The 71,867-nt window shown below is 45.2% G+C and overlaps 2 protein-coding genes across 2 annotated transcripts in view; both read right to left on the bottom strand.

The window, feature by feature from the left end:
• The window catches only part of CTCF (CCCTC-binding factor), a 17,185-nt gene extending 11,567 nt beyond the window's left edge, over positions 1-5,618 (bottom strand). Inside the window, exons 1-2 of the mRNA XM_015817539.1 lie at positions 5,583-5,618; positions 4,258-4,345 (exon numbers count right to left, since the gene is read on the bottom strand). Coding sequence (XP_015673025.1) covers positions 4,258-4,345; positions 5,583-5,585 — 91 coding nt within the window. The 5' untranslated portion in view covers positions 5,586-5,618. The remainder of the gene's footprint in view (positions 1-4,257; positions 4,346-5,582) is intronic.
• Positions 5,619-15,483: 9,865 nt separating this feature from the next.
• On the bottom strand, positions 15,484-58,700 carry RIPOR1 (RHO family interacting cell polarization regulator 1). The gene is made up of 22 exons (XM_015817538.1): positions 58,617-58,700; positions 41,111-41,237; positions 38,599-38,751; positions 37,475-37,553; positions 36,906-36,929; positions 36,155-36,208; positions 34,720-34,872; positions 34,541-34,604; positions 33,847-33,890; positions 32,872-32,997; positions 32,630-32,778; positions 32,283-32,412; positions 28,282-28,974; positions 25,956-26,077; positions 24,477-24,660; positions 23,296-23,431; positions 21,698-21,859; positions 21,414-21,572; positions 20,664-20,860; positions 19,821-19,904; positions 18,423-18,513; positions 15,484-16,479 (listed from the first exon to the last, which is right to left on the bottom strand). The coding sequence occupies exons 1-22, from the start codon at positions 58,633-58,635 to the stop codon at positions 16,382-16,384; spliced, it is 3,048 nt and encodes a 1,015-aa protein (XP_015673024.1). The 5' UTR covers positions 58,636-58,700; the 3' UTR covers positions 15,484-16,381.
• Between the last annotated feature and the right edge of the window lie 13,167 nt (positions 58,701-71,867).

The following is a 71,867-nucleotide window of genomic DNA, read 5'->3' as shown; positions in this document are numbered from 1 at the left end:
GCTTTCAGCACACGCTGCTCTGTAGCCATCTTCTCCGAAGCGCAATCCGTACCAGAATGGGTCCTCATGTGCCTCTTCAGTTTGTAAGTGTCTCTACTGGCGTAGCTGCACAAGCTGCACTGGAATGGGCGTTCCCCGGTGTGAGAACGAATGTGGCGTTTCAACTTGCTAACCTGAAACCCAAGAACGCCGAAGTGAGATTAGCGACGCGCAGATCACTATACCTAAAAATAATTGTGTTTTTTTGTTTTTTTAAAAAAATCCTATGTACTTCTGGAACGATAAAAAGGCCTTTCAATATGAAAACAAATGCAGGTAGTCCTCGACTTACAACAGTAGGTTAGAGACCGTTCAAAGTTACAACGGCACGGAAGAAAGCTTTTCACACTTACAACTGTTGCGGCATCCCCACGGTCATGTGACCAAACTTTGGATGCTTGACAACTGGTTCATATTTATGACCTTTGCCATCATCTCCTGGGGGGGGGGTGTCACGTGAAAGACACTGGTTAAAGGTGTTTTGTCCCATTTTATGACCTTTCTTGCCAGTTGTTAAGTGAATCACTAAAGTTAGTAACATGGTTGTTAAGTGAATCTGGCTTCCCCCATTGACTTTGCTTGTCAGAAGGTCGCCAAAGGGGAACACCTGACTCTGAACACCGTCATAAATGAGTCAGCTTCCAAATGTCTCTACTCTGATCACATGGCCATGGGGAGGCTGCTGGGAAAACGGTCGTAGGTCGCTTCTTTCAGTGCCGTTGTAACTTTGAACGGTCATTAAACGAACTGCTGTAAGTCAAGGACTACCTGGTAGCTGTCCAGTGAGTTGCTTAGAAAAGATGAGCTGTCTTGAAGGCAAAAACACAAGGAGTCACAGTAAAGTCGAAATAACAAGCGTTACCAAGAATTTATAACTAATCCTTGACTTTATAAATTATCAAACAAAATCTAGTGCTTTAAGGTCTCATGTTCCGAGAAACCCCAGCTTTCGATGTGGCAAAATTATAATCCATAAAATGGTTTCCAAGCGATGCTGAAATTAAACTTAAAAGGTAGATCTGCAACAAATTTCTACGCAGAAAGAGGCAGCACTGAAGTTCCACTTTACACCTAAATGATGGACCTACCTGAACACTTTTAAGATGTGGAAAGAAATGTTAACTATGAACGGAACCCTTTCAAAGCTCCAGGCAAAACACCGAGTAGGAAAATGGGTGTAGCTATCGTAGAACGACGATGATAGAAAACTAGACACGAAACGCACCTCCACACTGGCGTAGTCACACATGGAACACTTGAATGGCTTCTCGTGGGTATGTTTATAGCGGCGATGTCGAACCAACTCTCCGCTTGTCACAAAGGCCATGTCGCAGTCGGGGCACTTGTGAGGACGAGTACCTGATGGATTATGGAGATCAAAGAACATTCAAACAGGCAACGGCTTCATTTGACTGAGACGATGATAACATGCAAGTCTCCGTCGTGCCATTTTATTTTTTAAAAAAGGAGATTGCTTTGTAGGTAATATTTGTGTTCCGATTACACAGCAAAGTATGCTTTAAGAGACAGGTCCCACTAGGCCAGTGATGGCGAACCTTTTAGAGACCGAGTGCCCAAACTGCAACCCAAAACCCACTTATTTATCATCAGGTGCCAGGGTGGGCATGGCTGTGGTGGTCATGGCAGATTGGGTGAGTGTGGTCACCTCGATGTTGCTCGTGGGGAGGGATGCCTGTGGGGGCCAGGCAGGGGGAGATCCAGGGGGTCTCGGGCAGGTGGAGCGGTGGGCAGGAGGCTCGTCCTGCAGGGTGAGGCGAGGCAAGGCGAGGCAGGGGTGCCATTGTCGCAGGGCAAGGCGAGCCAGGAGCCAGGGTGGCTGCTGTCTGATACCATTGGCCCGCCGCACATAGAGGCCAGCGAGCGCATGGGTGCTGGGATGCATCCGGCCACGTGGGACCTTGGTGGCTTAGTGGGCGGCTGGTTGCAGAGGGACAGTTGCCATCTCTGGGGCATGGCGCGCGTGTCCACAGAGAGGGCTCTGAGTGCCGCCTCTGGCAGGTGTGCCATACGTTCGCCACCACTGCACTAGGCTGTTTATATATAGTTCAGGATAACATTCTTTTCCTTTTTATGTGCTGCATCCTCAATTTCTGATACACCACAAATTACAGGTACATTCACAGCCCAGGACTCGACTAATCCTTCCATTTGCACCCCCCAAATCAGCAGTCCCTGCAAAAAGCCTGTCGGAAAATGGCATGGCAGCATCCCCGTTCACCGTACCTGTGTGAGTATTGAGGTGATTTCTCAGCAGTGTGACTGTTCGGAAGGCTCTGCCGCAAAGGTGGCACTTGTGTGGCCTCTCGTCCGTGTGGCTTTTCATGTGACGGTCCAGGTTTGAACGCCGGGGGCAGGTGTAGCTGCACAGTTCACACTGGAATGTTTTCTTCACCCCTATTCAGAAAAGAACGTTCATTGCTCGGAGGCAGAACCCCCTTATTTCCATTTCTAACAGACAAGATGGCCCCATTACAGGGATAAATGTCCAGCACATCTGAGTGAACCAAGAGAAAACCTTAGTCGTTATCAAGGACAACAACTTGATTTGTGTCCTGTCTTTCTGTCGAATGGGTAGAATGTAAAGCGGTGTTTCCCAACCTTGGTCACTTGAAGATGTGTGGACTTCAACTCCCAGAATTCCCCAGCCAGCTTTGCTGGCTGGGGAATTCTGGGAATTGAAGTCCACACATCTTCAAGTGGCCAAGGTTGGGAAACACTGATGTAAAGGATCAGCTACATTAACTAGGCCAGGGGTAGGCAACCTTGGCTCTTTTATGACTCGTGGACTTCAACTCCCAGAATTCCTGAGCCAGCATGGCTCAGCTTGGAAACCTCTCCCTTTCCCCTCAGCATGGCTGACTCAGGAATTCTGGGAGTTGAAGCCTACCAGTCACAAAAGAGCCAAGGTTGCCTACCCCTGCCCAAATGCCTGAATTTTGATCATGTGACTATGAGGAAAAATATTTCAATATTTAAACCAGGGGTCTTCAAACTTGGCTCTTTTATGACTCGTGGACTTCAACTCCCAGAATTCCTGAGCTAGCATGGCTCAGCTTGGAAACCTCTCCCTTTCCCCTCAGCGTGGCTGATTCAGGAATTCTGGGAGTTGAAGTCCACGAGTCATAAAAGAGCCAAGGTTGCCTACCGCTGAGCTAGGCCATAAAATACAACAGAAATCACTTGAGGGAGCAATCCTGTCTTTGCTGAGGGGAAACGGCTTCCGGCTTCCACATCTGGCTCAGTGCTTATCACGAAAGCCATCTACCTGAACGTGACACTCAGCTGCCTGTCCAGAGAAACATACCTTTCAAAGAAGACATAGGCCACAATTAAGCCGTCGTCAAGTCTTGCCTTTTTGAACCTAGCTGGGTTTTTAAAAAATCAATTAAACCTCTGCCCTGGGGATCGGCGAAATATTCAAGAGCCGCGGGATATTTAACGTACAGCACAAAAATCCTGAGGGACTGCCCACCAAGCCTTCAGGTGGACCGCCCGGCCTACCTTTCTTTTTAATTTTCGTTGGCTTGGGGGGCTTCATGTTGCCCACCACTTTCTCCGCGTTGACGTCGGAAAGCAGGCCCTCCTGCTGCTCTTCTTCAAAATCGTACACAGACACATCCACGTCCTTGCCCTCCTCGGTGTAACGGAGTTTGCTTTTTTTGGTTTTCTTTGTCTTTTTGGCGGGGGGCTGATAGTCTGGGTCTTTCTGCCAGTTGGGATCCTCCTGAGGCTGAAGCTCCCCCTGCTCCAGGGTCTCCACCTCGCCGTTGGCCCCAACCTTTACCACCTGGAAGCCTTCTGGCAGAGGGAGCGTGTGGCAGATCATGGGCTCCCCCTCCTGGAGGCCACCCTTGGAGACCTCGTTCTCATAGGCCCCCTGAAGTTCTTCCACGGAAGTGGTGGCAACAGGGACAGAGACTGGGACGGGCACTTGGACGAGCTGGAGTTCGCCCAGGTTGATGGGCTGCTCTTCCATGTTCACAACCTGCAGGGTGATATAAACCCACAGCAGGTGCCACCGAAGCCGTAGAACACCGTGCCGCGGAAGATACTGGAGCCAGAAGTAAACTTCGTCGCAACCTAGGTCGACAAGGTAGTACTGGTAGACTTGCGGTCGCAATTGGAGGACGTGGTGGAGTCAGGGTAGATGAACCAACCCGCCGTAGCCCGTTCGTAGAAGAAGGACGGGCGGAAGGGGGCGTCTCTGGTAGGTCTTCCGTTCTTTGCCTTTGATGAACGTTTCTTCCCCAATAGCTTCAACTGCGTCCGCTTCCATGTCACCTTCCTGGCGAAGAAACAAAAGGAGAACACCGGGCTTAAGCACCTTGCATGAACTGATGGGAGCAGATTCTCAGAACCCCTAAGGCCTTTGGGTCAGAGAAACGTTGGCAGATTGCGTCTGCTGAGAAAATGAGCAGACTTCCTGTATTGTTAACCATTGCTAAAACCACTCAGACACCCTTCCGTTGAGCACAGTGACTTAACTGCTAACCCTGTGACTCTCTCGACCAGGACTAGAAGAGAAATGGGTTCTGGTAGAATGGATTTATTTTATAACTCTCCCAATCTGAACATACCCAAAATGACATTTCTTAGGAATCCTGTGCCTGTTGCAGTAAGAGGATCCAACCACTAGGGATCAGTAATGGGACAGTATATGCTTCATAGCAGCACTTCCCTGCAGGATCCAGTTCTCTCTCCAATGAAAATTAGAAAAGCTACTGGACGGTTTGTAGACAGGAACAAGTGATTAGGGTAGAGGGAAGAAACAACACATGCTTCCCGTATCCATGCCCAGTGAAGCTATTCTTGGGTACAGAGATCAGTGAAATGTGTAGAGCTGCAGAAGGACAGGCTGTGCTGGGGGTGGAGTCAAGAGAGCAATCAGCCTGGAGTCATTATGTTCCCACAAGCGGTCTAAATCCAACCCCCTTGAATTCCATTAATTCTTATCTAGCATCAGTTTAAAGCTAACCATTAGTTGACTAGATTCTTGGGTATAGGCAGGAGCAATAAATCAGTTTAATTGGAATTTAACGTGGTCCCGATTCTTTGTGCTTGACAAGAGCCCCAGAAACCAGAAATGTTAATACCCAACTTTTGCACCAAGGACAACAGACTTACTATTTTCTTTGCAGTCCAAGATACCCTTAAAAACGCACAAACAAAAACAAACAACCTGCCCCTCCAATTCCTTAGACATCTGGAAATTGCTTTGTTGTTGTTGTTTTTTTAAAAAAAGGGGTGAAGTGAAATAAGCACAGGAGAGGGTGATGATGCCATTTTATTTTAATTCTGATCTTCAAATTGCTGAGCTGATGTCTAAGCTCCCCTCCGAAGGGAACTGGGGAGACATAAAATTGGTATTGCAACGCAGAATGTTCCTATGGTATCAGCTAAATTCCTAGACATGAATTTTAAAAATGCATGGAAACAGAAGTATTCAGATTTGCGAAGAAGCCTCTCTGAAAATAGCTTGTTTATTTTAAGTAAATTCCTTTTACCATACAATAGCTGCTCACCATTGTGGCACATCAGTCACATAAACAATCTTCTTTGTTTTCTTTTTCTCCAAAGATAATTTCTTTTCTTATTCTGGTATGACTTGTTTGGCCACAGGCATTGTACCCTGGTCTGGTTATCTGCAAAGATGAAGCAAGGCTTAGAGAGACTGAATAGCAATACACTTTCAGTTGAGAATCACTCACATAAAAAGTAGCAATAACTATTTGGATAGCTTAGAAAAGAGGATAAGATCACCAGTGTAAACTATCATAAGTATCTGCAACGATAATAAACTATTTCAAATAAATATAACTCTAAATACCACTGCACAGTGGGAGATAATAGTGTCCAGAAACCCCAGGTTTTTGGGTCATTGCTTGGAAACACCAGCCTTGTCAAAGAAGAATCTTTTCCCTACTCACCCCATAAAATCAGCCTACGATTCCTTTTGTTTTCAGCTGGAACCTGGAACAACAAAAAAAAACATTTCGGGATTTGTTTCTGCCAAACCAATCCAAAGAATACATTGTTTATTCCATCCAAAACAAAAATGCATTTTCAAAATGAAACACATTTTCTATTTTGTGTGCATTTTCATTCTCATTTTTTTTCTTATCCAAAGCTGTGTTAATAAAAACCATAGTACATCTAGCACTTTGTAGAAGGATGAACCTGCATGATGTAAAGGCAGGAACAGCACCCAGCCACTCATTTCCCCAATATTTTTTCAGCAACCCCGCACACTGTTGATATGAGCTGAATTAAGTGATATGTTGTTCAAGTCTAAAGACAAAACTAAAAGTGTTCCTTTAAGATGAAGAGCTGGAGCTGAAACCAGAAGGCCCAGAGGGAGAACTTGCCTGAAGGTGCACCATTTAAACTACGGCACTCTCAAGACTCCCTGTCTAGAACTGGTAAGAAGGCAAGGGGCTAAGCAGAGAAGGCCACTGAAGAGGGTGTCAATGGCCAAGGGCCATAAAGAAGCCAGTGGCAGGTCAATGGTTGGCATGGATGATCTACTGAAGAGAACCTAGTGGTCAAGTGCAAGGGGCCACAGTACCACCACAAAAGGCTGCCGACTTCAAGATAGGCTAAAATTGGCCAGGGCAGCTTGTCGAAAAGGCAACAAGGGTGTGTGTGGTGGGCTGCAATTCACATCACATCCTGTAGGCCACATTTGCTGGGGTAAACTTCTAGTTGGCTTGAAGGTTAATCCTTATGGTTCCTAGAGGAACTATGAGGGCCCTTATAATTAGTCCGGACCGTAGTGACCGGCAGCATTGGGGTATTATGCAGTTTGGGGAAGGATTATGCTGCCATTCTGAAATGAATCTGCAAATAAACTTCACAGGATTTTGTCATTCCACCTCTTTTCTCTGCCTGATACCGTTCTAGGCGTTTTTTATACCTTTTTTCCCCCTTGAGGTTGCTTAGGGACTACACATGAGATCATGAGCTGTAGATAATTCATTATTTAAGCCAGAGTTAGTGGATTCAAAGGAACTCATCCCCTTATTAGATAGCAGAGTGTCTTAAACTGTGTCCACTGGATACAATAATATATTTTAAGATATATGGTTTGTAATTCAAATGAATGTCAGGGTCAGAGAAAAGAGACTGAAACCTGCGCAGTATTATCTTGAACGCCTTTAATTCTATTATTTCCCACTCTTGGTCTCAGTATCATATAGATAATGTGAATATAAATAAGTCACTTGTAATGAAACTATAATTGAAGAATTACCTAACTTAAGACGTCACCAAAGGGGGCAAAATGACACATTCACACAGGCACACCCATTTTACCTGCTACCTATAAAATATATAGTCCTGAGCAATTTAAAGTAAGGGCCAGAAAGCCCTAATGTTTAATGCTAGAGCACGGCTATGGGAATTTTGAGGTCACTTCTGATATACATAAATATGCTGTGTTTTATATTCTAAAGACTAATTTTACAATTTATTGCAGTTATTTATTGAAAATACAGTGACTAGGGAACATTAAAGGACAATTTGTGTCTTACCTTCCCCAAGGAAAAAGGAAAGACAAGAACATTTGTTTTAAATTGTTATACTCACAATGAGTAATAAAGGAGAATGGATGCTCAAAAATCTTATTTTCTATACTCTATTTTTCAGATGCACCATTCTGCAATAAACTAGGATAAACTACTGGGATTATTTGTAGGTCTCGTGCCTTAAATATGCTCTGAACAATCAGCCAGTGATGGAATATGCATGTGGAGAAGTGGTTTGTGTGTGTGTGTGTGTGTGTGTTTGGCAACAAAATGACTCACTTAGCAACAGAAATTTTTGGGTTTAATTATGGTTATAAGTTGAGGACTACCTGTAATGTGCTGTGTATCTTTGGGCTTGACACAGCCTGAATTGTTTTTTCTACTCTAATAATTATTAATCTATCCTGATTCTACCATCAAAACAGTACGTGTTGCCTGTGGCTTCCATCCAGGAGTTCAATGCAGATATTTATGTATGTTAAAAGACTCATTTAATATAATAACAATGTAAAATAATATATTAAAAAAATTTAAATCCAATATTAAACGTGATTTTAAACTATAATCCGCATTTTCAATTTGAATATTTGTACTGTACATTCCTAAAATATTGGCCCTGGCTCAAAAAAAATTCAAAATATTTTGATTAATCAATACATCAGGCCCTGTCAGAAATACTCAGGGTACATCCAGTCTTTTCCAGAGTTGCTAAGCGAAAAGCCAACACAATTATGTTAGAAGTACAGATTGATACTAGATAAATCCAGACATTGAAGGTAAGACTAGATAGTATCTGATTCCATGGCAAGGTGAATGCAGTTAAGTTGACAGGAGAGCTTAGGGATTGTAAAAGCCTACACAAACCCCATGAGATTATTTCCAAAGCAAGGTAGGGCTTAACAGTTTGTAATTCTGAACCATATTTCACAATACACTGTGAATATCAGGTCACAGGAAGAAAGTATCTCCAATACAATAGTGTGAATCATTCAGGGAAATGTAGTAAGGAATAAGCCTCCCCCCCTAAAATCAATGAAACTGCAATGCAGGTTAAATTCTATTTGTACAGTAATAAAGAAGTCATACAATATTTGCTGGACTGACTCGATCAGTTCCAACATTTAATCAGGCCCCCTAACCTTTTGTTTTTTTTAATGTTTTTAAAAATTCTTTATTGAAAGGATACAGAATATAAGCAAACTACCAAGTACATAACAATAACAAAATGAAACCAAACAATAGATAAAAATAAAAATGATAAAAAGACAAGGAATAGGAAAGCAAACAAAACAAGTCTACATTTTATATATTAAACTAGTCACTGCTGTACAAAAAAATACAATATAATAGTACTGTCAAATACTCCAATATTATATTAACAGTATATAAAAATTATAAAATAACATCTATGCCAAAGAATATATTGATTTATCCTCTGATTAATATAAAATATTGCCTTTTCTAAGACAGACTAGTTAAAGATTTTCAAAAGCCAATCTTTAATATCTGGAATACGATCAATTCTCAATATTATTCTTTTAGCCACCCCCCACAATGCACACTAGAGCCATAATTCCTTAAAGACAAGAGATTCTATCTACTTATATATTATTTGGTACATAATTCAAAATCACATATTTAACATTTCCCCATAAATCACATACATAATTGCACTTTTGGTAAAGATATGTTGTGGATTTAACTTTTAAACATTTAACTTTTTTGTACAATTCAATATTAAGCGAAAGAGTGCAGAATGGTAATTTAAGGATCATATGATGTTCATCTATTTCATGGTAGCCAAAAGATTAAAATGAAGAAGCCAAGCGTAACAGTAAAAAGAACAATTAATTTAGTTTTTGGAAACAAACCACATTTTAGAAAAGTGGAGGAAACAGACTAAACACAAATGGATAATATTTGAGAACTGTAATTTTTAACACAAATAACTGAGCTATCTGACTGAAAAGACCATATCTAAAATTATCTAAGGATAATTATCTAAAAGTATCTTTTGGAAAACTTTAATTGGTATTTATATGTCAAAAGCAGAATTGTAACTATCAGGGTAAAATAGCAATTGTTCCCACCGTCAAAAACCTGTTGAAGATGAATACAATGAATATCCACCACCAATCTACGGATCTCTACTTTCATGTGTAACCTGGACAACTCCAATAACATCTACCCATTGTAATACTTATTTTAGCCTTTTTCATTCATTAATACACCTAGTGACAACTTTAAGGCTTGTGGACTTCAGTTCCCAGAATTCTTCAGCAAGCTATGCTGGCTGAGGAATTCTGGGAGCTGAAGTCCACAAGTCTTAAAGTTGTCAAGGTTGCAAACTCCTTAACTAACCCTTCACCTCCATGCATGTAATCATACTTTCCACAATATATCTATTTTTCCATCTTTGGTTTTAAAGCAATCTATGCTATTCATCTCACCTAGTGACTTTTTACATTCCAATTCTGTGCGCCGTGATTATTATCATGTGGACCCGTAGATAACGATCTCTTCCACCCATCATGGCTTGGTTTAATTTAGGTTTTCACGTAATACTTTTTAGTAACATAAGGTACAGATTAGATCATCAGCCTTAGCGCAAGCGTTTTGTGCTTATTATGTGAAGAGACTCAATGCTCAATTTTGGCACACGTTGGCCAGCGTGCACAACAGCAACCAAAAGCCCCATTTTGCCCTAAAAACATACCTACCTACAGAATTTTATGGAGGGGGGTGGGATTTCTACTTTCTACTCTAGAAATTCTCTGGCAGACCAATATATACCGTGGCTCAGATTCCACCTTATCAAGAGATATGTGCAGTTACAAAGACACTAAATTCACCCTTACATCAACTTTGCAGCATAAAATATTCAAGGCAACAGCCTCGATTTTATAATTCTAAACCAGATGTATGTTAAGACTGGAAAGAACTGCTTCCATCTCAGAGCAAAGCAAACCAGTGATGTAAGCCAGAGGCAATTTACCCTCCATCCTTTTTCGTGAGTTTTTCCCCTCCCAAAAAAAAAAAAGCAACCGGTTGGGGGGGGAATTTGAGAAAACAGCCTGGCCTTGGGTCTGATCCTGCCCAGTTTATCTTCTCCTGTTTTATCACAAGCCACTCTGAGCAAATTTATCTCTGATCTTGAAGCCCTTGCCTAATTTGAGGAAGAGAGTCAGCAGGCCTACCAACTTTCCACCACCAGCAGCTGCTCGATGGGGCATAAGCTTCCTTCCTTCCTCCCCAACTGTCAAGCCTTCCAATCCAATAAAAGGAAAAAAAAAAAAAGCATGGCCCAAATCGAGGCAGGCATAAAATAAAAATAATAATAATTTAAAAAGTGCCTTTCTATCGAATGCACACCTGATGGGAATCAAAGCAGAAGGGGGGGTGGGGGAGAGAAGAGCCGCCGTTTTGCAAGGCTGCCAGAACGAAAGCCCGGGCACAGATGGCACCAAGACGGGCATTGCAAAATCCCCGCAGCGGCCTCCATTTGCCGGCTGTCTGAAATGCCCTCCGCCAAAGACCGGACTCGGGCGGGGTAGAGCCAGAGGGGGCTCCGGGCTTGCAAAGCCAGGCGTCTGGCTTGGGGGGGGGGGAGTGGGACGACGGGGAGAGCCGCCGTTTCCCCGGGGCAGGCTGGGAGCCGGCGGGCGAGGGGCAGGCAGGCAGGCGAGCGGGCGGGCGGGCAGCCCGGCCTGAGCTCCTCCCGGGCGAGCTCGGGCGTCCCCGCCTGGCGCTCGCCCGCGCTGCATGGCGCTGCAGCTCAGCCTGCCTGGCAAGAGGGAGCTCGAGTCCCGCTCTTCAGCTCGCAGCGCCTCTCGCGCCGCAACGCGCACAGCGAGCAGGCGGACGGCGGGAGCGGGCGGGCAGGGACGGGCGGCCGCGCCAACCGGCGCCCCGCAGCACCAGCACGGTCAGCCGGGGCGGGAGGAGGAGGAGGCGGCGGCGGAGGGCGCGAGGGGGGGGGGAGACCGGGGCGGCGGCGGCAGCGGGCAGACGACGGGAGCGGGGCTGGATCGGGCAGGGGGGGCGCCGCGGACGCCTCCGGGAAGCCAGCAGGGCGGTGCTGCCACCGCCGCGGGACGGGGAAGGGCCGGGGCGGCGGGAGCGCCCGGGACGCGGCTGTCGTAATGGCGGCGAGGCAGCGCAGCAGAGTCCGGGCGATCCCCGGAGGCGGCGGGGTCGGAGATCGGGGCTGCGCGTCCCTCGGGGCGGCCATTTAGAAGCTAGCCAGGCGGCGGGGAGCGCGTGTGGGTGGGCGGCGGGCGGTGGCGGACGCCCCAGGCCGACTCGGCGCGGCGTCCTGGCCAGGCGCGGCCTGGTTCCGGCAGAGGCGCTGCGCGGCCAGGCCGATGGGCGGCAGTACCAGGCCGGCATCAGGGCGGTGGGGACGGTAGAGGGAGACAAAGCCCCGCTCCCCATCGGCGGCGGCGGCGGCAGCGCCGCGGCGGGTCCCAGCCCGAGCCCCATCGTGACACCTAGAGGCCGGAGAAAGCGACTGCAAACCCCCCGCGCCGCTTACCTGCCCCGGAGGAGCCTCCGGGCCGCCCCTGCTGCCCCGGGCCCCGCCCCGTTGGGCTCCGCAAAGCGCCCGCTGCCGCTGCCCCGCCGCTAGCGGCCACCGCCAGCGCCCAGCACCAGCTCGCGGTTTAATCGCTCCACAGTCGCCTCGGACACAAAATGGCGGACGGGGCGCGCAGTGCGCCTGCGCGAGCCCGGCAGCCGCGGCCGCCGGACCCGATCGAAGGGAGGAGGGAGCGGGAGAAGCGCCCGCGCGGGGCACCATGGGAAGAAACGCTGGGCGCTAACTTTAAATGCCGACGCGCCCGCTCGGGCGGCGGCGCTCAGTCAGGCGCGGGGAGGGGCCGTGACGTCACGCCCCAGCTTATCCCCCGCGGGCCTGGGAGGGTGGCCGGCACCCGGACGGGCTCTGACGGGGCCCCGGCTGCCTGCCTCTTCCCTCGGGGCTCGTGGGCAAGAAAGGCGCCGGATCTTTCGGCCGCCCTCCCGGGTCGGGTCGCGGCGGAGCGGTTTGGGCGGGAAGGAAGAGGGCGAGGCGAAACAAACGGCAGCCCCGAGGATTTAGAGGGCGGGGATCTTTTCGCCGAATGGGCCACGTCGCCCTCTGGCGCCCCCTGTAGGCGGTGCTGCCAAGCGGGCAGGGAGATGGCGCCCTTATAGTATTCCCGTTTATTTGTATCGCAGCTTTATTTATTTTTTCCCCACAACGACCCTGTGAGGTGGGTTGGGCTGAGAGAGGGACATTCTGGGCCAGCATAAAGAAGCATCTATAGATACATGCATAAACACACGTGTTTACCTCTATTTCCATACCTGTGTATGTGCATGTCTTGTTAAAAGTATAGGTGGATCTGTGTATGTATGGTATAGTATTTTCTTCTTGAACAGGGGTTGGACTAGAAGACCTCCAAAGGTGCCTTCCAACTCTTTCTCGGTTATACCTCCCCTTACGCCACACATAGCGCAGCCACGGGCACGTGGGATAAAACAAACAAAATGTGCGCCATTGCAAACTTTTGCAGACAAATATAAAGACAAACGTAAAAGATTGTCCACAGCTGGGTCAGTGGAAAGGAATGGCCTTCATTTTGCAAGAAGGTATTCAAAGATAATGCAAACTCTGAAAAGAGCCTTGGCTCAGCAGTGCCAGAATGGGACATAATTGTAGGATACCATGACGTGATGCAGATGGGCATAATGGCTAATAGTTGTGAGACTATCCAGAGTCATGCTTATTTTGCCAGAGGCATAATATAGTACAAAAAACACGATCAACTGGTTGGAAGTCTTTAAAGAGAGTTATTATTTTCTTCGAAAGTTCCAAGGACAGTACAGTATGTCCTAATGGGCAGATTTCAGATATTCCATTAATCCATATGAGTTAATGTACTGTACTGCTTTCAGAACTGGAAGTGATGGTGATTGGAAGAGTCTAAGTTCCCCATCTTTATCTGCACAAATAAAAATCCATATTTCATTTGAAAAAGACTCCTGTCTTCCAATAATGTAGGAAGTATACAGCAATCATATGTACCCACTGTTAGCATTTCTTAACCACCAAAAAGGTTAAAACGCCCTAAATAAAGTCAGCTGTTGGGAACATCATAGATAACCATGTGGATTTTTTTTTAAGTTTTATTATTATTTTAATAGAATTCAATAATTATTCAACAAAAACATGTTGTCTGAGTATCTTATTCACTAATACAAATTAAATTCCTAATCCCTAAATCTTTTCCCTAACATTGATAAAATAGGTCCCAAGTTTGAAAATATTCTGTTTTTTCTTTTCCTTTCAACCTTAAAGTAAGTCTGTCCATTTCTGCACAGTCTAATATTTTTTTGATTATTTCTTCTTCTGGTGGGTATTTCTTCATTCTTCCAATATTGTGCAAATATAATTCTTGCCGCTGTTATCACGTGTAGAATCAAATATGTACTTTGCTTATCAAGTTTTTTCTGGCAATATATCTAGTAAAAAAAAAAAAATCAGGTTTATAGTCTTGTGTGTTTCTCTAACATTTTTTCTAACCAAGTGTGGATTATTGTCCAAGGAATCCTTGCTGAGGACTACCTGTATAACTAATGCTTGCATGTGGTTTATTTAGTTGGTGTCACCCCCTACCCAACTGTCCCCTCCGTATCCTGCACACACTCCCCCACCATGCTCAGGTTGCCTCATACTGCCATGGTTAGCAATGCAATCCAGCTGATCTATGCTCATTTTAAGAAATAAAAGATGCACTCACGGGCAAGTATTCCACCTGTTTCTCGTACGGTATTATTTATAGCCTTTCGAAACACACCGTTTAGTTCCTTCTTCACATTCTGTTCCCAACATTTTCCGTTCAGGCATTGTTATTTATTTATTTAATTGAACTGATCAGCTGCCTTAACTCCGGGGGGGACTTCTGAGAGCAGAGTAGCAGAACACGACTGAATTTTCTGAGGCGATCTGAAGTGATCTTCATTTTTCTTAGTGACAGCGGCAAAGATGGGAGTGAATGGCGACCACAATCAAGAATCCTCAGCCGGAGGAACCATTTTCCTTTGTGGTTTCCTTTAAATTTTTGTGTTTTTTTTCAGATCTAGAATACAGGTAGTCCTCGAGTTACAAGGGTTTGTTTAGTGACAGTTTGAAGTTACAACGACACTGAGAAGGGACTTATGACCGTTTTCTTCACGATCATCCCCATGGCCACCCTGATCAAAATACAGCCGCCTGGCAACTGACTCATATTTATGACGGTTGCGGTGTCCCCAGATCATATGACCCGCTTTTGCGACCTTCTGACAAGCAAAGTCAGTGGGGAAACCAGATTCACTTAACAACCATGTTAACTAATTTAACAACTGCAGCGATTCACTTAACCACAACGGCACGAAAGATCGTAAAATGGGGCAAAACTCACAACAATTGTCTCACTGAGCAACAGAAATTTTGGGCTTAAGTGTGGCTGTAAGTCCAGGCTACCTGTAGCAGCCCCTGAGGAGTCTTCTTTTAGGTAATCGGTGAAATATTTTTGTGAGCTTGAGTTGTGTGTTTTTTTCCCCCCCACATTGTTTTAATCGCTTTTTTAAAAACTATTTTGAATATTTTAAAGGAAAACTAGAAATGAACATTGTACAGTTTTTCAGTCCTGCAAAACAGATATGCTGACTTGTTACGTGTGTTCGATCCTCAAATTTGCCCATTTGGCTTCTGAGGGCAAAAGACCCCAACTTAAGTCTTCTTTGTTTAATAGATGATAAAATAAAGCTGTTATATTTTGCTGACCTAATTTGCAGTACTTACTTCCTACAGCTGCTGGGGAGATCTGCCCTCCCCCCAAACATAAACAACGTCAACAAAATTACACACTTTCAATTTATTTGCTCAAACTTGTTTATTTCAGGCTTAAAGTCAAAATTAGCCAAACCTCTTGATAATTACATTATATATATATTTATAGCTATGTAGATGTACAGATAAATTTATAGATACTTTGTAAAAAAGGACATTTTGCTTCCATTTGGCTGCTGCCTCCCTCCCCACCCCAACACACACACAACACGCGCACACACACATGTACATAAAAAATATTAAAATAGCACAAGAAGAGGCAACTCTCGCCTGTTTCATTTCCATCTTCCATAGCATCGTCATTAAAAAGACATCGGTTCCCCTTCCCTCGCTGGGAATAAAGGACTCTTTCCTGTGTCTTCTCTCTCTCTGCCTTGCAATCCAGAGGAGAAATTTGCAATTTATCCAAAGCACTAACAGAGGATCTAGCTGGCCCCAATTTCCTGCAAGATTCACAGTCCCAGAGGGTGGAGAAAACAGTGGAGAAAAGAACAGGTTAAGCATTAAGCAGAACTTTCGACGTGCATCTTCCCAGGTGTATCTCACTGATGGCCTTTCCTACTATTGCTGGGGGTTTTTTCTTCCAGAAAGGGATCTATTTTGGTCCTGGCTAATGACAACATGTCCAGTTCAACACCGTCCTCCAAATTCAGTAGGCTTCTGTAGGAGGAGAAAACCGCAGAGGGGATCCCCTCCGTGCCTTACATTCCTGTTAGCTGCTAGAGCCAACGAGCTAAGGCAATTCTCCACGTAAGGCAGCAGGCCAGCGGTGCTAATACTGCGGTGTGGGCATGCCCCACAAATGACAGAGATGCCCACTCTGTGATAGGCTGGTCTGACTTCGGAGGACTCCTCTGACCCTCTGTGCCATGCAAGGTCCGTGCCCAACGAAGGATCAGCAGGTGGATCTATGCTGCATCCTTCAGAATGCGGTACTAGCCATGCTGCCTGGGGCAAAGATCCGTGGCAAATTGTCCAGCGATTCTTCTAGCCTTCGGTGAGCTGACCTGCCATCGTCCCCTGAAAAGATAAGACAGGAATCAGGTGCCCATCAGGAATAATTTCTGCCTCAACTTTGGACACAAGTCTGTAAATCAGGGGTCCTCCAACTTGGCCCTTTTATGACTTGTGGACTTCAGCTCCCAGAATTCCGCAGCCAGGCACGTGTGCCTGGCTGAGGAATTCTGGGAGTTGAAGTCCACAAGTCATAAAAGGGCCAAGTTGGAAGACCCCTGCTGTAAATGCTAGATTGAAGGCGCTGACCCCAGTCCAGGCCACGTGCAAAAATCTGCCTTTCTTGGCCGTGTACAAAAAAATCTGACCCGGGTTAAAAAAAAAAAATGTCCTACTTTCTTGGATGTTTCCTTTCCTGGCTGCTCATGGTTTATACAATATAATGGTCTAATTGTATGCTGAATTTTGACCCTGGACCATGATCCAAGTATAATAATGGTTCACAATGCAAATGTTGACTGTCAAACTCCTTCTTTTAAGGAAGTGTTTGTTTAAGAATTAAGTATGTGCTCAATTCTTAAAATATTTTGGGTTTTGTTACCGATTTGTCTTATTCTCTGCTAATTCTTACCTCTCGTTAGTCACAACAAAATTTTGCTTGAGGGTCCCCACCAAACATATTATATAATGTGATATGTGAAGTCCTTCAGCTGATCATGTATTTCACTATTTCTGCCCTTTCTTTGGCTCAGTCAATGGCTCTGAAATAATCTTGGGATTCTACAGTAACCTTATTTATGATCTCCTCTGATTCATGAGAAAAAAAATGAAATGGGTTAGTTTTATTGGGCTGGAGGAAAAGTGTTGTTTGAAATCCTGAATCCCGCTTTAGATGAGCCTTCGCAGTGTGTGGGATCCTACCAAAAGCCATGGCAAGGTAACGTTGCACAGCATGGGCAATGCAGTGCTAGATGGATAAACAATTACTAGCTTCACGCCACATGCTGACTCTTAAGCCCAAATGAACAAAATACAATTACTGGGTTCATACCGCATGCAACACCTGAACAAATAAACCACATTTAGGGTTAACGGGATAGTGTGGTTCACTTCGACCAAGACAGTTATTAGATTCACACAACACACACAGTTATCCAATTTCATTTTAGTTCTGTTGTAGCATCTTGTGTGAACCTTTAATCTGGGATTAAGGCAGAGTCCCTCAACCAGCGTTGCCATTCCATATGCAACAAAGACAGACGTGCAGAGCCAGAACACAAGCACAGCTGGAAGATGCCTACAACTCGGGGCCACAGTGAAGACGTAAACCCAACCGTATCAGGTCTGATGGGACCCAGGACAAGAGACACCGGTTAGACATGCAACAGGGGCAAGGAAGGGTAGCTAACCGGCTAGCTACGAGATCCCAACCTGTGCAGCCGCTGTCCTGACCCATCAGAGGGTTCTTTCAGTGCCATCTATCAAAGGATAATAAAACAGCAAGGACTACGTAAGTGCCTTTATTCTCTTTCCAGGATAGCACTAGCACTTAAGACTTATGTACATTTCACAGTGCTTTACAGCCCTCTCTAAGCGGTTTAGAGTCAGCCTATTGCCCCCAACAATCTGGGTCCTCATTTGATCGACCGTGGAAGGATGGAAGGCTGAGTCAACCTTGAGCCGGTAAGAATCGAACTGCTGGCAGTGGGAAGAGTCAGCCTGCAATACTGCATTTTAACCACTGCGCCACCAGTTTTCCTTAAGCAAGGAGTAGTAGTGATGCAGTGGGAGGCCAACCTCAGCTGTGGTACCAGCAGAGATCAAGAGAAGGACTGGAGATTTAGGAAGGGCTTTTATACCCAAGCACTGCAGAGCTAGTATCAAGTCAACTGGAATCATTCCACGTGTACTGAGACCCCACACTCTCCATCCCACCAGCAATAAGCCCTTCTTCTAGGGTAGGAGAAGATTAAGGCTCTCTGGAAAGAGAGCAAGGGAAGCGCATTTACCGCACATGAGGAGGCTCTGTTTGGCTGCGTCTCGCACGGCTTCCTTGTCAGTTTGGCACAGATAGACCAGCTGTTCAATGCTCTCCTTGGCCTGTTGGTTGGAGGAATGAAAAGATAAAGGAAATGACATCATTCCTCAAGGACCTGAAGGGAACTTGCCCAGGCGACTGTCAGGATCCACCTTTCCAATTACAGTACTTGGGAGTCCCAGTTTTCAGTTATGGGACACCAGGAAAAGAATTCCTTACAGGTAGAACACTTTAATAATAATAATGATAAAGTTGGAAGGGACCTTGGAGGTCATCTAGTCCAGTGTTTCTCAACCTTGACAATTTTAAGGCATGTGGACTTCAACTCCCAGAATTCCACAGCCAGCAATGCTGGCTGTGGAATTCTGGGAGTTGAAGTCCACATGCCTTAAAATTGTCAAGGTTGAGAAACACTGATCTAGTCCAACCCCCTCCTCAGGCAGGAAACCCTATACCATTTCAGACAAGTGGCTGTCCAGTCTCTTCTTAAAAACTTCCAGTGTTGGCGCATTCACCGCTTCTGGAGGCAGGTTGTTCCACTGGTTAATTGTTCTAACTGTCAGGATGTTTCTCCTTTGTTCTAGGTTGCTTCTCTCCTTGGCTAGTTTCCACCCATTGCTTCTTGTCCTGCCTTCAGGTGCTTTGGAAAATAGCTTGACTCCCTCTTCTTTGTGGCAGCCCCTGAGATATTGGAACACTGCTATCATGTCCCCCCTCGTCCTTCTCTTCATTAGACTAGACATACCCAATTCCAGCAACCGTTCCTTGCATGTTTTAGCCTCCAGTCCCCTAATCATCTTTGTTGCTCTTCTCTGTACTCTTTCTAGAGTCTCAACATCTTTTTTACATCGTGGTGACCAAAACTGGATGCAGTATTCCAAGTGTGGCCTTACCAAGGCATTGTAAAGTGGTATTAATACTTCAAAGTATTAATACTTTGACAGTGGGACCAATGACTTAAGTTAGTGATGGATCCCTTATGCCTGGCTGTATCCAGAGACACCTGGAGGGGATGCTTTCCAACAGAAAAAAAAGAAGCAAAACTGGATCTTTCCCAAGGATGTTAAGTTAGGTTTTCGGTTCAGGCTGCTCCACAGACATGTTATGAAGTTGGCCAAGGACTCAAATACATCTACAAGCTTCCAAAAGCTCTTACAGAGAGAACAGGATGGCCAACAAAGGCATCCGGATAGCGAAATGGGCAGCATATAAATATAATAATAAAACAAACAAACAATAATCTCTAAAATCTTGCTTCTTCCGAATGCTGTCTCCACCAAACACATTTATTCTGAGAAGCAGCAGCCAGTAAATATTGGGAAAGACATAGAGTTACAGGTGATTTATGCTCCAAAGAATCAGCCCTCACCTTAAGGCAGCCCAGAGCTGCACAGGCAGCGACCCGCGTCTGTGTCTCTTCGTCCTCCAACTGCTCCAAGAAGCAGATAAGGGCCTGAGAAAAACATCAAACCAATCAGTCTTCTGGGCCTCCAAGGAAAGCAACCTCTTCTTTTAGGGCGATGTGTGTCATTGTGTCTGTTTTAAAACCCTTGGCTTTGAAAGTTTGTGCAGATAAAGAATAGAGAGGGGCAGATTTTATAAATACCGTCCTCTCTCCATCATACAAACTACACCAGGGGTCTTCAAACTTGGCCCTTTTTATGACTTGTGGACTTCAACTCCCAGAATTCCTCCGCCAGGCACGTCCCAAACACCTGAGGATTTTGGTTTACAGTATAGGCCAGGGGTCTTCCAACTTGGCTCTTTTTTATGACTTGTGGACTTCAACTCCCAGAATTCCTCAGCCAGGCACGTCTTAGACACCTGAGGATTTTGGTTTACAGTATAGGCCAGGGGTCTTCAAACTTGGCCCTTTTATGACTTGTGGACTTCAACTCCCATAATTCCTCAGCCAGGCACGCGTGCCTGGCTGAGGAATTCTGGGAGTTGAAGTCCACAAGTCATAAAAGGGTCAAGTTTGAAGACCCCTGATCTACACCATGAATTCTCCCAACCCACATGCTCCCTAAAGCGAATGAACAAGTCTACCCATCTCCAGAAATTGCAGCAATCAAATGTCTATCGTAAAAAAAAAAAAAAAAACCCCAAGAAAAGAAAACGTTTCTTTTAAGAATGTGTAATATGGCTGCATGTAGGAACCAGGTATCTGTCTATCTATTCCAATGACCTGTTAAAAATGTTAAATACTTGCCCGCTCCCGAAAACTGGGGTTCTCTGATAGGTTGCGTAATTGGGCTGTTACAGCTCCAATAACTTTGGTGTTTCCTTCGACAAGAAGCAAACTCAAAGCCTTCAGTCCGTCCTTGTGTAGCCGGCTCTCGGGAACTCGCTTCAGGGCCTTCAAGACCACATCTTGGTCATCCGAATTCAGGTTCTGTGCCAGCAGGACTGCAGGCCAATGAAAGAAAACAAGCATTGGTATGAACGACAGTATGGTTCAAGTTGGATCTTACCCAAAGTAGCTGATAATAGTCCAACTGGACTATTGCTTTCCCTCTAGATGGCTTTTAAGATGGTCCATGCTGAAAATTCTCACTTCTGAGATCACACCACTTTTATGGCCTTTAATTTATGGCAGCTATTCACACAAGCAAATCAGCTTGCCCTCACACCCCTTAAGTGGTGTCAAGCACACTTGGCAATCATCCTTGTAGCCTTAGAGAGTTGTCTGTGACGCCTCCACAGCACCTTTAGGCCAGGGGTGTCCAACCATGGCAACTTTTAAGACTTGTGGACTTCAACTCCCAGAATTCCCCAGCCACAAGTCTTAAAGTTGCCAAGGTTGGACGCTTCTGCTTTAGACAGAGCCACCGAAACATAGAATAAACACTGAACTTCAGCAATACATTATTTTCTCTTTGGGACCATTAGACTGTTCCCTGGTGCCCCCAGCTGCAAAATGGCTGCCCACCCCATTGTAATGTTGCTGAACACACGATACCTTCTTCGGCCAGCTCCATGATGTAGGAGTCCAGTGTAACCACAGGCAGGGCCTCAAAATGGCTCCAGTATTGGAAGAGGGTGACCTGCTGAGCCTGGCAGCTCCCCTGACGCCTGGGCAGCCGGTGCTGCAGAAGTTCTTCCACCAGCTTTACACACACTGCAACAGGAAGAGGTGCACACACAGGGGTACTCCGTGCGTTAGTGTCTCATTTCTAGGAACAGAATTCTAAAACTTCCCGTGACCACGAATTGCTTTGAATTGTAAAAAAAAAATACACTCACCTGAATCGGCCAAGCTTGGCTGACGGCCATTGATGCGTGCCGCGTACTCAGCCTTGACGATCTGCATGAACTTTTCTACGGAGCAGGTATACACATTAGGGACGGCCACACAACGGTCCCAGAAAGAGAGAACGCCTTCTTTCCATTTTGAGAACTGCACCGCTGAGAACGGAAACAAGGCCCACAATTAAGACTTCTGGTTATCCCATCACTGCCCAAAGGAAGGTCTTCGCCTCCATCCACAACCTTGATTTTATGAAATGTCTTCCGTTGTCCTATGGGAGTACCCATTGAGGAGCTGGAGCAAATGATGGGAGCTCACCCCAGCTACCTAGCAGCATTCTGTTCCCAAACACGGGCTTGCTAACCTCCAACTCAGCATCTTAAATCACGTGAACCGCTGTGCTCCACTATAAATATTAATTATATCAATGGAAATACACGCCGCTTTATCATCAAGGTGCGCCTTATTCCTCTGCTACACTCTCAGCTTATATCTGGGAAAAAGTAGCTATTCAGGTCTGTACTGGGAAATGGCTGTGCATCAAGATGATTGGCTAGCAGTTCTGAGGTCATAAACACCTAACTCAAAATTGGTTCTAAAAGGTTTTTTTTAATTTTTTAAAAAAATATCTTCATATTAGGTATGCAACAAATACAAGGAGTGGATAAAATAATAGATGAACCCTCGGAAGGAAAAAAATAGAAAAGCCTGCCTGCCACATGGAATTATGGGAAAAGTGGCATGGCTAATAACAGTTGCAAAGAAGTAAGTTCTTCCCATAAACAAAAGTGAGAGGAAAGCAAATTCCACCAGGAAAGAGGCATATCCCTATTGTGTTTTTTGATGCCTTCATATATCCCTTAGTTCAGGGGTGGGGAACCTTGGCTCTTTTATGACTCGTGGACTTCAACTCCCAGAATTCCTGAGCCAGCCATACTGAGGGGAAAGGGAGAGGTTTCCAAGCTGAGCCATGCCGGCTCAGGAATTCTGGGAGCTGAAGTCCATGAGTGATAAAAGAGCCAAGGTTGCCTACCTCTGTACTAGTCTATTAAGCCTGACAGGAGTAGATTATCAGAAACTGGTAGGCCTAGTCCAGGGATAGGGAATCTTGGCTGTTTTATGACTCGTGGACTTCAACTCCCAGAATTCCTCTGCCAGCCATGCTGAGGGGAAAGGGAGAGGTTTCCAAGCTGAGCCATGCCGGTTCAGGAATTCTGGGAGCTGAAGTCCACGAGTCATAAAAGAGCCAAGGTTGTCTACCTCTGGCCTAGGCCTAGGCCGCTTTATGACTGGTGGACTTCAACTCCCAGAATTCCTGAGCCAGCCATGCTGAGGAGAAAGGGAGAGGTTTCCAAGCTGAGCCACGCCGGCTCAGGAATTCTGGGAGTTGAAGTCCACGAGTCATAAAAGAGCCAAGGTTCCCCACCCCTGCCTTAGTTACACACTCGGTATGTTTTCTTCCAGGAGAAAATGGATATTCTGCCAACGTGTTCTGATTGTTCAGGGTTGATCCCCTCTTCCCCAAAAGTAAAGAGTATGCCAGGGATTGATGCTGCCATCTCCGGATGCATCTCCTGAGTGCCCATTGTCCTACCTTCCTCAGCAGAGCTGGCCATCCCTGCTCGGTCCACGATCAGGCGACTGGCCATCTCTAGGACCTGCACTTCTCTGCCCAGCCTGTCCAGAGCGTACATTTCCTGGCAGCGCAGAGGTCCGAAGTTGCCCAGCTTCTATGAACCAAGACACGGCAAAAGATGGTCAGGAGAGAAGAGGGGATGCCAGGGTGGCAGACGGGCACCCTTCTGCAAAAGTCAGGATGAGCAAAACCAGCAGAGCCGCCCAAATCCCAGCATGCATTCATTGGCCAAAAATGTCGCTGCGTTATCATTTTAATGTGGCAGATGTGGAAAAATGATTACAGGTCGTCCTCGACTTGACAACCACAGCTGAGCCCAAACCTTCTGTTGCTAAGTGAGACAGTTGTTAAGCGAGTTTTGCCTCAATTTACAGCCTTTCTTGACACAGTTGGTTAGGAACACGGGTGTTAAGCGAATCCAACTTCCCCACTTCACAGGAACCCCCGCCCCGGGACACGGCCACCGTCATAAACATGAGTCGGTTGCCAAGTGTCTTAATTTTGACGACGTGACCCTGCAACGGTTGTGTGAAAAAAACAACAACGATCCTAAGTCGCTTTTTAAAGCGTCGTGGCAACTTTGGATGGTCACTAAATGAACGGTTGTAAGCCGAGGACTCCCTGTACGTCATATATTTCACAACTTAAGGATCCATTTAAAGGTAATCATCAATTTACAACCATTCATTTAGAGTGGCCGTTCAAAGGCACTGAAAATCTTCTCAGGAGTTCCATCTGGCAGGACCTGGAGGGTGGGCTTTTACTGCTGTGCCCCCCACTCAACAAAACACCATTTCCCCAGGTGAGATTGGCCCCATCCCTGCTTGTCTTGTGGAAAACCCTCAAAAAATGCTGTTTTTTCACCAACCTTGGGGTTCCCGTGGGAAGCTGGCAAGCAGCTGGATATGACTAGCGCCAGCTGTTCTCTCTCTATCTTGGGTGTTTTATGCGTTTATGTTTTCTATTGGTTTTATGGTGTGTTTTTTTTATTGCGAGATGGGTGGCTGTGTAAATTTGCTAAACAGATAAATAAAATGAACCACCAAATTACGCCTTTCCCGTCCACGGGGAGACTCTGATTTTTAAAAAGACCAGGACAGACCCAGGACAGGCGACAAAACCCACGTCTTCACACTCACTAGCAGCAAGCGGTTGCAGTGGTTGAGGTGCAGGACCAGGGCCCTGTCAAGGAATTCGTTGCCGGTGGTCATGGGCTCGAAGCTGCCTTCCGAGTTTAGGCACCCAGCGGAGGAGTCTTCAGCTGCCGTATCAGCGGGCCCTGGCACTTTGCCCACAGGTGGAGCCTGGACGTTGCTTGCCACCCTGTAAAGAGAGGCGGTGGGCAAAATTATAAGCCAGCTTCTTCCATAAATCCTACCGGGGCCATCTGCTGGCTTTCAACGCATGGCAGCCAGGTCCAGCTTAGGGGGAAAATGCAAAGGCCCAAACTAAATAAATTTGCCCGTGATTCCTAGGCACCACCAGGGTGGAGAAGGCAGGACCAAAATCACTGTATTTGGAAAAGTTGGATCTTGGTCAACATTTCCCCCTTGCAAATATTTGAGGGGGGCAAGTGGGGATGGGGGTGTGAACAGATCTTAGCAGCAGTGTCAACCACTGGCCACGGAGTGGCGCTGCTGCAGCATTTTCTGCCAGCTTCTACCTGTTAGACCAGTTGGCTTTAGACTGGCTTTCCAACAGCTGCATCAGCACCGTGGGAAAAGCCACTGGCATTCAGCCAGTCCCCTGGACTGCCAGGCGATCAAACCGGTCAGTCCTAGAGGAGATCAACCCTGACTGCTCTTTAGAAGGCCAGATCCTGAAGTTGAAACTCAAGTCCTTTGGCCACCTAATGAGAAGGAAGGACTCACTGGAGAAGAGCCTAATGCTGGGAAAGATGGAGGGCAAGAGAAGAAGGGGACGACAGAGAAGAAGGAGGTGGCTGGATAGAGTCACTGAAGCAGTAGGTGTGAGCCTAAATGGACTCCAGAAGATGGCAGAGGACAGGAAGGCCTGGAGGAAGGTTGTCCATGGGGTCGCGATGGGTTGGACATGACTTCGCAACTAACAACAACAACAGTCCTGTAGCAAGCCCTGCCAAGACTGTCTCTTGGAGGAAGCAGGGTCCAGCCGGACACAGGAGATACATGTAGTCCTCGACTTACGACCACAATTGACCCCCCCCCCAAATTTCCGTGGCTAAGCGAGACAGCTGTCAAGTGGATTTTGCTCCATTTTACGACGGCTTTCTAGCCAAAGCTATTAAGTGAATCACTGCAGTTGTTAACTTAGTAACCCGGTTGTTAAGTGAATCCGTCTTCCCCCACTGACTTTGCTTGTCAGAAGGTGGCGAAAAGGGATCGCATGACCCCCTGGGACACTGCGATTGTCATGAATAGGAGTCAATTACCAAGTGTCTGAACTTTGATCACACGACAACGGGGAGGCTGCAACGGTCATAAGTGTGAAAAACGGTCATAAGTCACTCTTTTTCAGCGCCGCTATGATTTCAAATGGTCACTAAATGAACAGTTGTAAGTGGAGGACTATTTCTATGCGGCGTTGGTTACGGGCAGTTGGGGGGCAACTCTAAACCAGCTTTTAGCCAACCTACTCACTTGTCGTCCTCTCCTTCCGAGTCTTCTGATTCAGAAGCGTTGAGGAAGCTGAAACTCTCAAGCGCATGTTCCACCGTCAGGCTGGTACTGGAGGCTCGGCTCAGGCAGACTCCTTGCTTCTCCTTGTGGGATGGAAATTTTAAAAAGTGTCAGACTTTTAAAAGGTTCTCTTTTGGGCCCATCCTAGACCAAAGAATTCTCCTTACTGCTCTGCTTCTAGCAGTACGATAGCAGTATTCCAATATCTCAGGGGCTGCCCCAAAGAAGAGGGAGTCAAGCTCTTCTCCAAAGTGCCTGAAGGCAGGACAAGAAGCAACGGATGGAAACTGATCAAGGAGAGAAGCAACCTAGAACTAAGGAGAAACTTCCTGACAGTGAGAACAATTAACCAGTGGAACAACCTGCCTCCAGAAACAGTGAATGCTCCAACACTGGAAGTCTTTAAGAAGAGACTGGACAACCATTTGTCCGAAATGGCATAGGGTTTCCTGCCTGAGCAGGGGGTTGGACTAGATGGGCTCCAAGGTCCCTTCCAACTTTATTATTATTATGGATCATCGCACAGTCAGCCAGATGTTCAGACTAGATTTGGCATTTTGTCTACCTATCGAGTCCTTACCCAGGACCTGGGATAGGCAGATGTGGATGTTTGATGGTATGACAGATATCGTCGCAGGATGAAAGCAGTTCCTAGTAAGGCTGCCTTTTGCAATTGACTAACGGCAAATTTGTCAATGCCAATGGTGTTCAAGTGGTGCTCCAGTTGTTTTGGGATTGCACCCAAGGCGCCTATTACTATTGGTACTACCCTTGCTTACTTTTGCCACAGGCTTTCTATTTCTATTTGTAGGTCTCTGTATTTTGTTATCTTCTCCAGTTCTTTCTCGTCTATTCTGCTGTCTCCAGGCACTGCCACGTCCACCATTATTATTATTATTATTATTATTATTATTATTATTATTATTATTATTATTATTATTATTATTATTATTATTACTACTACTACTACTACTACTACTACTACTACTACTACTACTATTATTATTACTATTACTATTACTACTACTACTACTATTATTATTATTATTAGCCCTGCTGGGCCTGAGCTCCCACGTGCAAAAGGAGAAAACACACCCACAACACACCCACAAAAAAACCCCAAAACACTCAGTGTCTAATTTTCAAACAAATGTTCAAAGAGGAGGTGCCTGAAACTTATGGCACACCTTTTCATCTGAAAGTCTTGTCGTTTTCTGATGTAGAAGATCGCCTGTCAGAAATTTGGTCGATGCCCTACACTGGAGCAGTCCAGCATCTCGGCAAACTGAGTTTTCATCCAAATCCAAAGATTGCTAGAAAACCGTGTTTATGTCTTCCTTGGTTTATGTGAAGGCGGAAGCCCAAAACTGCAATCTAACCTACAGCATATGAACTATGCAGAGTTCTCTGAGGTTTCTCTGCAGGGGTTTTGTATGTTATTCGTCCCATTCTTCCTTTTCAAAACAACCAGAATGGGCCTCTAATGTGTAGGCAGGAAGCTGTTCTTGTGAAAAGACATAGCGGAAGTGTGTGAGTTGAAGATATACCCTATGTTGCCCAGAAAAGTTCACAGGAGCAGATGTGGTGAGAAATGTATCTGAAAAGAATTTTTAGTACACACGGGAGGTGTATACACTCATTCACAATCATTCTTTGTCTTTGGAACATCAACAGTTCTTCTTCCTTGACTTAACATGCCACCTCCAGGTAAACAGCTGAACTAACCAAATCTGTTCCAGTTGCTGGGTCCCTTCATGTTTGTTTTCCTTCCTAGAACTGGTCAACATTATGCAAAACATACATAAACATAATCCAAAGATCCACCAAGTGTAATTGCTTGCATAATTCAAGCAAGTTTTCAAAACCAGGTTTTGGAGGAAGGGCCTCCAAAACTCCTTAAGGAGTTGCAGTCCTATGGAATGGTAGTTAGTAGATCTCAAAACGTTGAGTGGGGAATTTCCAAAGTTAATGTACCCTTTGTTTTAAAACAGGAAAAATCTCATGGAATCGTTAACTCTCTTGAGATTTTTGACAGATCACGGGGTGGTGACTCAGAATCTCGTGACATTTGGAATAACACCAAAAAAAAAAAAATGTCCCTGAGATAGAAGAGCAGATTGCAATGTTCAGTTTTATTTTCTTCCACAATGGCAGCCAGACAATCCTTCTGATCTCCTGGCTTAAAACACATCAGTATGAGAAGACCTCGGGAAAGCAGTTTGTTTAAATGCTATGAGAACCCCTCCAGCTTCTGGTGTGGCCGTAAGCTTTCTACCCATTCACTTACCAAGAGAATCTCCTCAAGATGTTTGAGTTCCTGCTCCAGAACCTGCAGCTCAGGGAATTGGCCCCGATAGTCATCCAGAGCAGAAGCCAGTGTGTTGATGGCCTCCTCCAGGCCAGAGTCCACAGCTTTGGGCCTTGGGGCTTCTGAGATCCCTGACTGCTGAAGCTGTCCCAAGGCTGATGGCGCCAACGAGGACTTGGGCGGTTGAACCTCTTGTGCTGGACCAGGAGTTTCCTCACTCTCCTCTCCAACAGGGGTGGCCCCGTCAGGCTCACCCTCTTCGTCCTCACGGATCTGAGTGTCCAGTGGCAAGCCCACGCTTGGGGGCGAGGAGTTCGTTTCCAAGGGAGGGACATCCCAAGGACTAGGCTCTTTGGGGACAGGACACTCCTTCTCTTCTGCTATGGGCAGGTCTACACTTGCTTCACTGATCTGGCTAAGAGTCCGGGAATAGGGCACGTGTCCGTTGGCCATGGCGGCCTCCTCTCGGATTGCGGGCTCCTTGTCCTCAGGGTGGGTGAAAGCAATTTCAATGGCAGGTGCAGTGGCCTGCACTGCAGGTTGCACAATAGGCCTGGGCAATGAATGTCGGGCACTTCCGGACAGCTGGGGGCTGGAAGAGTCATCGGACGACTCTGAAGAGATGGACCAGGCTGCCCCATTCTCCAGATCCTCCTGCTGCCGCAGCATGTTCTGAAGAGAACAACACCACAAATGAGATACGGCCGCATTGGAGCATTGCAGGTCAAAGTGAGCACACAAGCAGAACCTCTTCCACCCAACAGGCGAACCCTCCTTCACAATCATTCTTTCCACAGCCCTCAACTTTATCTCTGGAACATCAGCAGTTCTTCTTCCTTGACCTGACATGCCACCTCCAGGTAAACACAAGGCTGCAGCTGAACTAACCAAAACCTGGGGTCCAGCTGCTGGGTCCCTTCATGTCATCTCGCAAATGACCCAGGGGCAAATATACATATTCGCATTTTTATGAGATTGAAATCTTACGCTGGCTATTCTTAATAACATACTTTGAAAACTTCCGAGTTTAATGTTGAGATAGGGCAGATGCCACGGAGGGTGGCTTGATACTTTACATCGCCCAATCCCATATTAGTAATTTAGCCCTATTCCTTCTTATCCTCCAGCCAGTTAACTACACACAGGGAGGCTGTTCAGTGTGGGTGGGGACAGAGCCAACGGTCAGTGGTGTGGTCTATGTTTGGGAGAAGAATTGGCTTCTAATAGAATCCATTTTCTTCCATTGCTCCTCAATGTTTGCATCCGCTCACCATCTGCAGAAAACCATCTGCCCAGATGTTGGTGCTGACATGTCTGCTACACTTAAGTAACGCGCTCTGTCTTCCATATACATTGGCAAACCCCCAGGGGAGAGAGACCAGCTATTCCTCACCAGCTGAGATGGCCTCCTGAATGATATGGGGGATTCTAGAGTTGGCTTTTGGGGTAACCATTCTGAGTTGGGACTTGCTGTCTCATGCTAGATCACCTCCAAAAGCCTTTAGCAAGAAGTTAGGACAGGAGTCTTCAAACTTGGCTGCTTTAAGACTTGTGGACTTCAACTCCCAATTCTAGGAATTGAAGTCCACAAGTCTTAAAGCGGCCAAGTTTGGTGACCCCTGAATTAGGTTAAGCGAGGGCCATATTGGTAATATTGAATGGAAAACGGTGTGAAATGGAGCCCTTTTAATGAATCCCTGCCCAAAACTCTTATTCACAGGATTTAAAATTCTCCTTAACAGTGTTATCCCTGCTTGGGATTACATCCTAAACAATGAATCATTTTAATCATAATTTGTTGCTCACCTTTTGCGACCTTCTGACAAGCAAAGTCAATGGGGGAAGCCAGGTTCACTTCACAACCAGGTTACTAAGTTAACAACTGCAGTAAGTCACTTAACAGCTTTGGCAAGAACGTCGTCGTAAAATGGAGCAAAATTCACTCTTTTTCGCTTAGCCACGGAAATTTGGGGGTGAATTGTGGTTGTAAGTGGAGGGCTACCTGTAGTTCTTACACAAAGCCTGGCTTGACCAACTTCAGAGGGCTTCTGAAAGTATGTCCAGGGTTACTTCTAAGTAGAACCAAGGTTACACACAGCCTACGAACCATAGCTTGCCAACTTCTAATTTGAAGGAAGACCTTTCCTGCTAAATTTCCCAATGAGGGTCCCTCCCCACCTCCCGGCCTGCAGGGGTAGCAGATAGTAAACACACAATCAGCAGTGACCACTACAAGCCAACAAGACAAAGGAAGCCTGTACAGTTCGCTACTGCCAAGTACCACTTATCCTAAAGCAGAGGCTAAAGCAGAGGAAACTCTGTTGAGGGACACCAAGCGATGCAACGGTGCGAGGACTTACGCAGCCCTGAGACGCCCTTGTGCTGAGCTGCACCGAGGAGACGTCGCTGCATGAACAGCTCCACGGCAGCCTTTCCAGGACGGTCTCTTGGAAGACGTCCATCAAGGCCCGCCTCTGCTTGGGGACCGCCTCCCAAGGCAGGCTCTTGAGCAGAGAAAGAGGCAACAATCGTCAACACCCAGGACTTCCAACCTCAGGTGGGTGCCCCATGTCACCGTTTATGGCAGAGGTCCCCAAACGTTTGGGCACCAGGGACCGGTTCCATGGAGAGAGGTTTTTCCACGGACCGGAGGGTGAGTTGTTTTGTGTGTTGCCTGCATCCCACGGATGGGGCTTTGCTTGTTTGCGTGGACCGGTTGCTGGCATGCCGCGGCACGGTACCGGTCCACGGACCGGGGGTTGGGGACCCCTGGTTTATGGAATCAGGATAAAGCACGCGCTTCTCTGCAATAAATCTAACTAGGAAATTTCCTCCAGATTGGAAAAGTTGTTCTCCTTCTTTTAAAAAATGTTTCACCTACAAATATGAACAGTCTTAGTCTGATAAACATGGCTTCTTCTTGGATCCCACAAGAAAATGTTTTGTTTGTGTGCTTTTTGTCCCCTTTCCTTTTCTTCAATGTGACCAAAGGTAATATAAGCACAGAACATTTTTTTTCAGGGCCATGTATGGACTTTAAATGAAGGGCTGGAGATACCCCTCCCAGAAGTAGACAAGGCCAGGATGAAAAGGCAGATCAAAATAAGATTGGGTTAAATAAAAGTAACTAATGGAAATGACCACCATTTATTTAATCACTGGCACCACTTATTTCATTATATGTTAGAATTCAATTCTGGGGGACAATTTTTTTTGAGATCTCTGGAGATTGCAGCCAAAGCAATATTTGTTGAATAATCTCAGATTGCACATCCCTGTCCTAATCCAGGGATTTCTAGACGTGGTTAAACCATAGATTTCTGGATTAGCTGAACCAAAATAACTGTGTTTCAATCTCTGATTACATACAATTCAAGATTAAATCCTGGTTGTTCAGCTTGAGTGCAGTAGGAACTACAATTTGACAAATTCTATCCCAAGTCTAAGATCCATAAAAGCATTTAAATAAAGAAACAAGTATGAGAATGTGGTGTAACTGCTAGGAAGAGAAGCCATCCAAGGGAGTGTGGCCTACTTTGATTGAAAACATCTTTTGAACAGTAACATAGGCTTTGTGTATAAGACTGTAGGACAGGGGTCTTCAAACTTGACCCTTTTGTGGACTTCAATTCCCAGAATTCCTCAGCCAGCGTGCCTGGCTGAGGAATTCTGGGAGTTGAAGGCCACAAGTCATAAAAGGGCCAAGTTTGAAGAGCCTTGCTGTAGGAGGAGAGTGATGCATATTTGCTTATTGGACTGGATCAGGGGTCCTCAAACCTGGCCACTTTAAGACTTGTGGACTTCAACTCCCAGAATTCTGGGAGTTGAAGTCCACAAGTCTTAATGTGGCCAAGTTTGAGGACCCCTGGACTAGATGCTCTCCAAGTCATTGGTGAAGCTACTATGAAGCCATAAAGACAAAGAGCTTTCCCCTCTCCCCATATCTTAATAAATGTAGCACCCATTGAAGGAGTACTCACATAAAAGGCTTGTTCTCTCATGGAAGGGGTATCAGGAGGGCTCTGGTTGTATGTGGAGAATCGCTTGTTGACTGTCGAAGTCTTGTTCACAGTACTGGCAGAAGATGGCTGGTCCTCTTTATCAAAGGGACTGATGGAAGGAAAGCATAGACGTTAGTGGGGAAGAGAGGAAAGTGAGCTGAGGGGAGAGGTGGCCCCACAGGCTCTTTACATCACTTGGAAGATCTTCAAGGAGACACCATACGCTCTCTCAGCAGAACCCATCCTTCATGGAGGCCCAACAGGCACCCAACAATGTCCTCACATTGGAGAAGAACAGAACAAGCTTGAAGGCCAAGTGCACTCACTTCCAATTGACCTCCAGGCTCAGCTTGATTGTGCCTAGGTCATTGATATCCACGGCCACCACTTGGGGCAGGGCTGCAAAGAGGTCCTTGGTCTCGCAAGAGACACTCCCCACCACTACGTGGCTGGCCAAGCTCTTGAGTTCCGTCACCTGAAAAGAGAAAGGAAAAGCAGAATTATCGTGAATAAGGAAAAGACATCTTTTCTAGGTAGGAGAACATCTGACTCGGGAGACATCAGTCACCTTGATAGACAGAAATTCTGTGATAAGGGGCAAGAAGATCATCTCCTCACTATCCCAGACTTGCTTGCTGTTGGCTTCAATGCGACCCCGTAGTTTCCATCGCTGGCGCCCATATCTCATGAAGATCTACCGTGAAGAAGGAGAAATTTGGGTATCAGTTAGAAGACTAGCAATAACATTCAGACTCACAATTTTAAGCCAGCTTGATTGCAAGCCTTTATTGGATATCAAACAGAAGGAACCAATTCACCCAATCCTTTAAGTAACAGTGGGCAACCTTCCAACCTCTGGGATCACTCTGATACGAACATCTGGAAAGCACCCGGCAGTCACCTGGGGTCCACACCCCCAAGGCTGTCAATGAGCGGAAAACAATCCCCTAACTAGCTCCCATTTGCAATTTCAACATTTTCCCCAATCCTACCCAACTCTAGAACCACGATGACTTTGGTCACCACGATGTAAAAAAGATGTTGAGACTCTAGAAAGAGTACAGAGAAGAGCAACGAAGATGATTAGGGGCCTGGAGGCTAAAGCATATAAGGAACGGTTGCTGGAATTGGGGATGTCTAGTTTAATGAAGAGAAGGACGAGGGGGGACATGATAGCAGTCTTCCAGTATCTCAGGGGCTGCCACAAAGAAGAGGGAGTCAAGCTATTTTGCAAGGCGCCTGAAGGCAGGATAAGAAGCAACGGATGGAAACTCATCAAGGAGAGAAGCAACCTAGAACTAAGGAGAAACTTCCTGACAGTGAGAACAATTAACCAGTGGAACAACCTACCTCCAGAAGTGGTGAATGCTCCAACACTGGAAGTTTTTAAGAAGAGACTGGACAGCCATTTGTCCGAAATGGTATAGGGTTTCCTGCCTGAGCAGGGGGTTGGACTAGATGACCTCCAAGGTCCCTTCCAACTTTATTATTATTATAACCCTTCTGTTCTACCCCCTCCATCACCCATCTTGCTTCTACGTACCTCATATTGGTCCCCCGCACAAAGCCTAGCAAAGCCAGCCAATCCTGCAAGAGAATGACAAGACATGTTTATGGCTTCACTCATGGTCCACCTAGGTAGTTCGAATGTCGTTATCCTTCATAAAGAATCAGAAAACAATAAATAATAAGGTCACCACCACCCCATCCCTTTTCTCCAGATGTACATTTGTGAGAAAACTTTGTGATCCGGAGGAGATCTCAAGAGGCAAAATGTCAACAGCCTTCTTCTACTAGTGCTGCTGCACCAAGCCGTCTCCTAGACCAGGGGTCCTCAACCTTGGCCACTTTAAGACTTGTGGACTTCAACTCCCAGAATTCCTCAGCCAGCTTAAAAGTGGCCAAGGTTAAGGACCCCTGTCTTAGACTCCTCAAGGGTGTGGTGCAATCTGGTCCTGAGTTGAGGGGAGGTTGAAATGGCTGAGTAGTAGCCTTGAGTCCCTTAGGGGAGGAAGAGACTGAACGGAGATCCTCCCTAAAGCTTCGCGGTGTTTATCTAACAGTTACGCACTCTGTGCTTTAGCCTGGCAAGATTCCTGTCTACAGGCCAGCAGCAATAAACATACCACTCTGATGGGCTAATGTCTTGATACTGGTCCTGTTGTGCTCCTGAGAAGGATGCTTTTAAAAACAGCTGACAATGTTTCCTCCTGCAGAGGTAATTTGCCCCTTCCTACCTTTCATCTTGATATGGAACTCTCCCAACTGGCTCTCCAACTCACTCTCCAACAGACACATGTTCTGCATGGGGGAGAAAATTGACACCCAACTGTTAACGCTTGTCAACCCAGGAACTTTCCTCCTGTTACCCCAACAGGTTTTCTTCCTCCCTGAGACGCCAGCTATCTTGACTCACTTCCGTGTACTCCTTGTAGCCCTTGCCGGCTTCGGCCAAGCTCTCTCGGGCCTCCTTGCTGCCCGGGGAACCGGCTGTGTAGGCCTTGACCATGTTGTGAGCGCCATCTCGGAGTCGTCGCTGGATGCAATACGCCTCATAGAGCTCATCGATCTATCGAAAAGGAACCAAGGAGAACGAGAGTGAGAAGCTGCAAGTTGGTTGAGCGGAAAGCTGAGCCAACTGTGAGGGCACCTGCTGAAATATCCAGAAGGCTGACTCACAGACCATCCTAGGTTACACAACAAGCTATTCTGTCTTCAAAAAGGCTCTTCCGGATCTTTACAGAATTACAAAATAACAGAGATGGAAGGACTCGTAGTCCAACCCCCCTACTCAAGTAGGAGATCCAATACCAATTCCAGACAAATGGCTACACCAGTGGTGGCGAACCTATGGCACGTGTGCCAGAGGCAGCACTCAGAGCACTCTCTGTGGACACGCGCGACATGCCCTGGAGATGGCAACCGTCTCTCTTCAACCAGCCGCCCGCTAACTCGCCGAGGTCCCACGTGACTGGATGCATCCCAGCACCCATGCGCTCGCTGGCCTGTGTGTGCAGGAGCCAATGGTGTCAGGCAGCAGCCGCCCCGGCCCCTGCCTCACCTTGCCCTGTGACAATGGCACCCCCGCCCTGCCTCACCTTGCCTCGCCTCTCCCCGCAGGATGAGCCTCCTGCCCACCGCCCCACCTGCCAGAGACCCCCTGGATCTCCCCCAACCTTGCCCAGCCCCCACAGGCGTCCCTCCCCACGAGCAACATTGAGGTGACCATGCCCCACTTGGCCACACCCCCTCAATCTGCCATGACCACCACAGCCATGCCCATCAGTGGGCCACGCCCACCTGGCACCCGGCAATAAATAAGTGGGTTTTGGGTTACAGTTTGGGCACTCGGTCTCTAAAAGGTTCGCCATCACTGGGCTACACAATCTCTTAAAAATCTCCAGTGATGGAGTGTTAACAACCTCTGAGGGTAAGCTTAATTGATTAATTGCTTTCAGTGATAGGAAATTCCTCTTGAGTTCTAGGTTGGATTTCTCTTTGGTAAGCTTCCATCTGTTACTTCTCGTTCTGCCCGCAGATTTTTTTTCTCCTTCTCTTTGGGAAGGGCCCTGGCTGAATAGCTGAACCCGAATTTTACATACTAAAAGACCTTAGCATCTACAGTTAAGAAGGATCAGGCAGCAGGGAAATTGCTTAGCCAGAAATCTTTGGAAAGTTGCAACCGAATCCTCTTGCTTTGGGTTGAAACTCTGGGTTGAAACTAGGTTTAAACTACAGGCAAACATTTACACAAAGGTTCTAAGGCATAATTTATAAGGACAATTTAAAAAAAATAGCTTTTCTTGGCATGGCGATCCAACATGCAGAGTGAATTGAGAAACCGCAAGTACCTTGCTAGCGTGAAACTCCAAACGGCGCAAGAAACGCTCAATGGACTTGACTTGCTGTGAAATGAGAAAGAAATATCATTTTGAAGGATTCTAGACACTCAACTGGTAAAGGAATGTAAAAAGGTAAAGATTTCCCTGCCAGCCGTGTCTGCTCATCTCCATCGTTTCTTGGTTGAGGGAGCCAATGTTGTCCAAAGACAATTTCCATGGTCATATGGTCAGTGTGATCATACACCAAAGGGGCAGGGAATGCTGTTGCCTTCCCACTGAAGTGGTACCTATTTATCTACTCGCATTTGCATGTTTTTGAACTGCTAGGTGGGCAAGTACCGGGAGCTCACCCCTTTGTGGGGAGCTTGGGTCTTGAACTCTGGCTGTTAGGTATCCAACTGACAAGCTCAGCGTCTTTAACCACTGAGCCATTGCACCTCATTCCTTGTAAAAGAATATAGGACCCCACAAATCCTCCAGGCACATGGGCTGCCATGGAAAGAAGTAAAAAAAAAAAGATATTAGTCTTATCTCACCCAATTATCATCTTTGGGAACCTCAGTACAGGTATATGTTTATTTAACAGTAAGCCTTGGAGCAAGCAAGATCATTCTGGCAAGGTAGAGAAAGGAGACGGATCCAAGACCAGAGAGGGGACAACATTTTGCATGCAGAAACACATGAGATGGAAGAGGTGGGCAATCCTATCCCACGCAACATCATCCCTTGGGTTCTCCGCTTTCTTCCCAGCATGTCTTACCTTGTCAAGGTCATAGAGGAAGCCCTAAAGGAGAAAAAAGGAGAAGGGGAAGGTCAGGAGGAGCCAGGAACATGGAAGAACTGCTGAATACATGGCAATAGAAGAGAACATGTGTAGCTGGAGATGTTCCCTATTTGGGTAATGAAACGTCTGCAAGAAGACAACCAACCTTTGAGAGCACCACAGTGATTACATGGCATCATATCAGGAATTGCCAACATGCTCTTCTGAACAGATCTGTTAAAACGGCACCCCGACATTGTGACAAGAATAGAATGATCATGTTTACATAGGCATTGGGAAGTGTGTACTGCATTATCCACGTATATACTGAATATCTGCACAGAGGTACTTTTGTGGGTGTCTATTGGGGAGATCCTGCGTGCAAAAAGCATGCAAATCAGAAGTGTAGCACCATCACTGTCTGTTCCACAGAAGTGTCTGAAGGTCAGCATGTCTGCAAGACTGAGAACTGGAGACTACCCACTGAACTTCTGCAATTTGAAGTTACAGTCTTGTGTCCATCGGAGCTAGGCAGCGTCACCCAAGATAGGAACTGCTCCACTCACCAAGCGAGAATTCCTCTTGGATTCACGGATCTGCGTACTCAGCTTCTCCAGTTCCTGCTGGTGTACTTCCAGGTAAGCACTGCAGGGAGAGATGGAAGGGACTGAAAGCACAGAAAGCACACAATAATCTCCCCATTGTTTGGAAGATTACAACAGGCAGCATCCTGGCTCCCCAATTCAAGTGACTGCCTGAGTTCATGCAGGATGTTATCCTTGGCAGTAAAACCCAAGAGCAGAACACTTCCTTTCAGCCGATTCCCGCCACGCTGTCCACACTCTTGATCTACAAGTTGAACTTTAAGTGGGAGGAGAAGGGAGCCACTGTCAACTGAATTGACACAAAGCTGAATTGCCTTCAAGTCGATGTTGATTCCTGACAACTGCCTGGACAAGTCCCTGCAGTTTTCTCGACAAGATTTCAAAAGTGTTTTGCTCTTGCCTGCTTCCTAGGGCTGAGAGTGAGTGACTGGCCCAAAGTCACCCAGTTGTGCCTCAGGTGGAACTAGAACTCACAATCTCCTGGTTTCTAGCTTGGTGCCTTAACCACTGTATCAAACTTTTGAGGCAATATTTATTTAAGCATTTATTTATCACATGTTTATATCCTGCTTTTATTATCCTTTATAAACAACTCAAGGCAGCAAACATATCGAACCACTCCTTTCTCCTCCTATTTTCCTCACAACGACAACCCTGAGGTGAATTGGGCTGAGGGAGAGGGATTGATTGGCCCAAGGTCACCCAGCTGGCTTTCAGGTCTGAGGCAAGATTGGAACTCAGGGTCTCCTGGTTTCTAGATTGGTGTCTTAACCACTAGACCAGGAACCTTCAAACTTGGCCACTTTAAGACTTGTGGATTTCAACTCTCAGAATTCCCCAGCCAATATGGCTGGCTGGAGAATTCTGGGAGTTGAAATCCACAAGTGGCCAAGTTTGAAGACCCCTGTACTAGGCCAAACTGGCTCTCGACATCCTGCTGACGACACTCCATTTCACAGTTACTCCTCACAAGCCTCCTCAGATACCCAACCCGTGCCAGAAAGGCAACCTTGGATATTTTGAGTGAACAGGTGCCGGTGCGTGTCACACGCTGGGTGCCAGGTGACGCTAGCAGCGAGGCTTACCTTAGCCCTTTCTTCAATGCTTCGTATACTTCATCGAATCGCTCTGGCTGGGGCACCTTGGGTGGAGGGGATTTGTGAGACATTGAAAACATCCTACTGACCCTGGAGCCAGACTTCCTGGAGACCGTGGGTGTACTGAACGCAGGGAAATTCCTACCAAAAAAATAATAAGGATGATAAAAGCCCCGGGCAAAAGAGGATATCGCGGAAGAGGCTGGCCAGCCGACATTTAATAATGCAGGATGGTATTCTGCCTAGTCTGGGTGGGAAAATAAACAGCCCCAGTACACATCCACACCCCCTGCAGTAATAGCAAAAAGCCTTAAAAATGTTTCAAGAAAAATGTATCCGTAAAGAAATTTTTCCACGCTTCTCTTTGCTAAGTTGATTGCACAATCTAGGACAGGGTTTGTTTCCCCCCCCCCACCAAACTGTGTTCTGTGAAAACTGGGCGAATTTGATAGGGTTTCTGACCAAACTAAAAGAAAGAGGGGAAAAAAAGTTCCCCCAAATGCAGCAAATGGGCTTCCATGGAAAGTTTTCTAAGGAAAAGCAATCACATTCCTCTTATTGAATCTGGTGAAATTCAGCTTTTAATTTGTGGACATTAGAGACGTTAAACTGACATGTCTTCTGTTGTTGCTGTTGTTGTTATTATTCCCTTTAATGAACATTCTGGAATGCTCATTGGGACATCTGCTTTTGCGAAATCCATGTAATTTTAATATATGCATTTGCATAAAGACACTTCCACGAGCAGGAAAGCTTTTTTCCGGTTAGTTTTTCTATCGCTAAAGTTTTGCCTCTTGATCATGGGTTCAGGGATATATTTATTTTTTCAGCTCACAGGCCTTGAGGTCTGAACAGGTTTGAAAACCCATCATCTAGGAGACTGCATAAACCAGAAAAATGGCTTTGGTCCCCTCTAAAACCCTGTCATCTAGGAGATTGCATGAACCAGAAAAGTGGCCTTTGAGCCCTTCCAAAATCTATTAGTGATACACAAAAAAATGTTCATCATTGTGAGGAAAGCCAGCCACGTGGTGTGTTGCAGGGAGAAGCGACTCCGAATGTAGGGGCTACCAACAGATCTTCATCCCACACTAGGCTTTGAAAGCTGGAGACAAATCGGCCAATTCTTTCCTCCTCAAACTAAGACAATGTTTCTCAACCTTGACAATTTTAAGGCATGTGGACTTCAACTCCCAGAATTCCACAGCCAGCATTGCTGGCTGTGGAATTCTGGGAGTTGAAGTCCACATGCCTTAAAATTGTCAAGGTTGAGAAACACTGAACTAAGAGAAGAAATTTAGGTATGAGTGGTTCCCACTTTTACTTAAAAAGAAAGCTACCCATTTCAAAGCTGGCCCAATCAAATCACTCCCTAGATTTTGGCCAAGTCTCATTCACCCATAGTTTGCCTTTGGGCCAGGATTTACTTCTCATCCTAACCTTCCTTCCACAGTAATTATGCGGGAAGAATCTTGTATGTTCCTTCAAGCTTCTGAGCCAGGACAAAAAGGATTAAAAGATAATAGACAACTGCAAGGCATCGGAGAGCTGACCTGGATTCCTAAGATGACACTCTCCAGAGGCTTTCAACACCCAGGTTTTTCATTGGCCCTTGGAATTTCATTATTCGCTTCTCAGTCCAAACTTGGTTTCTTCCACCAGCCACCCATACACCAACTCATGCTAAGCCTGTTTACCAGCCATACTAGTTTAAACTGGCATGGCTATCGTGGGTCATTATTTCCAGGTGCTGCAATCAAGCTAGTCTTCTTTGGCAAAAATTAGCCTAAAAGCTTTGCTCTGTAGGCGTGTTTGCATTTGGACTAGGAAGGTTTTTTTTCCATTAGATAATTTTACATCATTCAGCACTCTTTCCCGTACTAAGCTTAAAACAAAGGAAAAATGGAAAATCTGACCACAGGAAAAGAGGATGGCCTGCTGTTTATGTAATTTTTTTAATCATAAGGGGCCAATCGTTACTTAACTGAATAGCTAACTATTCAAGGCCCACTTTTTATCTCAGACCAGGGGTGCTTTAGATGGAGTCTTTTTCACCCCTCAATTTTTGCTCTTGTATAAATGCTCAGGTTGTGTTAAATTACAGGACTTTGCAGAAAAAAAAAGCTCACCTGCCCAGAGGAATAAACAAAGGTGTAGCTGGAGAAAAAAAATAAAGATTTGGAGAAACAGAGCAAGAGAGAGAAGTAAGGGACAAATTTAAAATAATTTGCTTTTCTAGGAAAGAGAAATGTTGCAATTGCTATGGGGACTTTTCGGTGGGCGCCTGTAAAATGTTCTAAGAGTAGGGTTGAAGAGAACAAACAGACCTTTACAAAACCAAACAGGCTGTCCTCTTATCCATCTGCATTTATTTTGTCCCAAATATATGATGTTTATCCCCAGGACTCCCTTGGTGCAATTCGCCAGCAAGAACCATGCAGGAAATCAGAGGCTTCCCTGATTATCTCCGTTGCTCGGAGACATTTTTGCTTAAGCCTACCTGAAAGATTTATCCTGGGTAGAGTTGACCCCTGCAAACGACTGGCTCCTATTGATCCTGACCACCAGACTGCGCCGCTGGGGTCGTACAGAGAGGGACATCATGGAATTCCACCGGGAGGGACTCCCTGCAAAACAAACCAGGAATATTGAGCTGAGCTTCCAAATCAGTGACAAAATTCTCCAGCTTTTCCACTCGTGCGAGTTTATGTTAATCCTTTACGGCTAACTGAAACTGCCTGAAACGAACTACAACTTACAACCGTTCATTCAGCGACTGTTCAAAGTTACAACAGGGCTGAAAAAAAAGCAACTTACAACTGGTCCTCAAACTTATGACCGTTGCAACATCCTCACCGTCGTAAGATTTGGGCACTTGGCAACTGGCACGTATTTATGACGGTCGCAGCATCCTCGCGTCGTGTGATCAACATTTGGGAATCTTCCCAACTAGCTTCTGACAAGCCAAGTCAATGGGGGAAGGCGGATTCGTTTAAGGACTGTGTGATTCACTTAATAGCAGTAGTGGTTCATTTAACAACCATGATAAAAAAGGCAGAAAATTGAGCGTGGCTTACTTAACAACTGCCTTGCTTAGCAATGGAGATCCTGGTCTGAGTTGTGATCATACGCTGAGGAGTAAATGTATATTGTTATGCTATGCTCACTGCCCAGAATTAGATCGGGAACCATATATAAAGGTAGTCTTCAACTTATTAACACAACTGAGCCCAAAATTTCTGTTGTTAAGTGAGACATTTGTTAAGTGAGTTTTGCCCCATTTTACGACCTTTCTTGCCACGGATGTTAAGTGAATCACTGCAGAGGATAAGTTAGCAACCCAGTTGTTAAGTGAATCTGGTTTTCCCATTGACTTTGCAATGGGGTCGCAAAAAAGGATCCCATCCGTGACTTTGGGACACAGCAACGGTCCTAAGTATGAACCAGTTGCCAAGCATCTGAATTTCAATCACATGGATGCTACAACGGTCATCACTGTGGAAAACGGTCAAAAGTCACATTTTTCAGTGTCATTGTAACATTGAGCATAAACGAACCGCTGTAATTTGAGGAGTACCTATACATGCACTGTCCTTTATGGCTTGCAGACAAAGGCATCCATTTCCAATCTCCGCACTCATTATCAAGAGTTGCTGCTTAACCCAGGGGTAGGCAACCTTGGCTCTTTTATGACTCGTGGACTTCAACTCCCAGAATTCCTGAGCCAGCCATGCTGAGGGGAAAGGGAGAGGTTTCTAAGCTGAGCCATGCTGACTCAGGAATTCTGGGAGTTGAAGTCCACGAGTCATAAAAGAGCCAAGGTTGCCTACCCACAGGCCAGAGAGAGAATTCAACCCCTCCCTGGAAGAGAAGAGCAACAGGCACGAAGCTATCACCAACTAAGCAGATTCTGGAGGAAACACCCCAACCGGCTCTACAAACATATCCTCAGACACCTCATGCTGTCTGGCAAATTTAGACTCAACAGGGATGAAAATGAGTCAGTAACAAGGACAGGGCCAAAAGCACTCTATTATTTTCCCATCAATATTTACAATCACCAGTTCTCAGCTGGGAGAGTTCCGCCTCTTCCCGAATTATCTGCTGGGTGGGGCTGAGCTTGCCAAGAAGCAAAGACAAGGAACAGGCGGACAAAAATAAGATCCAACACTCCATCAACTGGCTTTCAGGGAGTCCTCGATTTACAGCCGCCATTTCCATTGCTGAGTGAGTGGTGCCCAATTTTACGACCTTTTTTTGTCGTGGTGGTTAAAACGAATCACGGCAGTCAAGGGAATCATGTGGTCGCTAAGCGAATCCGGCTTCCCCCCCCATTGACTGCTTGTGGGAAGCCGGCTGGGAAGGTCGCAAATGGTGATCACATGACCCCCGGGTAGTGCAACCGTTGTAAATACCCGCCAGTTGCCCAGCACCTGAATTTTGATCACGTGACCCTGGGGATGTTGTGGCGGGTGTAACTGCGAGGACGAGTCGTAAGGCACTTTTTAAAGGGCCGTTGTAACTTCAAATTGTCACTACACGAACGGTTGCAAGCCGAATATTTCCTTTATCTGATACCCAGATTCCCTTATTTCAACGTTTGGTCATACTCTAATAAGCAAAGGTATGCAATTTTTCACTTCTAAGCACGAGACATCCTTTCGGCTTCTATTTTAGTTTCTAAAATAGAAAACTACCCAAAGTAGTTAAAAAGGCTTTGGGGATTCTGTGTCCACTGGTATTGCAGGTTCGCAAAACACTACAACAGATGTTCAGTTCTGGACAAGGCAGTTCACGTGAAAATGGCAGGAACTGGACGGCAAAATAAAAGAGAGCATCACATCACGCCATATTAGTTTCAGCCCTAATGATGATTGATGAGGTGTGTTTTAGGAACTGACTAAAGTTCACTGATGACACAACAGGAAGTAATATTGCTATAGTTTCCTATCAAGCATAACCTGTAAATCTAGTCTAATTATAGACAGAGGGATTTATTTTATGCATTTCCTACATGTATCTATCGAGATGTTTGCTCACACTGTATTTGTTGCAACTCAATTTCCATCAAGCAGTCAACAGATCAAGTGTCTCTATTGCATATTTTTGTTTTGCTTCTGTCCAGAATATTCTTTCATTGTTTTCTACTGACTTTCCTTTCCTGACCAGTTATTTGTTTTGATTCTGCTGGTTCTTAGCCAGAGATAGAGATAGAGACAGTAACAATTTGCTCGTAGGTCTACATCGTTATTGGGCACATTGTGAGATGGCATAAAAACAGGAGGTGTTCTGCAAAGGGCAAATCACAAAGTATTTCCTTTTCCAAAGTTAGAAAGAAGGCAAACAGGATCAAAAAGTCCATTAATTTAGGAAAATGCAAGAAAGGTAATTTGGAAAGGGAACAACTGAAGATGAAAGTCAACGTGTCTTCCAGTCCAGAGTGGGGACTGAGAAGGATGTAATGCTCTAAAAACAAATGTTTTATAGTATCAAGCAATCAAAACCAAGTGGCCTCCCCAGAAGATGGATTACATGAAATTATTCTAAATCTAACGCTTTTTTAAAAAATTCTGACTGATGGAAGGAGAAAAAAAACACAGGTAACGGAGCAAATGGTGCATTACCAACACCAAAGTCAATTTACTTCTGGCCCAGAGCTTTGACATCTGAATAACAGCTGCCTGGCTACAGCCTGACACAGCCTACCATACAGAAAAACTGCCTTCTTCCTACTTATTCCCACTGCCCCATAGATTTGGGTGTCATCCAAACCAAGTTAACCAGCACTCAGCCAATACATCTCTTCAACAAATAGCTACATCATGCCAATCTAGCAGAGAGTCAGGATGCTATCCCCTCTCCACCCACAGAAAACAAGCCACTACAGAATTTGTGAGCCAACACTACTTTATTCTTGGTTAATGAGAGCTGTGATCAAGACTGAAGCAGTGTTGGGTCACAAGTGCAATAGTGGCCTAATTAAACAATTAAGAAGGAGTAGTAGCAATCCCAAGCAACAAATGGCTTTCTACCAGGCCCTTTAATTAGATCACTCGACAAGTTGTGCCTTGATTTTTCAACCTCTTCCTCTTCATCCCTAACTCCTCCAATTTTTCCACTAATTCCAGAGGCTACAGGTTAGTCTGCCTAATTCTATCCTCTTGTCTGCTCTGGCTGGTAGGAGCTCGTCTTGCGTTAAAGGCAGAGTAGACAGCAAACACAGGAACCAGCTTCCTTACACACACACACGGTCTTCGTGGGCCAAGCAGACTCACCCAGTCTGTGAACGTACAAGGAAGTAACTGTAAAATTCCAAAGACCTACCTGGACGTTGAAAATACCTGTAAGATCCTTGGAGCCCCTAAGATGCAGAACCTCAATCTCAAGCAGGTGAGGTTCTAAGTTTTACTGTGGCCTTCAAATTCGGTGGGGAAAGACACTTTCCCATTTCTGAACATACACTGTGCATACCGTTTGGCAAGTAGGAGGCCTCCTGGTGCCTTCCATCCAGGGCTGGGCTCCACTTGTACATTCCTAGCATTTCAAAGATAATCGGCAACTGGTACTGTCAACAGCAGAGGTGTGGAAGACCAGGAGATCCTCCTCATGGGCTGACTAAGAGGCAGGTGAGTAAAGCACCCAGCACTGTAGTTTACTACACTAAGAATAAGTTACAGAGGAGTGGATTCCTTTGGACCACTAGGATTTCTACCTATTTGTTTTTTTTAAAGTTCAGAACATGCTAGCTACAAACCTATTTGTACCAGGATACCTTGGCCACAGCAGCTCGTACCCTGACCATCACCCCTTTAGACCAAGGGTCTCCAACCGCTACCAGTCCATGGCCTGTTAGGAACTGGAGTAACAGCTGGAGGCGAGCTGCAGGCAAGCGAGCCAAGTTTCGTATGTACAGGTAGTCCTCGAATTACAACAGTTCACTGCAGTGTCTCAGGGTTCTTTGATCACCTTTTGCAACCTTCTGACAAGCAAAGCCAACGGGGAAGCCATGTTCACGTAACAATCATGTTGTTAACTTAACAATTGCGATGATTCACTTGACGACTATGGCAAGAGAGATCGTAAAATGAGACCAAACTCAACAACTGTCTCGCTTAGAAACAGATATTTTGGTCTCAGTTATAGCTGAGGACTACCTGTATCTTAGTATTTTCCCCATTTGGGCTGCTAGCAGAGGCAAGGTTTTGAATTCCCATGGCTTCTCTCTTACCAACGAAGGTGACACATAGATTTTTATCTGCCGAAAAGGGTTCCACTCTTTCTGACACATTGCGGCTTCAATTTGTGTTGGATCAGGCTTCAAAGCCTTGTTTAATTAAGGCCATGCAAACCCTAAAGCCTGCTCAAGCTAAAAACACACACACGCGTGCACACACATGGCAGACACACAAAAGATGTTTTCAAAAGATGTGCAAGCAAAACTTCAGAAAGCATCTTCAGATGAATGCAGTCAAACCAGCAAAAGCTATCTATGTCTGCTGACACTCAATCAGCCCATCAATTAATTGCTACTCCAGGCTGGGCTGGGGAAAAAAAAAACCACCCAAGCAATTTAGGGACGGAACTGTGAAAACAAAAGCAAATTTTAAACACCCACACCTTTGGTTTCAAGACTTGCTGTCTCTTTCTTTTTTAAAAAAAAAAAAAAGGAAAGGAAAGGAAAAAGAAACATGTTTGTTGTATTTAACATTGCATAATCGCCACAAACATTTAACTGAAAAGGAGGAATACAATTAAAGTGTATTTTGAACTGGACAAGAACACTGAGGCTAAGCCACAGTGGAGTTTCTTAAAATTTTCACCGAACATCTTACAATTTTTCATGCTTTGTAAATAGTGGTTTATGGTTTACTGTGCGATGCGAACCCAGCCAACTACAAAGAAAACTATGGTTTAGTACAAAAAGTGGATTTATCTGTACATTTTAGCTGTCACTATCAAGTCTGCCTAAGGAATAATTTGTCTAGAGATTTATAGGGGCAATTATGAAGGAGAAAGGGTTTTATAGAGACCAATGTGAGCAAGGAAACAAAGAATAATTTTCCTAGATATTCCTACTAGCTTTTTAGCATCCTGTCATACAGCATCACAGTCTGGTTTGGAGGCATCCCTGCTTCAGACAGGAAGGCGGTGCAGAGAGTGGTGAGAATGGTCGAAAAGATCATTGGCAGTTCCCTCCCTCCCATCCAGGACATAGCACAGAAGCGCTGCTTGAGCAGGGTCCGTAAGATTATCTGGGACACTACACACCCTCTCCACGACCTGTTTTCCTTGTTCCCTTCTGGGAGGAGGGGGCTTCGTGGTATCCGAAGCAGAACATCCAGATTCAGCCAGAGTTTCATTCCCTACAGCATTAACCTTGCGAACTCTCAAGCTTCCTCCTTCCGTTATATATTCAAGATGGACAGTATTTAATATTTATTTGCTACGTATATGTAGGGATGTGGGTCTATGCATATGTTGTTCATCGTGTGTTTAGGTGTGCGTCATATATGTGTTTCACTTTGAGAGCGGGCAACTAAATTTCATTTTTGATGTGTGCCGTTGTGCCCAGTGTAAAAAAAATGACAATAAAGGTTATCTTTTCTTAAAATATGAGTTTGGGCAACCAAAGACATCCAGCACTTTTCTAAAATGAACCCGCCTGTGAGAAACCCACCGAAATACGATCCTATCTTCAATTGAAAGTGGTAACAGTCTGTCTCAGGACTACTGAATATCCCTTCATCCTGAGGATTAACTCAGGGGCTTCGAAGCATCCTAAATAAATCTCAGAGGGCAATAAGGAAAACTTCCCAATGGCTGGCACTCTCTTCACGGAAGGAAGAGGAAAGCTGATTAGGTGGGATTTATACTAATTTAGCCTGCTTCTTTGCTTAGTTCCACGTTTAGCTGCTTGACTAGATCCTCAAAGGCAATCGTCTGGAAAACCTGGTGCAGTTTTTATTAAGTCCAATGAGTCACAAATCCTGATTTAATCAAAAGACTGGCATGAATCACCCAGGGATTTTTTTTTTAAAGCGGTAGTGGGGGATGGCGAAGGGTGTGGGGGGGCAGATGACCAAAATTTTCTACGAGAGAAGAACAGGCTAAAGAAATTCTTGACAAATGGAAGAGCACGACCCGAGCTGTCTTTCCATCCACACCCAGGGGCTTCCCTTATGGGTCCTCTGGAGGTTCGTACTCAGGCTATTGAAAGTATGAAGTTAGTTACAAACGTGAGCCAACATGCCTATCTTTTATGGTCATCAAAAAGGAGAAATGGGAAGCTAGAAATAAAGTGTCTCTAAAGAGGGGATGACCAGAATGATGACCGTCTCAGTGTATCTCCAAGCATCTTCAGAGAAGCCTATCATCTTATTCTATAGATTTACAATATCAGTAAAATAACTGGAAGCTAACATTTTGGAAAGCACCGGCTCAAGCATCATCTTTATTAACATAACCTTTGGGCTCTATATAAGCCATAGCTGCGTTCTTAAAAAAAAAGAGCAAAAGTGGTGGTTGCTTTAAATGGGTGCATGCCAACATCCCAAGAAACAACCAGGTAGGTTGGGGGGAAGACCCACACACACAAATGGCTAGATTGGAAACACTCTGCAAAAATGAAGGCAAGTCATTTGCTGGAAGAGAAAATAAGATTGGCATGTGGCAAGTAAAAAGAAAACTCCCAACTATTTAACTAGCAAAGTTAATCCCTATCATCCCCTCTGATCCTTTCAAGATTTATCTCCAGCCGACTACAAAAATTTTCTCTTGCTCTAGGAACTCAACTTGCACTCCAGAATCTTCATGGGAAAGTTTGTGTAGATAACTTGTTATTGCCGGTACTAAATAGTCCATGTAACTGCAACGACCAGCTTCTGTAGAGTCTTATCATTTTAAGGTCAAGGTTGTCTTTCGAAGGAGCCCTGAAAGCTAGAATGGCTTAGCTTTCTCCCTAGAGAACAAACATCTGGAGAAAGTGAGTAGGGGATGATGTGCTATGAACACGAACTGCTGGCACGGTGGCTTCGAAAAAGAAGATGCTGTCATGCACAACATGAGTTATGACCTCAATGCACTTTGTCCCCAGGCCTCTTTTACCTTAGGAAAGACATTCAACACCTTAACACATTCTCTGCACGCACCGTAACACATTCTCTGAACGTGCTGTCAGTCGCGGGTTCAAACTTTCTTTGCTTTCTATTTTTTTTATAGGTAGGAATAACAGTGATTGTCCAGACGTCTAGCTAGCTTAATGGTATACCATGGTAGGACTCAACACTGTACATACATGACTGAGAAGAGGATTTTTTCTTTTCCGCTTGAGTGGCCCACTTGCCTGCTTTTGGGGTCTACACCCCGGGGCTACATCAGAAACAAGAACTCCAGAAGCCAGCAGACTTGCAGTGGACATAGCAGAATCAATCAGTTGACCAAAGTGGTGGTCACAGCCCTGAGATCAGAAGGCATATAGGAAGAACTGCAGTGTCTGGCCTGAATAACATCTGGAAGAACGAAGACATCAGCCTCCCAACTGAACGTGCAACATTTTTTCCCCCAATTGCTATTTATAGCTATGAAACCTGGACTCTGGAAAAGGCTGATAGGAGAAGGGTGGATGCCTTTGAACTGTGGTGCTGGAGGCGACAATTACACACCCCAGGGACTGCAAAAATAACAAAGAAAGAAGTCCTACAGACCTAACCTCACCAAAAAGATCACTTGAAGCCAAGATCGCCAAAAAGAAGCGGTCACACTTTGGTCATGCTGTGCAAGCTGACTCATCCGATCGCCAATCGTGCTGGGCGTGATCAGCGGAAAAAGGAGAAGGGGGCCACCCTAGTACCCGCTGGCTGGACACTATAAAAGATGACCATGGGATGACCATGGCGGATCTGAAGGAGGCAGTGTGAGACAAGAGGGGCACGGAGAGTGCTGATCCACCGAGTGGCTGAGGGTCGGACACGACTGAATGGCTGACAACGACGATGGACCTAGCACAGGGGTAGGCAACCTTGGCTCTTTTACAACTCATGGACTTCAACTCCCAGAATTCCTGAGCCGGCCATGCTGAAGGGAAAGGGAGAGGTTTCCAAGCTGAGCCATGCTGACTCAGGAATTCTGGAAATTGAAGTCCACGAGTCATCAAAGAGCCAAGGTTGCCTACCCCTGGACTAGGATGCCACTGAAGAACCCAATGTTGGGTTTAGACCAGGGGTAGGCAACCTTGGCTCTTTTATGACTCGTGGACTTCAACTCCCAGAATTCCTGAGCTGGCCATGCTGAGGGGAAAGGGAGAGGTTTCCAAGCTGAGCCACGCTGACTCAGGAATTCTGGAAGTTGAAGTCCACGAGTCATCAAAGAGCCAAGGTTGCCTACCCCTGACCTAGGAGAAAGAAAACAGGATCCTGAGGAAGGACAATCCTTCTTATTCTCCTTGAGTGGTCCTGAGCTCTCATTTCAGCCTCTCCCTTGCCTGGTACCTGGCTTCCACTGAAATGAAAGAAACCCAGATTGTGGCACTAGACTACCGAGAAACTGATGCAAATGTGAATTGTGGGTTCCTGCCATCGGGTCAATGAAGCCAGTGGGAGTGATAAGATCACAAACTTTGGAGGTGCGAGAATGAAACAAAGGCACTGGGTTGGGAGGAAAGGCCGGTCTCCCTTTCAGCCCAGTGTAGATGAGATTTTGTTTTTTAAAAAAGGCCTCTCTCTTCCTCCCGTCTGGCTAAGTCCTCGCAAGCAAGCCGAACAATGGGAGGAAGTTGGGGCGTCAACAGGAGGCCGGCAGAGCAAAGGCGCCTGAGATGTGTGTTCTTCCTGCCGCACCAAGCTTAAGTTACACCACCTTCTTCCGGCTCTGCTAGTTTGCTGAAACTCTGTCTTTAAGGAGTCTTCTTCCTCCAGGCACTTCACAGTCCTAAGGTCAACAATTTGGAGATGAGAAAGCTGAACTGCTGTCCCTGTTCAGTTGTGGAATCCCTGCTTTGTTCTGTTGCTCTGTTTCCTCACTTTCCATAAAATAAACTTCTCCAGCAGCACAGAGCAGCACCCTGTGAAGGACTTCTCTGCACAACAGCCGGTACTTTGAAGGATCTGCATCACACCGTCACTGAAGCAGCAGGCGTGAGCTTAAATGGACTCCAGAAGATGGTAGAGGACAGGAAGGCCTGGAGGAACGTTGTCCATGGGGTCGCGATGGGTCGGACACGACTTTGCAACTAACCACAACAATCACACCCTCCATTTCCCATTGCAAAGATTACCACTTATCATGTATAGGCAATGATAATACTGGAATTCCCTAGCAGTTCCCGCCACCACTAATAACTTTTCCAACATGACCCATGGGGAGGGAAACTGGACAGGCGGTTTAGCATTAACCAGAGAAGTACATGTACCCTCCCCCCCCCAAGGATATAATTGTTAGAAAGCAAGCAAGGCCCATCGTTTTCCCTGCGCTGTCACGCAACTTCTCTGGATAATTCAATTTTCTAACATTTTAGAAAAAAAATGCCCCCGTGTCATTTCAGTCACGATTATAATTCTATCAGATGAGTCAATCATATGGACAATGCACACACACACACACACACACACACACAGAGAGAGAGAGAGAGAGAGAGAGAGAGAGAGAGAGAGAGAGAGAGAGAGAGAGAGAGAGAGAGAGAGATGGAGAGAGATATGGAGAGAGATATGGAGAGAGAACGTAGTTATCATCATGTATCAAACTGTACTTCCAATAACTCTGAACTGGCTGGCACCAACTCCATATTTTCAGGAAATTGGGAGGGTGGTGTGTTGTCATAAGGACACTTTTGGTCATTTCAAACCAAGGGCTTAAACCCTTTTCCCCAGGTTTGCATGGAATCCTAAAGCTCCGAAATGTACAAGGGAAGTCATTTTGGGTCGGGAGCAAAAAAATGAGCCTCTCGGTGCCACACGTTCCTTTCTCAAACTGTCATTCCTTTATTAAAAATAAGAGGATTGCCATCTGAGCCAGAAAAAGGCTTAAGGGTGGAGAGAGTTAACTCAAGAGATACTAACTACAGGTAGTGAAACTCCAGGTCCAGAGGAATCATACCACAATTACCAATTCCTGAGGTGACTAACAAGTTAAGTTCTGGAGCTAATAATGGCAAACATGTCAGTGGAAGGCAAATAATGCAAAAGTGTGTCTCACTTATTTTGGCCATGTCAGTTGGGGGGAATTCACTGGAGAAAGCAATTATGTTGGGAAGAGTTAGCGGTAAAAGGAAACCAGGCCGCTAAAGAACAGGGTGGCTGGACACCGTCAAAGCTGAGACCAGGCAGAGCCCAGAACAACTCAAAGAAGCAGTGCAAGATCGGAAGAAAACTGGCTCATAGAATCGTCAAGGCACAACTGAATGGATAACAACAACATCATCACAACACCAATAGGCGGAGAGACATCTGGACTAGGGTGGGTTCAAAGGACTGGGCATCTGATAATGCAGATACAGCTGTAACCCAGAGAAGCCAGTTTGCTCCCTTATAGCAACAGAATGGAGACTGTGCCCCATTCCTGCCAGCAAGGCTGAGTCCTCCTTGCCAAGAGGCCTCTCCATCTGCCATGACTTCGGCCAGCATTTATTATTGGTAACTAGCAATTTAAAATGGGGCGGGGAGAGGCCTCTTGGGAGGGCAGGAGAGAGAAAATATGAAGGAAAACTTCAAAGCAATCGACTCATAAGCATGCACTGGATTGCTTTCTTAACTGTCGCGACAGAAACGGGACGCAGCTCACCCTGCTCCTTCAAACTGAGGCCGGGAGACAATTAGTTGGAGGCAGCCAAAGGAGACAAAAAACAGGCGCGGCCAAAGAGCCGGCCTGGAGAACACAGATCTGAAACCAAAGTGAGGTTTCGGTTCTACCAGCCTGGCGGTTGTGGTCCAGAAGCAAACCGAGAGGCCATCAAAAGTGCTGCGTGTCCTTCCTTGCTTTCTTTCCAAATGCAACATCAGAATGTTCCATGATTTCCCTTTGCTGAATTTGCCAGCAGAGTTCAAAAGCTCTGCAAGACTCCTTTCTGGACGCAAATTAAAGTTTAGGATCTGTCCTATGAAACGTCACTAGGTGGCCTGGCATCCCTTAAGCCAGTGATGGCGAACCTTTTAGAGACTGAGTGCCCAAACTGCAACCCAAAACCCACGTATGCATCGTCGAGTGCCGGGTGGGTGTGGCCCATTGGGTGGGTGTGGCCCATTGGGTGGGCGTGGCTGCAATGGTAATGGCAGACTGGGTGGGACTAAAAAGTTCAATCAAACAGTTCCAACTTTTTCTTTCCAGCGAGATCTTTTTCTTTCCGGCGAGAAATTGAAATTGACTGATTGAACCTTTTTTTTTTTTTTTGCACATGGCGGCGGAGGCCTAAAGCAAAAAGGTTTTATAAAACCCAGCTGAAGGCCTAGGACTGGGGCGACGGCGCGCGTGCCCACAAAGAGGGCTCTGAGTGCTGCCTCTGGCACCCGTGCCATAGGTTCGCCACCACTGCCTTAGACCCATCAGAGCTGCCCAGCTATTAAGATCTTCTCTGCAAGGCTAACACCAACATCTGGCAGGTACCGGCACCCCCAATTCTTGATGGGACTCTCTGCTGATTGCCCGCCTTGACTCTCCACATCTCACCATGCCTAGCATTCCAAGTTAAGACCACAGAACTGAGGATCAAACGCTTAGTGTCAACAGGGAGCACTGAAGAGATTTAGAAGATTGGCTAGACTTGACACGGCCATATTTTTTGAGGCCTCCCATCATAATTATCAGGCACTTCTGCAGTATAAGAGGTCACTTTTTATTCCTTAATTCTGGAGTCAGCCCTGGCTCTACAGACCATTCCCTTAGGATTTCTACCTCTAGGGCTAAGTAGGACTTTCTTTAAGATAGTATCTTAGAAGTAAAATCCTCCTTCCAAAAAGGATCAACTTGTGGAACTGTCAGTGGAGATTGTCAATCATCCAGGTCGTGGTGGTTCCAAAGGTGCTTTTCAAAACCAAGAAAGTCCAATTGTGTTTGAAAAGTACCTTTGGGATGACCAGCTTGTGCCTGCTGACCGCATTGGAATCACAACAGGCTGTACTGTCCCCAGCCAACAAGGATGATAAAAGATTTGGAATTAATATAACTGGGTGGTGTTAACTGAGAAAGAGTTAATGCTGATTCTTAGAGGGAAATGGTCAAAAATCTGTTCCTTCCTACTACTGAACACATCCTGGAAAAATGTGTTGCTTGAAGAGTTAGGGTGGGTTCAAAGGCTATCTGAATTCTCACCCTTTCTCAACAGAGGAAGAAGGAAGAGGATATCAAAAACCAACTGCAAGGACAATAAGGTTGAGAAGTCAATCCGACCTTGTTCATCCGATTGCAAATACTAATTTTATTGTTCCTCAGTCAATTCTGCCAGCCCATGTGACCAGCTAATTATCAGTGAAACCTATGCTTAAAGGCTCTGAAAACTTCCCATAAGGTTAACTCCTACACAGAGAGCCGGCCTTTTAACATCGGGCTGCGCCAAGGCCGTTCAAATTATTAACTCTGTTGCACCGATGCCAAGCCCTCCTTAATGGGCTTATTGCCTTGTGATGTTTTATTCTACCACTTATAACAGTGTTTCTCAACCTTGATAATTTTAAGGCATGTGGACTTCAACTCCCAGAATTCCACAGCCAGCATTGCTGGCTGTGGAATTCTGGGAGTTGAAGTCCACTTGCCTTAAAATTGTCAAGGTTGAGAAACACTGACTTATAACATAATGTAAGCTCTCCCAACTCCAAAGGTGCGACAAAAAATGAAGAACACGCAGATCACCCAAGACACGTTTCCTTCTTCAACAAAGTTTAGATCAGGGGCGTTCAAGCTTGGCCACTTTCCAGGGACTTCAATTCCCAGAATTCCCCAGCCAGCCCTGCTGGAGAATTGAAATCCACAGGTCTTAAAAGTTGCCAAGGTTGGACACCCCTGGTTTAGGTGCTTCCGAGATTCTAGTCATAGCAGCTAAAAACCTGCCCTTCTTCTTTTCACAAACAAACGCATGACTTTTAGTGCAGCGTCTACTGTGGCCGGTGTCCAAGTCTGCAGTCATGGAAAAAAGTCATATAAACTCACAACTCTGGAATTAGCTAATTAGAAAAAAAACCCCAAAGAGACTTGCAGAACTGAGGCACCAACGGATGTCTCCTGACACACCTCTCTAAAAATCTCATTCAATCCATTCCTCTTACTTCTTTTACCACCATAGTCGTTGATGCAGGGTTTATTATTCTCTTTAAAAAAACGTTGTACAGGTAGTCCTCGACTTAATGGCCACGGTTGAGCCAAAGGTTTCCTTGCTAAGCAAGGCAGTGGCTCTGTGAGCTGTGCCTCATTTTACAACCCGTTATGCCACCGTTGTTAAGTGAACCATTGCAGCTGTTAAATGAATCACTGCAGTTGTTAAGTGAATCATGGGATCGTTTAGCGAATCTGGCTGTCCCCACTGCCTGTCGGAATCCGGCTGGGAAGGTTACAAACGACGATCCCGTGACTCCATAGATACAGGTGGGTCCTCGACTTACAGCAGTTCATTTAGTGACCGTTCAAAGTTACAACAACTCTGAAAATGGTGACTGATCACCATTTTTCACAGGTACAACCTTTGCACGCTTACATCCCCTCGGTCAGGGGTAGGCAACTTTGGCTCTTTTATGACTCGTGGACTTCAACTCCCAGAATTCCTGAGCCAGCCAAGCTGAGGGGAAAGGGAGAGGTTTCCAAGCTCAGCCATGCTGGCTCAGGAATTCTGGGAGTTGAAGTCCACCAGTCATAAAAGAGCCAAGGTTGCCTACCCCTGGCCTTGGTCACCTGATCAAAATCTGGATGCTTGGCATGTTTGTGACAGTTGCCCTGTCCCGGGCTCACAGGATCCAGCCTTTGGGAGCTTCTGACAAGCAAAATCAACGGGGGAGCCAGATTCATTTAACAACCATATTGCTAACTTCACAACTGCAACGATTCACTTAACAACTGTAGCAAGAAAGGTCGTAAAATGGGGCAAAACTCAGCTAAGAAATATTTCACTTAGCAACATACATTTTGGGCTAGACTGTGGTCGTAAGCCAAGGACTCTGTGAACATGCCGGCGGGGCCAAGCGCCGGAATTTGGATCACATCCCCATGGGGCTGCTGGAGCAGTCGTAAGTGTGAAAACTGGTCGTAAATCTGTGTTTTTTCAATGCTGCTGTAACTTCAGTCACTAAAGTAGTGGCTCGTAAGTCAAGGACTCCCTGTACTACATGGGAGAGTAACGGGGAAGGAAGGAAAGTGCTTCTCTTTCTTTAAAAAAACCACAGAGAAGTGAAATTTTATCCTGACCAGCCCTGATAAATATTAAAGGCAATGGCTAGAATGGAAACTGAGGATGGATCTTCCTGGAAAATATCTTCACTGTGACACAAGACCAAGGCTTTGCTTGCTCATAATCCAAGTCAGGATTTGTTTGTTCAACAAGCCACTGTCATAGGAAGTTCTGCTGCTGAAGAAAGAAATCATCACTTATTTATCTAAACCCTGCCTTGTTTTTCTTCCCCTTCCTCTGCCAGTGAATTGGGTGGGACACAAAACAAAACAAAACAAAAAAACAAGTCAGGGACATGACAATAATGCTGGGTTCAAACACGGCATGCTTTGGATAAAACAAGTCTGGGTTGAGAAAAGAAGCCAAAAGAGTTCAAATTCTGGTCTGTGTGGTCCAAAATAAACCATCCTACCTTAGGCTGGGCATGCGTAACGCATTCAGACAAAAACAAATGGCCTTTTATATGCAGCTTTGCCCTGCAAATTCAACTACAGCGATACCTCGACTTACAATCGGTTGCTTTAACGACTGTTTGAAGTCACAACAGTGCTGCGAAAAGCGACTTACGACCAGTTTTCTCACACTTACGACCGTTGCAGCATCCCCACGGCCCTGTGATCCAAATTCAGGCGCTTGGCAAACGGAATGTATTTATGATGGTTGCACCTTCCCCGGGTCGTGTGATCACCATTTGCGACCTTCCCAGCTGATTTCTGGACAAGCAAAGACAACGGGGAGGGGAAGCTGGATTCGCTTAATGACCACGTGATTCGCTTAACGGCTGTGACAAAAAAAAGCTTGTAAAGTGGGGCACGACTCCGTTAACTGCCTTGCTTAGCAACGAAAATGTCGGGCTCACTTAGGGCTGTGAGTCAAAGGCTACCTACAGATCTTATTTCTTGTCCTTCTTCTACTTCTTCTGCCACTCTTCTGCCTTCTACCTGCCCAAGCAAACATATTGTGTGTAGCAACGATCCCTTTTTACTCTTCATCGGTCTCAGCTAGTCCGTCAAGCACTTTTGGCAAGCTGATCTGGTCCCACCCAACTGGAACGGGGCTGCGCTAGTATCACCAGAACTCCCACGACGCTTCAAAGCAGCCCAACTAAGTATTATGTAGGGATCCTGGCAAGGGCCAAAGAATAGGCACAACAGAGCTGGCACTGTAAGGATCCTGTCTTGAAAAGCACAGCCGTCTCGTGGCATCTTGGAGATCAACAGCTCCATTACAGGAGAAGCTTCAGGGCCAAGGGTTTTTGCCACGTGGCCCTGAGCTTTTGGCTTGACCCCCCTAGAAAAATGTTGGGGTGCAGAATCAGCAATGTAAAAATCTGTCTGACAACGCCAGAAGAAACAGATGCATCCCCACTGGATAGCACCCCATAACCAACGCCTCTATAATACCCTCAGGGTCAAAATCTTGCCATCCCTCATTTTATGAACCCAAAGTAATAATAATAATAATAATTGATTTGATTTGAATGCCAACCAATTCTCAACAACTCTTTCCTACCCCCTTCTTTCAACTATGGGGCAATTTATAGAGGCACAAATTTACAAAGATAACATACATCTGCAGATAAACACACACCACTAAGCGCAAATTTAATGCGCCAGCCTGCCACGAAAGGCCACATTTTATAACTGCCAACATTTATGAATTTATTTAATTTATTCGCCGCCCTTCTTGTGACAACTCTGGCTGGCTTACTGCAGCATTAAAACATTTAAATCCTAACTAAAAAAAAAAAGGTTAAAATCATCGCAACTGGACCAACATTTGTTAATCTGAGACCTTTCATTGCTCATCCGAGTAACTTCTTCAGTCAAAATAAAAATTTTAGTTAGGCAGAGCGAGAGAATTGTTGGAATAAGATAAGATAAGATAACATTTATTATCATTTTTATACTGTGGGCACAATGGCACACATCAAAAATGAAATTTAGTTGCCTGTTCTCAAAGTGAAACACATACATGACACATACCTAAACATACTATGAACAACATACTGTATGTATAGACCCACATCTCTACATATACGTAGTAGTATTATTGCAATTCGTCAATGAAGACTTAATCATCCAGGCCAAAAGTATCTAAAACAGATTATAATCATAGCAACTGCAACGAAGTTTGTTAACGTTGAGCTGTTTCGTTACTCATCCAAGTAAATTCTTCGGTCAAAATAAAACGTAAACGCTAACAAATAAATATCTCTAAAACCATAAAAATGGAGAACTTTTCAGCAAGAGAGGATTTCCTTGGTGAACCTTGTTTTAATTCTTCAGCCATGCTGAGTGAAGAACGAATCTGCCAACTTAACACTAAGGGCCTGTCAATCTCTCGGAGCGGAGTCATCTACATTATATTACCATTGGGAATCAATGCCATTAGCCAAAACCTACCGGGCCCCGTTCTGTAAATCTGATATAGCAATAGCAACAGCATTCAGACTTTACATAGGTTGCTGCTCAGCGGTTCCCCTTTTCCATCTCCATTGCAAGGATGCCACTGAAACAAGAATCCACAAATTGCGGGATTCCAAGGCTACGTAAGAATGCAGCCTTGGCTGCCTCAAGCTCAACCCATTTTGGATCTGGAGATGGGAAAGCAAAACCCCACTTTTTTAAGGAGCAGCCATTATTACCTTTGTCCTTCCCTCTCATCCTGAAGCTGGGGCTTAGTCCATTGTCCTGAATTGAAGAGGAGTGGTCTGTCCCTCAAGGATCAATAGCAGAGTCCCAAATGCCGGATGCCACAGCTTCTCTGCATAGTCCCCACTAACTGCAGCAAAGAGAAGTTCTGGCTGGCCAGCCAAGCAATTTGTCTCCTCCCCGTCTTTCCTGACATCACCAAAGTTCCTGCTGCTCCCATGGTGAGTCAAAAGCCACACAGCCGTGGAGGAAGCCAGAAGAAAGGGAAAATGGAATAAGATTTCCCAGGAAGAGTTGCTTTTTCCCCCCATCGCCTTCTCCTTAAGAGATCTAGGGGTCTCAATGTAAGAGCCACGTGTGGTTCAGAACGTGGATCAAGCATTTCTCCTCCTTTTTATCCTGCATCACTTTGAAGGATATGAGTCTGTTATCTATTTTCTGAAAAGTTCTAAAAATGAGAAGATGAAGCCACGGGTCTCAACGTGGTCTATATTTAAGTATGAGCGTATGGATTGAATGAATTTTATACAGTACTGTAATCAGTAGTTCATATATGGGTCTTTCCCCCCCTGCTAATTAGTTTTTCCCTTTCTTGTCATGTTTACATTATTTTAGTTACCATAATGTATCTCTTCCTTCCTTCCTTCCTTCCTTCCTTCCTTCCTTCCTTCCTTCCTCTCTGTATAACTACTATGTTCCTTTATTTTTTCCTGTTGGTGCTGTAGTTGTTTTGTTTTTTCCTATTATTTTTTAATATAAATATTGAAAACCCAGTGGTTTTTCCAATTATGTATATGGGTGTAATTTCCAGATATCCAACCAGATTTAATGCGTCAGCTGGATGAGATCCAGATGTGGAAGAGGCCTCTGAGGATTTTAATCCTCTTACTTGGAGGCCAACAGGCTCAGGGTTTCGCTTAAGGTGACCACATGCAAAGGAGGGGAAATTGGCTTTTTAATAGACACAGAAAAGCTGAGACTTTGTTTTTGTTTTCTTTAATCAACCCAGCTTATTTTATAGGGGTGAGAAAACCACTTGTGGAAAACATCTGCTTCTGTTCACCATTAAAAATCAAGAAATGCTGTCCTTAATGGATTCCAGTCAACAGCTCTGCTTCTTTCAAGTAAAACTCCTTATCAAAGTCATTAATACTGATATTAACGAGGAAGCGGAACAACTAATAATATTCTCCACCTTAGGGATGGGCACAATCCAGCAGTGAATCCCAGCCTCTTTCTCTTAATAAATGAAATTTCCAGTTCTGCTTTCGTAACTGGAAGAAACAAATTTTCCCTGGGAATGCCACCAGAGACAACCCAAGATGCTGCCACAAGTCAAATCACGAGTCTTCTCAAGCCCACCATGCTCCATTTTGCTGAACAAAACCCTACATCTCCTCCCCATTTCATCAGAGGAACAGAAACTGAATTGAAACGATGCTTCAGATCACATTAGAGAAAGCGAACAGGTCAAGGGGGAAGAACAGGAAACCACATTTTCTATTGTTATGAAGAGACAAAAGGAAACACAATTTAAAATGTTGCTTTTAGGAGGCAATGATAACTTTACCAGGTGGCTAATCCTTACCGGAAGACCTCTTCTGTCAAGTTGCCAAATCCTTTCAAGACATCCTCAAAAAAAGGAAAAACTACCTTTCTTTGGGCGGAAAAATGGCATTAGGGACAATTCTACTCGGAGGTCTCCTTGCCCATTTTCTGTGTAAAGGTAGAGTTGAGTAGTCCTGGCAGCGATCCAGGTGTCTCCAATTCCTGCCATAAAATGCCACCCCTATTCTTTGCCCACAGCAATCAAGGTCAACAATGAAAGACACCAGATTTAAAATTCTTACAGATGAGTATTGCTTCACTGAAAAGGGCACAATTGGGTTACAAAGAGAATTGGGATGGGAAGTTCTTGCCGCTAAGCGATACGGTCATAAAGCACAACATCAAGCGCCTGCAATCCTAGCAGTCCCTGTCACCCTTGTAACCTGAGGACCACACAGGTCATTAAATGAGGACCTCAAGTGACACGGGAAAGGGTGAGAGTTCCAAGAAAACAGGATGGTGGGCAAAAGCTACAAGTGAGAGCTACAGGTGAGGACACTATGGGAAGTGAACGGGAGAGAGAAAAAGTGGTGGAAACAGGAACAGTTTGTGACTTCCTGCTGGCTTCCCCAGTGACTTTACTCGTGGGAAGCCGGCAGAGAAAGCCACAAATGGTTACCACGTGGCAAAGAACACTGCAACTGTTGTAAGTGCAAGCACATTACCAACCACCTGAGCTGTGATCATGTAACCATGGGGACACGACAATAGCTGCAACTTAGGATGGCTTAGGACAGGGGTAGGCAACCTTGGCCCCTTCATGACTCATGGACTTCAACTCCCAGAATTCCTGAGCCAGCATGGGGAAAACTTTGGCCCCTTCATGATTTGTGGACTCCAACTCCCAGAATTCCTGAGCCAGCATGGGGGAAACTTTGGCTCCTTCATGACTCGTGGACTTCAACTCCCAGAATTCCTGAGCCAGCATGGGGGAAACTTTGGCTCCTTCATGACTCGTGGACTTCAACTCCCAGAATTCCTGAGCCAGCATGGGGGAAACTTTGGCCCCTTCATGATTTGTGGACTTCAACTCCCAGAATTCCTGAGCCAGCATGGGGGAAACTTTGGCCCCTTCATGACTTGTGGACTTCAACTCCCAGAATTCCTGAGCCAGCATGGCTCAGCTTGGAAACCTCTCTCTTTCCCCTCAGCATGGCTGGCTCAGGAATTCTGGGAGTTGAAGTCCACGAGTCATAAAAGAGCCAAGGTTGCCTACCCCTGGCTTAGGACCAGTCATAGGTCTTCCTCATTCGACACCGCTGTAACTTCAAACGGTCCCCGTAACTGTAGGACTGCCTGTAAGCGCTATTCTGCAGTTAGGATGGACATTTAAAGATCAACAAAGTGACCCTATGTCTACCACGGTCATGTGCTCCAACTGTAGATACAGGATGGATGGATAGTCAGATGGATAGCTAGAAGATAAACATGCATCCTTTTCAGACAGGGGGGAAAAAAACCCGCTGAAGTATAAAGGCAGCCACAAAATGAACATCCAGAACCAGATGGCCAACCACAAATCCTTGGGGAGGTGGGGGGAGGGAGAGAGAGGTAATTAGTATTTATCTCATAATATCTACATCAGTCCTGGAATTGACCCAGGGCATTTCTCCCATTCCCTGCTGCTTTGGAGACTTTCTCCTTAGGAGTGAGATCCCAGAGACACAATTTTAAACCGCAATACAACCTGGGCAGCAATTCTGCCGCTTGCAAACACAAACGGGCCAGTCAGCACACCCTCCTTGAAGCTCCAAAGATTACTTCTCCCACGGATAGAAGCCAGAAGAAAACAAAGCTTGTTCCTTCTAATTTGCAATCCACGGCTACCTTAAACACGCACGCACGGACGCACACACCCCACACAGATAGCTGAGTCGGCCCACCCTAACTTCCCGCAAACCTGATTGTCTGGAATCTTGTGGGCCGCCAACCGAGGGCGACACCTTTTTGCTAAAAGGTTAGCATTAAGTCAAAAGCCGTCTCTTCTCAGAAGTCTCCCCTAACCAGAGGTTGGGTGGCACAGCACTGTCTGGAGACAGGTGATTCAACTCAAGCCCAACGCAATGTGGGTTTCCCCAAAATGCTTGAAGGCAGAGGAACGATAAGGACACCCGTTTTCTCTTCCTGGCTCATAGTGCCATCTAAAGGTCACAGTCTTTCACCATTTTTAGGGCCAATTAAAAAGTCATCTTCTCCAGCCTGGTGCTCACCAGACTGCTTGATCTCAACTCCCATCATTAATCAACTAGATGGCCGGGAAATATGGGGGATGAAGTCCAAGATATCTGGAGAACATCTGGCAAGAGAAAGCTGAATGGAAACATTTGGAGAGCAATTTCTGAGTTAGTTAGGTTGCGACTTAAAGAAAACAAGACAAAAAAAAGATCTGAGATGTTCAGACCTAAAATATATATTGCTAGGCTCACAAACAATGAAAACAAAAGACTCCTAATGAAATTGTATTATTGTTGACCCAATGTATGTCAGAAAACAAGAAAAACACAATCTCAAATATGCAGTAGGTTATAAAATATATTCTGCATATATTCTGCATTATTTGTATGGTATTGATAATGTGTGTGTGTGTGTTTATCACATCTAATTTTCTTTCTTTAAATAATCAGTTTTTTCTTGCTAAATATTCATAACTTCCTTCATGTGTACAATTTTTCTAGTTAACTTGAGTCGCCTTTAAATTTAAATTACACTAGTTCTCCGATTTAAAAAACAAAAACAAAAAATTATTTTCATTATCTTACATAGGTAAGACTGAGGCATGATTCAATAAAAAGAAATCCTTTGGGATTACACATCAACCAATACCAGCAATACTTAGAGGTCCCATGTGATTCTTCTTTATAATTCCAGGAATATTATTGTGTTTATAGGTTTATTTACCCACAATCAGAACGTGCAGCAATTTTTAAGACTGAGTAAGCTTCCTATAGATAACAAAAATTGCGTACATTTGTGGTCCACAACAGCTGCTTCTTTCCATACCTTTTACTTTGAGAGTTTAGCTGGAGCTGTTTGAACAAATACAAGATTCTTGTACCATGGTGGTATACTTCAACTTCAGCAACTTTAAGATATGTGAACTTCAACTTCCCAGCACGGGAATTCTGGGAACTGAAATCCACACATCCTAAAGTTGCTGAAGTTGAAAACCACCACTATAGAAAACTTTTTCTTTCATTTTGTTATGAAGCCATGATAACGTGAGCTGTTGGTGGCGCAGTGGTTAGAATGCGGTATTGCAGGCAAAGCTCTGTCCACAGAGCGAGGAGTTCGATTCTGACTGGGCTCAAGGTTGACTCAGCCTTCCATCCTTCTGAGGTTGGTAAAATGAGGATCAAGATTGTTGGGGACAATAGGCTGACTCTATAAACCGCTTCTAGAGGGCTGTAAAGCACGATGAAGTGGTATATAAGTCTAAGCGGTATATAAGTCTAAGGTTGCCCTGTGCTTTGAGCAGATGAGGCCAGGGCAAAGCTAAAATTAAATGTCAGTTTGATTTCAACTGAATTAAATGTAATTACTATGGCTGCTTCTCCAATTGCCTACGTAGAGTTTTCCTCTTTGGCAGTACTCTGAGTAGAAATATGGCCACAATTTGGGAGTCCAAATACGGAGTCCTTGGTTCCCTCTGATCTTGGTTGTCTGCTTGCAGATGTTTCATTACCCAACTAGGTAACTTCATTGATACTGATCCTGGATATATTCAATGCACAAGGCAGAGCGAACCCCAGAAATTAAGCAAAACTCCAAATTCGTAGCAGACACTAAGGAAACCAATTGGGCTCCTCCAAGGACAAAAGAGATGTTTTGTTCTCCCGCTGCTTCCAAAAATTTATTTGTTAGATTTATAGCCTGTCTTTCTTTATAGCCTGTAATATACTTAGCATCCCCTTCTCCAACTGTCTCCCAACCTTGTGAGGTGGACTGAACTCAAAAGGCCCAAAGTCATGGTTGAGAATGGACATGAACTTGATTCTTCCTCATCTTATTGTACAGACTTAACCCCTAGTTCTCAAACCACAAGCTAAGAAAACGCAGACTCTTTAAGGTCAACATAAAGTAGGCGGACAATCTGATACTGATGCAATGGCAAAATGCGTTCTCCATTCTCTCTTGCTGTATTACAGCAATCATTCCAAACATGGAAATTACACTTAGCCGGTGTGATCAGAACCTATCTATGCGTTCCATAAGCAACATCAAAAACACAACATCCCTTTCGCATTTCCTGAGCGCGCTGCAAAGCAGTTTTACTTGTAACATTTTTCCAGTGCTACCAAAAGAGTTCCACCACCAGGCTGTATGTCGATGCAACTATTTGATGCATAGCATGCAATGTCCCAGTGGTTCAGGACGCAAGTCGTAATTCCATAATTTCAAACTTCTAAGTGTGGACTTCTAATTGCCTGGTGACGTGTCGAGGTCACAGGGATTTCGAAAGGCAAACTGCAGTCATCCCCAATTTTTAAAGCCACCCTCTCTCCCTCTTCACATGGGCACAAAAGTGCGCTGCTGAAATGTAGCTAATTGGCAGCCAACTTTCTTAAGGAGCCTGGGGGGGTTGCAAATAACAGGCTGGGAAGCTGCGTGGGGTGCTCACTCCCAGTTCTGCAGAGATGATTAGCACCCATGGTAGAAAGACTAGTTTATGTAAATAATGATGCAACGGCAACATGTGAAAGCCTTAATGGGGCTGGTTTGGTTTTAGCTTCAACCTGTGTGAACGTTTGACATTCTGGTATGTTAAGTCACTAGGAATTACGGCTTGACACGCTGTAGGAATCCAGCTGACAGTGATTCGTTCAACAGAGCAGAGTTGATCATCATATAATTAGGAATCTAGCCAATTGTGGGTTCATCTACAAAAACGTGCTTTAGGAAACCACTGGTTAATTCCATCTGGGCAGTTTGTCACCTAATGTAGGTGCTGTAACTCCACACCTAGCCATCATAAGCCCTTTTCTTTTCTCCAGTTACTGCATGTCTAAAAAATGCTGTCCTTGAGGACTTTATCGCAGCAGGTGGCAGCACCTGCCTGAACTTGGCTGAGTTCAAACAAAGTTAAGCAGGACCGGATTTGATTAGTACCTGCAGGGGAGATCAGTAAAACATCCCACATCTAGAAAATCAGGATAATCACAATAAAAACAGCAAGCTATTTTAGTCCTGCTATGAAGAATATTACTGTAACATCCATGTCTAGATGGCATCCATATCCAGGAGTTACATTTATAGGTAATCCCCCAGAAATCGTGGGCGCTCCAACACTGGAGATTTTTAAGAGGAAACTAGACATTCACCTGTCTGTGACGGTATAGGACAGGTTCTCCTGCTTGAGCAGGGGGCTGGACTAGAAGACCTCCAAGATCCCTTCCAGTTCTATTCTATTCTATTCTATTCTATTCTATTCTATTCTATTCTATTCTATTCTATTCTATTCTATTCTATTCCATTCCATTCCATTCCATTCCATATTCTATTCTAATTTCTATTCTATTCTATTCCATTCTATATTCTATTCTAATTTCTATTCTATTCTATTCTATTCTATTCTATTCTAGTCTAGTCTAGTCTAGTCTAGTCTAGTCTAGTCTATTTCTATTCTACTCTACTCTATTCTATTCCTCGACTTACATTTCATTTAGTAACCGTTCAAAAATGCAATGGCAGTGAAAAAAGTGACTTATGATCGTTTTTCACACTTATGACCGGGGCAGCATCCCCATGGTCATGTGATCAAAATTCAGATGCTTGCCAACTGACTCATGTTTATGACGGTTGCAGTGTCCTGGGGTCATGTGATCCTCTTCTGACAAGCAATGTCAAGGGGGAAGCCAGATTCACTTCACAACCGTGTTACTAGCTTAACAACTGCAGCGATTCACTTAACAACTGTTCAGTGAAAGGCGGCAAAATGGGGCAAAACTCACTTAGCAACAGGAATTTTGGGTTCAATTGTGGTCATAAGTCGAGGACTACCCGTTATATTTGTTTTTGATGTTGAGCTATAGGAATAAAATGTGCACAAATAAAAACCAGACCTATTTTCCTCCTTTATATGTTCTCTCCATGTCTGCTTATACTTTTTTTGGGGGGGGATGCAAGAGTGAAGCTCCCACTGAAATCTGGTTGCTTCCAGATCCGAAGAAGCCCATGGAAAAAAACCACCCTCTGATATACACTCAGAGCAAAGCTTCAAAGCAGCTTCTGACACACGAGCAGCTGCAGGAGAGAGAACAGATTGCAGCTTTTGCAAATCCTTCTTTTCCTCCCATCTCATCAAAACTTGTGGGGGTGGAGAAAGGGAAGAAGAGCGGAGACTTTTCCAAGAAAACGAATGGTGCATAATTTATTTTAAGTGCTAGCTGTGGACCTTTGCCTTGGAGGAGCTGCTAATTAGCGATCTACTCCTATATTTATTCCGAGTGGAATGGCCCAGAACTCTCACCCGTGAAATTCTACCAAGAAAACACAATTTCATTTGAAATAGGGGGCAGAGTTTTTCCTCTAGGGTGGAAGGGCCACCGAGCTGCAAAAAAAAGGTTAATGGGTTCAAATTGGCTTCCTCCCTTCCTACTAATTCTCTCCCCCCCCCCCAGATGGCTTTCAGAGGACAATGGCATTTGTTGCGCCTTCCAGACACACACACACACAGACACACACACAACTTGTTGAAAAGCACGTTCTCTGAATGCTGAACACTTTAAAGGTAGTCCTCCACTTACAATCACAAAGGAGCCCAACATTTCTATTGCTAAGTGAGACACTTGCTAAATGAATTTTGCCCCATTTTGCAAACTGTTCTGCCACAGTTGTGAAGTGAATCACTGCGGTTGTTAAGTCAGTAACATGGTTGTGAAGTGAATCTGGATTCCCCACGGACTTTGCTGATCGGAAGGTTGGAAAAGCTGATCACATGACCCCGGGACACTGCAAGCGTCGTAAATATGAGTCGGTTGCCAAGCATTTTGATCACGTGACTGTGGGGATGCTGCAATGGCCGTAAGTGTGAAAAAGCGGTCATAAGTCACTTTTTTCAGTGCCAGGGTAAGTTCGAACGGTCACTAAATGAATCGTTGTAAGTCGGGGACTACCTGTAACTTCATTGGAGACCTCTAATGTGAATAAAGAACGCTGTTTTTTTCTCTCTCTCTCAAGCAAAATAAGGGAGACTCTAGAATACCATTCCCAGCTTATATTCTAGCTTTTATACCCCAGCTTATATTGTTGGAAGACAATTGTGCATATGACAAAAAAAAAAAAAAACAACAGTCAACAATAGAAGCAACCTGTACAGGAACTTACAGCAAGATTTGTTTGGTATGGCTTAGGATGAGAATCCAGCTATTATAGTTTGTCAACCATGCTTTGTAGAGTAGCATGAATCCAGCACCACACTCTGCCCAAGAATGATTCAGCCAAACGGACAAAGCCAGAAAGAAAGAAAAAATCAATTTACTGTGATCAACTGACCAGGTTAGGATCTATTTTGTTTTCTCTAGAGCTGAAGTAACAACATAAAAAAGAATTACTGTAAGCCACTGCTAGTGTTGTCAGAAATAGGGTGCTTTTATGTACGCAAGAACAGCATACAACTGCACAAAAACTCAGGGGCACACTAGGGAAAGCTTATAACTGAGTGACTCACATGTTCTCATTCACGTTTAAGAAGAATATCACAACCAGGTAGGGAAAATGGGGAAAAGCAGAATTTCCAGGCCGCCCCGCCACTCCCTATCCCTATCTCTATTGCTTTCTCATTTTATGCTGGTAAAGCCATCCCATCCAGGCAAAATCTTTTTGATCTCAGTCTTCCTGGACTATTACAAGAGTCTGCAATGTCAGAGAATACAGGGCATGGATGCATCCACACTGCTCCTAATGTTACGTTTTCTTCTGATGGCTAACAGAGTATTCATTTAATTCCCACATCATGGGTAGATCTGATCTGTGCACCCCAAAGGAGGGGGAGAAAAGACGTCTAGAATACACACATTCAAAGGAGCAGCCAAATGGATTGTCATTAGACAAATGATCCTAAAATGGAAAGAGTTGTTAAGCTCTGAGACAGATCCGCACAAGCTGCTGAAGATTAAGAACAGGAGACGTTCAATGTACGCGTCAGTAATTCTTCCATAAAGTAGGGCAATAGTCCATTTTACTAAAAGGTCCAGGCAAAGCCCTATTATTTCAGCTTCTGACTTTCTTCCAATCTCATACTACATATCAAGATACACAGTCTCATTTACACTGCAAGATTGCTCTACGTCAGTGGTTCTCAACCTGTGGGTCGGGACCCCATTTGGGGTCGATCGACCATTTCACGGGGGTCGCCAAGCAAGGCTGTCCGCCATTTTTTTTGTACGCCATTTTTTTTGTCCACCATTTTTCCCCCTTTTCCAGCGGGTGCCTTACCTCCCGTGGGCTGGGCCAGCTGGTGGTCGGCCTGCTCCGTCTCTGCCGCTTGCCAGCTACGCCTCGGCCGGCGCAGAGGGCGGAACCACGCGTGCGTGGCGCTCCCGGGCAGGGAAAGTCCTCGACTTACGACCGGTTTAGTTCTCGACTTACGACCGGTTTAGTCCTCGACTTACGACCGGTTTAGTCCTCGACTTACAACCGGTTTAGTCCTCAACTTACGACCGGTTGGGGTCGCGGCATTAAAAAGGTTGAGAACCACTGCTCTACGTTCATCAGACATAGACTAACTCAATGAGCGTGGATGTTTTCCCCAACTCCGATGTAGGAGAAGACCACTAAAAATATCAAGGACAGTCAAGGAAACGAACAAATGGATCACAGTATAAATCAAGAGTTCTTGCTAGAGACACAGAGGACCAAGCTCAGATGATCATGTTTTGGACATGTTAGGCAAAGTCAGCTCACTTGTGAAGTTCGTAATTCTGGGAAAGATCAAAGGAAAGGGGAGGACTTTCTTGGAGAAAGTCTATCTACTGGGTCACTAGAAGTTGATACTCACTTCTGATGGCACAAAATCAACCCAATGAATCTTAGGTCACCCGGATTTTAGCCTCCACTCAGCCACTAACCCTGTTCTCACAATATGCTCACTGGGTCAGTCACACACTTAGCAACTGCATTCACTGAACAGGCTGTTCAGGCCGCTTTAACCTCGGTTAAATGCCAGTTTCTCCTATGGAGGGAAGAAGTTGTAAAGCAAACAAGAGGTACAGTAGGAGATCTTACATTTTAGGCATGGGACTGAATTCTTGGATCCTCTGTATGCAAAGCAGATGTTGAAAAGAAGGACTAGGGGTGTCATTATAGCAGTGTTCCAATATTTGAGGGGCTGCCACAAAGAAGAGGGAGTCAAGCTATTCTCCAAAGCACCTGAAGGCCAGACAAGAAGCAATGGATGGAAACTGATCAAGGAGAGATTCAACCTAGAAATAAGGAGAAATTTCCTGACCATGAGAACAATCAACCAATGGAACAGCTTGCCTTCAGAAGTTGCGGGTGTTCCATCACTGGAGGCTTCTAAGAAAAGACTGGACAGCCACTTTTCTGAAATGGTACAGGGCAGGGGTCTTCAAACTTGGCCCTTTTATGACTTGTGGACTTCAACTCCCAGAATTCCTCAGCCAGCATGCCTGGGAGTAGGAAGTCCACAAGTCATAAAAGGGCCAAGTTTGAAGACCCCTGGTATATGGACTCCTGCTTGACCAGAGGGTTGGGCTAGATGACCTCCAAGATTCCTTCCAACTCTGTCATTCTGTTACTCGCCCAGAAGCACACTAAGCCTCTTCTTTCCTGACTAGCTTCCTGGACTCCAAAAGCAGTCAGCTCCAATTCTGGAACAGCTTCCCAAGAGCGCTGCCACAATTCTATCACCTCATTAGGCTGTCAATTGGTGGAATCCACGTGGCTCTTCTGTATAATCAACCGTGGTGGTACTGTTTGGTATTGAAAGCTCAAGATCTGACTGCAGTCTAATTATTCTCAAACCTCCCATTAAAAGAGGGGGAGGGGAAGAGAAGAAGAAAAAGACTTCAGGTTCAAAGAGTATTTAAAATCAGCCTTTGCAAAAAGCCAGAAGTAAAACAGATGGCAACTTCCATAAAACACAAGACAGTTAGTTACACCCATGCAGCGTGGTTCCCTGTTAAACTGCGGCCTCCCCAAATTGAGTGAAATGTCTGTTGATTCCACAAGCAACAGCCATTAACATCTGCAGCGTCTCCTTGTTTCTGTGTGTATTTCAATTAGCAAAGTTATCAAACAAACTTAAAATATTGACGCACTTCTTGGGCTAATCCTGTGTAAATAATTGTGTAAACCAAACCCCTTAGGCTGAATTTCCCGTGAACCATGTAAATAAAGTTCATACAAAAATAAACGCAAAAGGTTTCCATTTTTTTATCCAAAATCAGTGGAAAGTTGTTCAGTGCAATGTAACAAAAGTAACAAAATAAAACAAAAAACAGCCATCAGGCAGCTTTAGAATGGCTCTCCTGATCTGCAAACTTTCTAGATGGGGGGAATGTTTTGCAGACCACACCACAAGAAAGGAGGCCTCGTGTTGGATCAGCCTCCCTGTTATATGCTACCTTTCTGCCTGCAAGGTGAGTTTTATTTATTTAAATAATGAAGAATTGCAGAAGCCAACATACACAATGTGATGCAGTATAAATCAGTGCATGGTTATGACTCCAGTAAGAAAGAAGCAGAGTTTCCTGAATTCGTTTCCCTTTTTGGATTTGCATTTATTCTGAAAAGCTTCCATTGACTTATGCTCACAATTGGGACCAGGATTTCCTGGCTAATTCTACAATCTTTTTTGGCCCCAATTAAGTGAATCGTTGTTAAATGAATCACATGGCTGTTCCTCAAATCTGGCCTCGCCCATTGACTTTGCTTGTCAGAAGGTCGCAAAAGCGGATCCCGTGATCCTGTGACGTTGCGACCGTCATAAATACAAACCCGTTGCCAAGTATCTGAATTTTGATCACATGATCGGGGGGGGCTGCTGCAAAGGTCGTAACTCTGAAAAAGGGTCGTAAGTCACTTTTTTCAGTGCTGTTGTAACTCTGAACGGTCACTAAATGAACTTTGTAAGTCGAGGACTACCTTTATAAGACAAAAAAACAGAGAAAACATCTTCCTGGGTGAGAAAATGAGCACGGGATCAAGGCAATCAATGCATTTAGTAAAGGAATAGTACTATTTCGCTGAAGGAGTTGCTTTCGTAGGACATTTGCTTTCCTGTTTCTCCACCCACCCCCCAGATCTATCTTCATCAAAAGCCAGGTAAACCAACCAACAACATTTGTCATTTCTTTACTAACAACTTTGACAAGAGATCCATTGGGCTAACGCCCAGGGGTAGGCAACCTTGGCTCTTTTATGACTCGTGGACCTCAACTCCCAGAATTCCTGAGCCAGCCATGCTGAGGGGAAAGGGAGAGGTTTCCAAGCTGAGCCACGCTGGCTCAGGAATTCTGGGAGTTGAAGTCCACGAGTCATAAAAGAGCCAAGTTTGAAGACCCCTGGTTTAGATATTTAAATATTTTTCCTCACAGTCACGTGATCAAAATTCAGGCATTTGGGCCAGGGGAGGCAACCTTGGTTCTTTTATGACTCGTGGACTTCAACTCCCAGAA

Source organism: Protobothrops mucrosquamatus, unplaced genomic scaffold (assembly GCF_001527695.2).
Source record: "Protobothrops mucrosquamatus isolate PMUCROS unplaced genomic scaffold, P.Mucros_1.0 scaffold605, whole genome shotgun sequence".
NCBI classification, from domain to species: Eukaryota; Metazoa; Chordata; class Lepidosauria; order Squamata; family Viperidae; genus Protobothrops; species Protobothrops mucrosquamatus.
This window is presented reverse-complemented; position numbering and strand designations above follow the sequence as displayed.

Coding starts and splice junctions, on each gene's coding strand:
- RIPOR1 (XM_015817538.1), bottom strand. Junction 21,573..21,697: donor GCCAAGCTTGGCCGATTCAG/GTGAGTGTATTT, acceptor TTCCTGTTGCAG/TGTGTGTAAAGCTGGTGGAA. Junction 16,480..18,422: donor ACAGAGCCTCCTCATGTGCG/GTAAATGCGCTT, acceptor TTATCTTTTCAG/GGGACGATGGCAGGTCAGCT.